We start from the raw sequence: 72,089 nt of genomic DNA, 5'->3' as shown, positions 1-72,089 counted from the left end.
TATTGTACTAGGCCCGATATAGCTTTTGCTATATGCAAATTGTCAAGATATACAGGTAAGCCTAGTTACTGTCATTGGAAAGCAGTTGCCAAAAAGAACGAAAGTCTTGAGCTTAGCTTTTTCTAATTATCCATGTATACTTGAGGGCTATAGTGATGCGAGTTCGATGACTAGTACCGATGACAATAAGTCGACATCAGATTGGATCTTCACTCTTGGAGGTGATGCTATTAGTTGGGCTTCAAAGAAGCAAACTTGCATTACAAATTCAACTATGGAATTTGAATTTGTAACTTTGGCTGCAGCAAGGAAGGTGAATAGCTTAGAAACTTATTGTTAGATATAGAGTTGTGGCCACAACCGATGCCATCTATTTCCATGTATTGTGACTGTGAGGCAACTATGTCTAATGCTTATAGAATATACAATGAGAAATCTAGACATATCAGCCTTGGACCTGACTATGTAAGAGACTTGATTTCATATGGTGATCACCATAGTCTATGTTTGGGAATAATTTAGCTGATCCCCTTGCAAAAGCTCTTCCTAGAAACTTGGTACAAAGTACTTTGTCTAGAATGGAATTAAAACCCTTGTTAAGCACCAACAATGGGAACCCAACTTCATCTTAGTAAAAACTAAGACTTGAAGTTTAATGGGTAAAACAAGTTGTTGATATTGCTTATAAGCACTAGAACTTCCATTCCAAATTTTTTATAGTCTAGTGCTGACAGTTACATTTAGAAAGGATGAGTGTGAACTCTTAATAGAGCATATTAGTTTAAATGTCTTGAGTAACTGGGATATTATAAGAAACTCCACCTATATGAATTTAGAAGTAGTGCCGCTTCAGCGAGAGAGTTGGGTAATCTCTTGTAAAAATTCATGAACAAACAGGATTAGCACATGGCCATTAGCATGCTAAGGCAGTTAAAGCCTCTTGGAAAGTAAGATAAGTGTAATGTGTGCTTTGTACTAAACTAAGAGTTGGAGTTCAATCTTTGGGCACTATCAATTTTATAGTCTTGTGCACTAGAGAACAGTTCAAGTCGAGAGACACCTTCTTTAAGTATAATACTTGTCGTGTGAAAAGAATATCCAAACTAGTGACAAACTAGTGGGGCATTGTTGGTAGTTTGTCACTAATTTACGTATTAAGAGATTTTATTATTATGGATTTTAGACAGTTACTTAAAATCCATGAGTTGCTTCTATCATTGTATCTCTTCTTAAAAGATAAATTTATCATATTTGTGAGTCTTATCAAAAGAGATATGTCAGTTTCCATAGTTAATAGACGTTTCTCTTCATTAATTGGTGTCTCAATAAAATTTATAAAATCTCAATCAATACATAATTGACGTATACTTTTTTGAGAGAGTTTTATTAAAGTTTTGTTGTATGCTAGGGGTATCAAATACCTTGAGGAAAGTGAAATCACGCCCTAAAACCATTACTGTCCTACTAGCAAGAAAAGTAAGAAATCCACGGAATTAGAGCCTACGGATCTGGCAATGACGTATACCATTAAAGCTGACCATACAGATCCGCAAGGAAAGCGATCTTCGGATGCGATTAAATTCTGTCTCTCCTCATTAGTCCAATTCTTTTTTTTTTTTTTGGGGATAAGTGAATTTATATAGATTACATGGATAATCCACTTAAATCTGCTTACTTAAATGGGTTTAAATGGTTACTCATTCTCTGTTCTAAGTCATAAAATTTTTCTTAAGCTTCCATATCCATTGAACTTTGGTTTGTTTGGATGGATAAATGGATAACCATTTTGCTGCCTCTAGTAACAACTATATAATTCCCATGTGCTCGACAAACATATCAAGTGTTGAGCAATAAATCATAATAGAGATTAAAGATACAATCAATGGCCAGAACAAATCAGCTGTCTTTTGTTCTTGGTTTTCTGCTATGCTCTGTTGTATTCACAAACACAGTAATCCACTGAAACCTATCTATTCACTCTTTTATCTCTTTTCTTCTTTTGTTTACTAGTCCATGCTCTCAAAATTTCATAAGTCCGCTTTTGCAACTAGACTTTTTAACGTGATACGTGACTTCAATTTCCTCCATTAATACACAACAAATGAGCAATCAATTTGTCCATCCGATAGGTTTCCCCACAAAAATACAACCACTCTGCAATGAATTTTCCTTGAAGAATTATTTTCCGAGTTTTCTCACCCTCATATATCAGTTTTGAAAAGATATGCTTATTTTGTCGTAGATTTTATACTAAATGTTCACAATTTTTAACATCATAATCATGATATGATTCTTTTTTTTTTTTTTTTTTTACGCAGGAAGCAAGGGTGCAGAAGTTCTGGTGTGTATTGAGACGTGGTATTCCTGACTCTCAAGTGCAACAATTTTTAGATTCTGCCTGTTCCCAGCTTGATTGCAGGCCCATAAATCCTGGTGGTGCTTGCTACGACCCTAACACATATGCAAACCATGGATCCTACGCCCTTGATCTCTACTATGTCGTTCGTGGTCAATGCCCTGGGATTGGCATTTTTACTGATAATAATCCATGTACTTCTCAAACTCCTTCTCCTTGTCACATTAAACAAGAAATAGGATACTGAACTGAAGCAATATATTTGTATAGAGATTTTGCTCTAACCTGTTTATGTTTACCCTTTTTTATTTGGCAGCTCATGGTAATTGCATCTTCCCTTGATTGGAGACTTTGGAGAGAATGCATTGAGACATCAAAAGGCGATTTCGGATTTTAAGCCAAAAAAACTTATGTACATGTAATAGTTCGTCAAGAATATATATATAAAAAAAAATCACAAGTTTTCAGGAATTGTTGGACTTTGATCCCATTATATTTTTGTGGGTACGGACATATTGATAAGCATTAGGGAGACTTTTGGAAAAAAAAAAAAAAAAAAAAGCAACAAGTTTTATTACTCTGTATTACCCTCGTTGAATCTTTTTGTCGATTATTAAAAATCAAATCATAAGAAATACTTTTATGATATCAAAGTTGTAGTTAAAATTTATATGAAACACAAAGATTATGAAACTGTTGGACAAAAGAAAAAGAAAATATTTAGCACTACAAATGTATAGCAAAAATATCTAGCCAAAGTTTCTTTATATGAATGTTGTCTATGTACATATAATATATACAGTGCAATGTCTCATCAGTACACAAATATATCTATTCTTAAAAAGGAGGAACTTTACATAAACGACAATAAAGATATCATTCGTTTCCATAGTAGTAGAGATTTTCAAATTGTAATCAAACAATAATTGAAGCTTCCCCCAATTTGGTCTCAGACTATATAGTGCTGACAATCCAAATTTTCATACTGGTCGTCAAGAGAATGATCTCAATGCCTTGGCAAACGTTTTGACAATTGTTAAAGTGCAACCCATCCAGCATTGTCATGAATAAAACACCAATTGCAAGAATGACCAACTTTTGTGCTCTCGTTTTCCACAAACTGCATAAATTTTATAGTGTTAATTTTGATGCATCTTATGCCCCTCAATCTCTAGTATGGTGCGGTGACCATTGATCCCATATTGGCTTAACAATTATAACCAAGTAGCCATGCTTCTCACTCTTTTTCTCCTTATTCGAATAAAATTTTGCCTAGGTTCCATTTAGTTTTGGTCTTCTCAATGTAATCCTTTGACTTTTATATTTGTATATTGCTTGGTCCTTACCCTAACAAATGACTAAATTGATCTTACACCGACTAAATGTGCAGCACTATGTATAGACCAAGATCTAGTGCCTCAATAATTAAACTGTCAATCTCACCATTCATGTTTCAAATGATGCAATTACCTCTGTGAATTATTTTTGGCAATTTTCAAAGAAACACCAACCCGTACAGACATAGCGAATTAATCACCATTAGCAGTATAGTTAGACAAACCTAATTTATTCCTGCAGTGGAAGACTATTCATACATGACCACAAAATTAGGAAGCCGTTTATAATATGTAAAGCAACTACCACCGCCAAGTGTATCAAACTTTGAAGCATGAATGGTTAGAGATTTGAACTCATCCAAGAAATGTACGATGTATGCACCTGAGTTTAGAAATTAAAACAAATTATGCAAATTATTGCAAGTGTACGTGTACACCAGCGATAACAAGGTTGAACCACCTTTTATGCATTTTTAGTTTTCTTCCCTGCGTTGTTGTGTTCTCCAATGTTGTAATAAGTAAGTCCATTCTTATTCCTTCTTTTCGTCCCTTTTTTCCAATTTAATCTTCTCAATTTGTTACCAGATCACCAAAATTTTAATCGAATCTCTTTTTTTTGAGTGTATTCTTGTTAATTAAAGATGGTTATTCAGGGAAATGATAAATTAGTTATTCAATTTGATATTTTTGAGTCCAGGCCTTCATACCAAAAAAAAAAAAAAAAAAAAAGTGGTTTCCTTGGTGTCGAGGCCTTCATACCTTTTATTGACACCAAATGACTTGTAGTGATGAGTTGACAAAAACCTTGTATTGACACCAAATGTCTTATAGCGATGGTTTAACAAAAACTTTTATTGGCACCAAAGGTGGTTGTCTTGGTGACAAGTTAAAAACTATATAATATTTTCATTGAGTAAATTTTTCTGTAGTAAATTGTTTCTTATTCGTTGGGTAAATTTCTGTGTTGGTATAGTATTGATTGATTTCTTTTTGTGTTGGCATGTTTGGATTCAAGTCACAAGGCTATGAAGAAGTTCCAATATTTGAAAATATATTGGCTTATGATCATATATTTTATTACTATTTTCTATGTATTTTGAACGAATTAGATATAAATATTATTGAAAAAAATTCTTGATTTATATACTTTGTAAGAACTATTACTCATTCATATTTAGTTTTAATGTTGTAATCTTGTGAATGTTACATAAGTTTTACAACTTAATAATTATAGCAATTATATTAAGAAAATTGAAAAATAAGTGAGTTCAACCTAAACTCGAATAAGGTTTAAACCTGAATATTATGTGAGTTGAGTATAAGTTTCATATTTATTAACTCAAAACTCATAATCCGAAACTCGAAAGTGTTATATATTAAATGAGTTGAGTTTGAACTTATGAAAGTCCAACTCATTAGACTCTATTGACAGGTTTAAACTCAATAAATATGAGTAATGAAAAATAAAATCAAAATTGAGATCGATCTCGATCTCGAATTCGAGTCCAAGAATTTTTTTTAACTCGATTAGACTCTATTACATCCTAAATTTTTTTAACTTCCTTGGCAATGCTACATGTGTCACCGACCTGGTATTCTGGTGCGTGCGAGGTAGGTTGTTTGGGAATTTGCCAAGTTTATGTGGCGTGGTGAATCCATGGATTATGCTTCTTAACCAGTTCCAAGTTTCATAAGATATGGCTGCATTATGGTTTCGTGGCCCCCAGTGGGTCCTACAAGCCTTTCCAACACCTTGTGTATAAAGTTAAAAACTTGAGTGAGACCCATTTTCAACAAAATGAAGGTCTGTTTGGAACCTAAGTTTTTTGGGAGTTTGTCTAAAATTTTACTGTAGTGCACTGTAGAAATTTTTGAAAAAATTTTGTAGAAGTTTTTGTAAGGTGAAAAACTTTTTTGTAGAAATTTTTGTAAGATAAAAAATTTTGTAAAAGTTTTTGTAAGGTGAATTTTTTTTCTTTCTCTTTCTTTTTCTTTTTTTCCTTTCTTTCTTTTTTTCTTTCTCTTTCTTTTTCTTTTTTTCCTTTCTTTCTTTTTTTCTTTCTTTCTTTCTCTTTCTTTTTCTTTTCTTTCCTCTCTTTCTTCTTCATCTTCTTCCTTCCCCCTCCCGCCACCCCTATCCTCCCCTTTCCCCTTCTCTTCTCCTCTGCATTTCCCCCACCACCCCCTTCCCCCGCCAGCCTCCTTCCCCCTCCCCTCTGCACGCCACCCCCTCTGCCCTACCAGCCCTTCCCCCGTCAGCCCCCTTCCCCCGCCACCCCTTCCCCCGCTGCCACACCACCCTCTTCCCCCGCTGCCGCGCCACCCCCTCTGCCCCTTCCCACTCCCCTCTGCACGCCACCCCCTCCCCCCGCCAACCCTTCCCCCGCTAGCCCCTCTGCCCTGCCTCTTCCCCTTCCCCTGTGCCCTTTCCCCCGTTGCCCCGCCACCTCCCTGCCCCTTCTCCCTCTCCTCTGTACGCCACCCCCCTCCCGTTTCCCCCTCCCCTGTTTCCCTTCCCGTTTCCCGCTACCCCCTTTCTTTCTTTCCCCTGTTCCCCCGTCAGCCATAGTATTGGTGTGATTGGAAGGAGAAAGAAAAACACATGAGGAAAGTAATTGTTGCTGTTGCATAGGTCGGGGGAGTTTGGCCAGTGAGGAGAGGGGGAGAGGGGAGGGAAGGAGAGAGGGAGGGAGAAAGGAAGGAAAAAAAATTTGAAAATGCCGGCGCCAAAATAGGTGGTCGGCGCCAGAAACGGCGACGGAGGTAGTGGCCGGCGATGAAGGTATGGTGGATGAGGTGGGGGAGAAAGAAGAAGAAAGATAGAAGTTTTTTGTGTATTAGATATTTTGAAGTGTATAGGTTAAAAAATGTGATAAGTTTTTTTGGGTTACTGTAACTAAAGTTGTTAAAAAACTTGTAACTAAAAAACTTGGCCAAAAAACTCACTTCCAAACAGGCCCCAAGTTTGTCGTAGGCTAGCAAAGTTTCCAACGAAACTAGTCAATGATGTAAAGTGAGACATTAGTTTTTCAACGTGGATCAAAGAACTTGCACAAAAAAATTATAATACAATTGTTCCTCTTTTATAACTAACCTTGTATTATTATATTAATGATATAATACAATGCCTTTTAAAAAAATAAACCTAATTTTTAAAGATTCAATAATCAAAATTGTATTACACCACTTGGTACAAAAATGTGAAATAATTTAGATTATTGAATCTATGAAAATCGAATCTATTCAAATATGAGTACTGGATAAATACCACACTAAACGGATCCATACGTTTATTAAGTAAAGGGAACCTTACTTGTTTGAACCTCAAGAAAATGGCCTCTTGTTTGAAGTTTGAACTAGGAACAGAAGAATTTAACTCACAAATTTGCATTTGCAAAAGTTATGTGCGTTACATCTCACCCAAGAAAAGAAGAAGAGGACATGATTGAGAAGCCAACTCAAATTTTTAGAGTACAAATACTTTGACAGGATTAAATAGAAGATTTTTTTCCCACATACTTTGAGAGTGCTAACACAATTTGATTTCCCTGTAAAAGATTACCATCTCATAAAAGCAGTTTTTTTTTAAGTGAGAGGTTTTGAAATTAGGACTTCTACTTATAATCTCTCTCATCTTATCACCCAACCCAATTCCCAACAAGAAATTATGTATGAAAATGCGACTTATGCCAAAAACTATTGATTACTACGCTTTTGGTGATCACTATTCTCTATTGTTAAACTTATCCTCTACTTAACCGTTTATTAATTTCAACTCCCACCACTAATTGTTTTCTTCGTTTTTTTTTTTTTTTTTTGCAACAAATGAAAATAATCGAAGTCTTCCATTTGTGAATAGGATTTTGACTAAGCAATCGTAAAGAGAAAAAGTTTGGGGAGTTTTCAAAAACCTTCCTAAAACGTGAAATACTAATCCGTTTGGATAGATATTTTTGGGAGTATTTTTGAAATATTTTACTATAACAGTGTATATGAAAAACTTTTACTATAGATGCTTTTTGAATCATTTGATATATTGTATGGATGAGATTTTTTTTGAATTATTTTTATTTGTGTATTACTGTAACATTATATTTGAAAAACTTGTTTTTGAAAAATAGGCCAATCCAAACGAAGCACCATTTTCCAAGCAAACAAACAAATACTACCGGTTCATTTGGCTAGTGAGATGAGACAGCATTTGATGACTTACCCTATCTCATCCGGATCCAATTTTTTAGTAATTTTTGAATGAAATTAAACCACCTTATAACTGAATTAACCCCCTCTAGAGTGTTGAGGGGTTTGTATTACTTATCTTAGGCTGACTAGAAGAGGGGGTAATACAATTTCAACCAGAAAACAGTAGACATTAAAGGAAAAATAACTCACAAATTTTGATAGACTACTTTTCTTTGTCGATAGAAATAGGAAAGAACTTTTGGTTGATAAATTATACTTCTAAATTAAGATAATTATCTTGAAATCGCAAATAAGGAACAGATTATTGAATTAGCAAGCTTCAGCAGCCCAAGCTAACTGAAAGAACCCAACAGCCGATGCTGGCATTGGGACTTCTTTTCAGCCCAATCTGGGCCGCATTTAAGTTGGCATTTAAGTTGGGATAAGATTTATTAGTCCAGTGGCCAAACCCAAGCTGTGGAGCTGCAAGCAACCTTTCCTTGTCAAGTTGCCAATCCACAAATTAACAGCAGCGTGGGACATGCATGTTAATGCCCTTGCACACAGAGTTGTATCAACGTGAAAGCTAATATGGCCTATAGGTTCTCAAATAAGAAAAGGAATATGATATTTTTCTTTTTTTTAATATAATTTTCAAAGAAAAAGTAGGATTTTTATAGATAGGATAAAGATGGTTAATACATTGTCAGGGGAATGCTATAAATAAAAAGTCATACTATGTCTAACTTTTGCTTAATTTAATGGGGAAAAGGGAAACTTATTTGATAAATTTGCTCTTGCCAAAATTACATGTATTACATATTATGGTGATATTTGACACACGCATAAAAAGAAAAAATAAAGAACATAACATAATGGAGGAGCCATTTCAAATTTTAGAGTAAATGGACAACAATTTGAAGGGTTGCTGCAATAGGCAATTTGTGTTACTTTGACATTGCAGGTATAATTTTTCATATAAATGATTACCCTCTAATTGAAAATTTTATTCATAAAATGCTCAGAGTGTATTGAGTAATCGCCTAGAACCATGGTCATAAAAATATAAAAGTTGCATATTGGGTGCAATCGAGTTGAGCCGACCTCGTATAGTGCACTACTCAAACTCGGATATCTCAACTATTCGACCTCATATAGTGCACTATTGAGTTGAGTTCATGCTTGGATATTTTAACTCAAACTGAGATCGAGTAGTGTCGAGTTTGAATAGTGCACTATACAAGGTCGACACTACTCGATCTCAACTTGAGTTAAAATATCCAAGTACGATCTCGAGCTCGATTTCATTTTATGTAATTACACGAACTTGATCTCAATTGAGCTTACTTAATGTGTTGGACAATGTTTAACAAGGTATATAATTGACATTTCATCTAATAAATATAAAAATAAATTTGTCAATATATTAATTAAATGTATCTAGCATTACTCGCTAAGACTTGTGAAGTCCTCAAGCATCACTTATTCATACTTGAACTCACTCTAATCACCTATCACATAACTCGAACTCCATTCAAACTTGAGTACTAAGCTGCTCACAAGCACGAGTCTAGCAACTCGATAGGCTTGCACCCTAAGCTGCCTTCACAAACAACATATGAAAATTTTGATTATTAATACCAATCATGTTTTATGAGTTTAAACATACATTATGGCTTAACTTATGTAAAGAATTGCTGATTAGTATACTTTTGGTCTAACATTAATCACTTTGCTCTTTTTTTTTTTTGGTCAGAAATTTGCTCTACTTTTATTTGTTTTAGCCACCTTGCTCTATTTATCCTCTGCTAACTATTTATTAGATGAAAAAAAAACCCAAATAGTCATATTCTTCCATATGGGAAATGGTGTTTGACTAAAGAGTAGTAAAGAGAAAAAATTCCAGGAGTTTGCCAAAACCTTCCGAAACCGTGAAATACCTTTCTAAAGTAAATAAACAGGCAAATACTATATGTATGTAAGTCTGGTGAGGCAAACACTCGTTCAGTAAAAGCAATAGTTAGGAAGATCCAGAAGAGTTTCCTTCCCTCCAAGCTAGCCCTTATCCGTACAGTTCTTTCTCTATCATTCCTTTGTGTATTTTTTCTTCTTTATTTCTTTTCCGCATTATTAAGTGATCACTCTTTTAGGTTTTCTTAGGTTTAAGTTGGATTCTTTAAAGTCACCTGCTTCTATTTCTTATTTCTTGTTTCTTGTTTTGGTTTGTTTTCAGGTTGAAATACTCACTCTGCTGAAAGCTACATTGTTGGATTTAAGGAAAGGTTTCTCCTTTGCCAGCTCTAAGAAAAGGTTGCATCTTTGATATTCTTGGTTTTCTTTGCTAGCTCTCGGAAAAGGTTGCACCTTTGATATTTTGGGAAAGCTGGCCAGTTTTCAAATAGTATCTCTTTCTCTTATCGTTTTTTGTTTCTTTGATTCTTTCTTTTTCTACCATCGATTTTCAGACATGATTCTACCCGGCCAAGGTGAATAGGACATATGGTGGGTTATATTACCAAAAATAAATGGTGAGTTTACATTTCAAGGTTTAAAATTAGGACTCAACTTACCCAATGGCGTTTTGCATTGAAGGTTCTTTGCATCTTTTTTCTTTTTTTCCTCTCTGTCTCTCTCTACATCTTGGCATTAGATAAGATACAGATTGAATATTCCTATTCTTGTTATCATTAGCCAACTTTTTCATGTTGGAGTTCAACAATGAAAACGGACTTGCTGAGAAGATAGGGACAGAGAAAAAGGAAAAAGAAAAAGAAGATAAAAACCCTGAAAATATGAGTTCCATGTCTACACAGATAAATGGATTTCAGAGAATGTCCGAATTGATACAGCCTATCAGAGTGTTAAGTGATAAATGGGGTGAAGAGAAAGGCCTAAAATTGGATAAAGCCTGTAAGAGTGTCAGGTTTCCCTTTCTTAATTAGCAGGGCCGGATTTAGTTGATTAATATGGAACATCTTTATAAAGTTATACTGTAAAGTCAACCATGCATCCTTGGGATCTTATAGTTCAGATAATTGCTACTCCCTCCCTTTTTTTATAACTGACGTTTAAGGAATTTGCTCTTAAGTACTTTTATCTGTCGTTTTACTATCCCCATGCAGCATTTATTATTTTTTCACAATTTTACCCTTTTATCTCTCTTACAGGGTTCTTAATTACTACTCCTAGTAATTATTGCTTCTCTCTGCCCTTCCATATTCTTTCTTCTTTTCTCACAGTATGTTGAACCCCTTTGTTCTTCTCCATCACCGCCTCCCTCCGCATCAAGAATTTGAATGGACCAAGAATTTGAAGATGAGTTAATTAAACAAGTGGTTGAAGATTCTTTTGAAGAAACAAGAGAGGATGAAGATGCAGAAGTTGAAGTCGAATGTGCCAAAATAAATAAAGCTCCATTATGTATTGATTTGAATGAACCTGCAAAGTTTGATTTTGACTTGAACAAAATCCCTGATGAAATAGGAGAAGAAGTCGCAGAAAAAGAATTTGAAGAAGTGGTCAAGATCATGTTAAAAATTTATCTTCCCAATTTCTACTAGCTTGTGATCGGAAGGGTGGCTCTGATCAACTATGGCAAGGAATACGGAAAGCTCATCGTCATCGTCGACGTCATCGATATGGGTTAAGCTCCTTTGCATCCTTTTCAACTTCCAAGAATGATCCAAGTCTTTTTGATGAGTTGATACCCTCATGGCTCATACGGCTGAAACATTATTCAGATAATTGAGAACTTCTTGAACCACATGGAGATCACATTTCAATTGATCGGGAAGCTGACCTTGCCTTTCTAACATTGCTTTCTTCATGTGCATGAGTTTATACCTGTTGCAGCCTTTCGCTTTCATAACTTCTGTCATGCATGACTGTAAGGTTAAAAATATCCTGTTAACTTTTGTTGTTGGATAGTTTTCGTATGCCTCAACAACAGCTCCAATAAGCTCATCAAAAGTTTTAGTTGACTCCCTATCTTTTATTGCCTGAATAGCACTAAAAAATCCAAGATCCAAAATATTTAAATCTGGAGAGTTTGGAGGTTGACGCATCAAACGAATATCGAAACCATCTTGCGTAGCCGCTTGAACAAATTCAATATCATTTTAATCAATGTGAGGCCTTGCATTATCTTGCTGAACAAATATTGGATTTCTCAAGTCATCTCTTGGCCATTTTGCCTTTATTGCTGGTATAAGCTTCTCAATAAAAAATGATCTTGTAACTTCTCTTGTCACTGAGGTTATTGGCTTCGTTTGTAGTGTCCCTACAACTCTATTAGCACTTGTCCTTTTAGCCGACTCTTGGGTAACAAACGGCCAGACACCAATTTTCCCAGAGAATACTTCGTTCCCTTGTGGATCAAATCTTGGTCGAGCTAAAGCCACTAAGAACATAATTTTTCCAATGAAATTTTTACTTTGAATAGTGCGATGTGGATCTTCCTCGTCTGGTACCAAATAGTACTTGGTAGACTTCTTTGTCATATAGAACCACTTTTCATCAACATGAATAATGTTATGCATACTTTTAAAAACTGGATCATGTGTTGTGCCATCATGTTCGAGCATTGACAAGCAAAATCTCAAGCGTGCTATTTTATTTTCTTCCTTCAAGAAAGGCTTTATAGCATTTGAATGATGTCGTATATCTCCTAACTTACGAAGTTTAGACAATGTAGATTGACTTATTTTCAAGGCATTAGATAATGAACTTAACGTTGTTCGTTCAGCCAAAGGTATCTCCCGAAATCGATCATAGTCAATCTGGACTCTCTTACGTCCACAATTTCCCGTTTTCCTATGATTAACATCACCGAAGTCCTTTGCTTGTTTCCAAATACGTTGTACGGTTCTCATAGAGACCGAAAATGATGAAGCCACCATATTTGTCACCCCTTTTTTCAATTTTCCATTATCACTCTTTTCCAAAAGAGTATGATATATGGCCCTACGTTTTTCATTGGACAAAGTTTGAATATTATGTTGATTTTCTGCTTCTCCAATGATATTCTCAGTGTCAACATCTACATACTCTGTTTAATATCATATAAATAAATCATTAGAATGTTGAGAATGGAGAATAAATCACATTTAATTCAATAATATGATGGCGAATGGAGAATAAATCACATTTAATTCAATGTAATTAACAATAATCACATTTATTTGAGAATGGAGAGACCGTATTTGAGAAATGATCAATATGATGGCTTTAACAATAAATGTGTATAGAATTAGAATGTCTAATATGTTGAGAATTAGATCTAATTAAATGATCTAATGAAGCAGGGAGTATAACCATATTTAAATTAAAAATAACGGAAAAAAGTAAATGATCTAATTAAATGAGATAATAAGAGAAAAAATATTAGGTACCAATATTATCTTCACAAAGTGTTGATGGCTCTTGATTTAGATCCAACAACGGTTGAGTTGGTGTTAACATCTCATGCATTGAAGAACTTGGAATGACATTAAGGTCAAGAATAAAATCACCGGCTGCATCAATGTTAAGATCCGGTAAATGGTTGTAGGCTTCCTTTGGAGTACTTCCATCTTCAACATGTGCTTGTGTGAATTCAATATTTAAATCTATTTCAAGAAGAGGCTGTTTATGTTTTGAAGCCATGTCTAAAAGAATAAAAATAATGTATTTCTCTTGAGACTAATTTATATAGTGAAATCCTTATAGCCTCTCAAAATATTTGGTGGGAGTTAAAAATGTTTAAAATTTCAGATAAAAAATTTAGGTGAAAATTTTTGGGGGGAAAGTTTTTCATTTTAGAAACATTTAGTTTCATTTTAGAAACATTTAGTTTGGTGAGAGTTAGTTTGCATTGCTTTTGGCCTAGTAAAACAGCACCATTTAATACTCTAGTGAGAGAAAACATGGTGAATTGGATAATTAATGAGGGTATAAAAGGAAAATGGTGTATAGATTTAAGCAATGAAAACTTTTCTTAATTGGTGTGCACAACCTTAAACGTCAGTTATAAAAAAAGGGAGGGAGTATTAATTTAGGTGCTGTATATTTTCCTTTTCATTTTAATAGTATGACAATATAAAAAATTTATTTTGGGTCGAGGGAGATGGGTTGTCTGATATTAAGTCAACTCATCGTGGTGATAGGTGTTTTAACAAATTACATTTATTATCTCTAGCATTCTTGAAAGTTTAAGTTTGCAGTTCATGGAGACATATGACTACTGTAAACTAAATCACTCTTTTATATACTTGGACATGATAAATTCATATTTTAATTGGCTCAATTTTTTTTTTGTGCATTCTTGTTGGCTCAAGAAGATGGTTAAGAATCGTCAAGCAGCTTCCATGTTGGTGATGACAAGGTTAATCGGGGACATGAGAAATCAGGTATTCAATTTGATACTTTTTGAGTGCACACCTTCATATTTTTTATACTTATGTTACATGTGTAATGTTGTGTTCCAACACCTTTACATGGTATAATTAAGGTTCATGGTTGTGTTGGTGATGAATTACAATGATGTGTAATGTTGTGGTCTAACATTTTTATACGGTGCAATTAAGGTCAAAAAAGGTGGTTGTCTTGGAGATGAGTCAACAAAGATGGAGATCAAGTACGAGGTTGAAGATGGGGTGATGGAAGGAAGCGCAAAGGTTGTGTTGACGCCAAATGACGCTGAAAGAATTGAAAAGATTAATGACATGAATGCCAAAATTCTCAAACACTTTGAATTGTGCGGTAAAAGTGAAAAAGATTGAGAGGACAATGCTCTAGACAAAGCTTCTAACCTAGCAATTGGTGTGCGGCTGTTGCTGAGATAGGTGGATTGGCATATGGGCTTGGCTATAATCTTAGGAAGTTTGGCCCAAGTGTGACTGCCAACAAGATCTGGAGAAGAATCTTGTGGGCTGATGAAGACAGTGTCAAGCATGAAGATCAGCTGCTCAAGTCTAGTGTAGCGAAAATCTCTAAAAAAAGCCCGCAAGATAAAAAATTTGGTCAAATTGAAGAAGCAAAATGAATCAGCTTAATAGTTTTATCATGTTGCATACTTACTTTTTAAGTTAGACTCTTTTACATTTGCTCTATCATCTTGAGTTGTGAACTCTTTCCCTTTGCTTTGCTGTTATCTTATTTGACTGGGAGTCTTCTTGTGCCCTGATAGTTCTACCCTCCCTTTTTGCACACTTTTAAGTTGGACTCTTTTACGTTATACTCTGTTATCTTATTTGACTGGGAAAGAGTCCTTTTGTGTTGTGTTGCGCTCTATTATCATATTTGACTGCAAAAGAGTCCTCTTGTATATTGTTGTTATTAGAGAAATTAAAGGGAATGTTTGGGTTAAACCACTTCTTGTGCTGGTATTAGAGAAATTCAACACAACAATCGAATCTGCATCTCAAAGTAAGTCAAGGAATATTTGGGTTAAATCATTTCTCTTGGGCTGATATTAGACAAATTCAAGGCAACAATGCAATTTTCTTCTCTTGTGCTGGAATTATGATTAGAAGTCAACCATGCATCCTTGGGATCTTATAGTTCAGATAATTGCTATTAATTTAGGTGTTGTATTTTTTCCTTTTCATTTTAATAGTATGACAATATGAAAATTTTATTTTGGGTCGAGGGAGGTGGGTTGTCTGATATTAAGTCAACTCATCGTGGTGATAGGTGTTTTAACAAATTACATTTATTATCTCTAGCTTTCTTGAAAGTTTAAGTTTGCGGTTAATGAAGACATATGACCACTATAAACTAAATCACTCTTTTATATACTTAGACATGATAAATTCATATTTTAATTGACTCAATTTTTTTTTTGGTGCATTCTTGTTGGCTAAAGAAGATGGTTAAGAACCATCAAGCAGCTTCCATGTTGGTGATGACAAGATTATTTGGGGAAATGAGAAATCAGGTATTCAATTTGATACTTTTTGAGTGCACACCTTCATATTTTTTATACTTATGTTACATGTGTAATGTTGTGTTCCAACACTTTTACATGGTGTAATTAAGGTTCATGGTTGTGTTGGTGGTGAATTACAATGATGTGTAATGTTGTGGTTTAACATTTTTACGCGGTGTAATTAAGGTAAAAAAAGGTGATTGTCTTGGAGATGAATTAACAAAGATGGAGATTAAGTACAAGGTTGATGATGGGGTGATGGAGGGAAGCGCAAAGGTTGTGTTTACACTAAATGACGCTGAAAGAATTGAAAAGACTGATGACATGAATGCTAAAATCTTCAAAACACTTTGAATTGTGCGGTGAAAGTGAAAAAGATGGAGAAGACAAGGCTCTGGACAAAGCTTCTAACCTAGCAATTGGTGTGAGGCTGTTGCTGAGATGGGTGGATTGGCATATAGGCTTGGTTATAATCTTAGGAAATTTGGCCCAAGTGTGACTGCCAACAAGATTTGGAGAAGAATCTTGTGGGCTGATGAAGACAGTGTCAAGCATGAAGATCAGCTGCTCAAGTCTAGTATAGTGGAAATCTCTGAAAAAACCCGTAAGATAAAAAATATGATCAAATTGAAGAAGCAGAACGAATAAACTTAATAGTTTTAGCCTGTTGCATACTTTCTTTTTAAGTTGGACTCTATTACATTTGCTCTGTCATCTTGAGTTGTGAATTCTTTCCATTTGCGTTGTTGTTATCTTATTTGACTGGGAGTCTTCTTGTGCTCTGATAGTTCTACCCTCTCTTTTTACACACTTTTATGTTGGACTCTTTTACGTTGTACTCTGTTATCTTTTTTGACTGGGAAGGAGTCCCCTTGTGTTGCGTTGCGCTCTGTTATCTTATTTGACTGGAAAGGAATCCTCTTGTTTATTGTTGTTATTAGAGAAATTAAAGGGAATGTTTGGGTTAAACCACTTCTTGTGCTGGTATTAGAGAAATTCAACACAACAATCGAATCTACTTCTCAAAGTAACTCAAGGAATATTTGGGTTAAATCATTTCTCTTGAGCTAGTATTAGAGAAATTCAAGGCAACAATGCAATTTTCTTCTCTTGTGCTAGAATTACGATTAGAAGTCAACCATGCATCCTTGGGATCTTATAGTTCAGATAATTGCTATTAATTTAGGTGCTGTATATTTTCCTTTTCATTTTAATAGTATGACAATATAAAAAATTTATTTTCGGTCGAGGGAGGTGGGTTGTCTGATATTAAGTCAACTCATCATGGTGATAGGTGTTTTAACAAATTACATTTATTATCTCTAGCATTCTTGAAAGTTTAAGTTTGCAGTTCATGGAGACATATGACTACTGTAAACTAAATCACTCTTTTATATACTTAGACATGATAAATTCATATTTTAATTGGCTCAATTTTTTTTTTGTGCATTCTTGTTGGCTCAAGAAGATGGTTAAGAATCGTCAAGCAGCTTCCATGTTGGTGATGACAAGGTTAATCGGGGTCATGAGAAATCAGGTATTCAATTTGATACTTTTTGAGTGCACACCTTCATATTTTTTATACTTATGTTACATGTGTAATGTTGTGTTCCAACACCTTTACATGGTATAATTAAGGTTCATGGTTGTGTTGGTGATGAATTACAATGATGTGTAATGTTGTGGTCTAACATTTTTATACGGTGCAATTAAGGTCAAAAAAGGTGGTTGTCTTGGAAATGAGTCAACAAAGATGGAGATCAAGTACGAGGTTGAAGATGGGGTGATGGAAGGAAGCGCAAAGGTTGTGTTGACGCCAAATGACGCTGAAAGAATTGAAAAGACTAATGACATGAATGCCAAAATTCTCAAACACTTTGAATTGTGCGGTAAAAGTGAAAAAGATTGAGAGGACAATGCTCTAGACAAAGCTTCTAACCTAGCAATTGGTGTGCGGCTGTTGCTGAGATAGGTGGATTAGCATATGGGCTTGGCTATAATCTTAGGAAGTTTGGCCCAAGTGTGACTGCCAACAAGATCTGGAGAAGAATCTTGTGGGCTGATGAAGACAGTGTCAAGCATGAAGATCAGCTGCTCAAGTCTAGTGTAGCGAAAATCTCTAAAAAAAGCCCGCAAGATAAAAAATTTGGTCAAATTGAAGAAGCAAAATGAATCAGCTTAATAGTTTTATCATGTTGCATACTTACTTTTTAAGTTAGACTCTTTTACATTTGCTCTATCATCTTGAGTTGTGAACTCTTTCCCTTTGCTTTGCTGTTATCTTATTTGACTGGGAGTCTTCTTGTACTCTGATAGTTCTACCCTCCCTTTTTGCACACTTTTAAGTTGGACTCTTTTACGTTGTACTCTGTTATCTTATTTGACTGGGAAGGAGTCCTCTTGTATATTGTTGTTATTAGAGACATTAAAGGGAATATTTGGGTTAAACCACTTCTTGTGCTGGTATTAGAGAAATTCAACACAACAATTGAATCTGCTTCTCAAAGTAACTCAAGGAATATTTGGGTTAAATTATTTCTCTTGGGCTGGTATTAGAGAAATTCAAAGCGACAATGCAATTTTCTTCTATTGTGCTGGAATTATGATTAGAAGTCAACCATGCATCATTGGGATCTTATAGTTCAAATAATTGCTGTTAATTTAGGTGCTATGTCTTTCCCTTTTCATTTTAATAGTATGACAATATGAAAAATTTATTTTTGGGTCGAGAGAGGTGGGTTGTCTGATATTAAGTCAACTCATCGTGGTGATAGGTGTTTTAACAAATTACATTTATTATCTCTAACTTTCTTGAAAATTTAAGTTTGCAGTTCATGGAGACATATGACTACTATAAACTAAATCACTCTTTTATATACTTAGACATGATAAATTCATATTTTAATTGGCTCAATTTTTTTTATGCATTCTTGTTGGCTAAAGAAAATGGTTAAGAGCCGTCAAGCAGCTTCAATGTTGGTGATGACAAGATTATTCGGGGACATGAGAAATCAGGTATTCAATTTGATACTTTTTGAGTGCACACCTTCATATTTTTTATACTTATGTTACTTGTCTAATGTTATGTTCCAACACTTTTACATGGTGTAATTAAGGTTCATGATTGTGTTGGTGATGAATTACAATGACGTGTAATGTTGTGGTCTAACATTTTTACATGGTGCAATTAAGGTCAGAAAAGGTGGTTGTCATGGAGATGAGTTGTCAAATATGGAGATCAAGTACGAGGTTGATGATGGGGTGATGGAGGGAAGCGCAAAGGTTGTGTTGACACTAAATGACGCTGAAAGAATTGAAAAGACTGATGACATGAATGCTAAAATCCTCGAACACTTTGAATTGTGCGGTGAAAGTGAAAAAGATGGAGAGGACAAGGCTCTGGACAAAGCTTCTAACCTAGCAATTGGTGTTGGGCTGTTGCTGAGATGGGTGGATTGGCATATGGGCTTGGCTATAATCTTAGGAAGTTTGGCGCAAGTGTGACTGCCAACAAGATTTGGAGAAGAATCTTGTGGGCTGATGAAAATAGTGTCAAGCATGAAGATCAACTGCTCAAGTCTAGTGTAACGGAAATCTCTAAAATAGCCCGCAAGATAAAAAATTTGATCAAATTGAAGAAGCAAAATGAATCAACTTACTAGTTTTATCCTGTTGCATACTTACTTTTTAAGTTAGACTCTTTTACGTTTGCTCTGTCATCTTGAGTTGTGAACTCTTTCCCTTTGCTTTGCTGTTATCTTATTTGACTGGGAGTCTTCTTGTGCTCTGATAGTTCTACCCTCCCTTTTTGCACACTTTTAAGTTGGACTCTTTTATGTTGTACTCTGATTGATCGAGATTGAAATTTCTTGGTGTGATTACGTTTTTGAAAACAGATTTTTCAAGGGTTTAACTCTAATTAAATTTCTTCTAAATGAAGTCGTAATCTTATGTCGAGTCGTCAAAAAACAAAAATCGGAACTGTTCACGGAGTACTGTTCATAGGCACTGTTCACACCTGTAGTAGTACTGTTCATCCGCCGCTACTGTAGTAATACTGTTTATAGTACTATAGCAGAACTGTTCATCCGAAAAAAAGAATTTTTTTTCCTTGTGTTTGTTTCCAAAGTGAGTTGTGTTTTGATTGGTTTCCAAATCTTGATTGATTTTCAAGTCTTGATTGATTTCCAAATCTTGATTGATATCTTGATTGATTGCCAAATCTTGATTGATTTCCCAATATTGATTGACTTCCAAAGAGCCTACCGATTTAGCCATTCCCAAAACACTCCCAACCCAGTTTCCTAACCCGTTACAAAGACCTATCCCTACATTTTAGCCACCACTTCTCCTACTTTTTAGGATTTTCCTTAACCCATTCATCTTATCCTCACATTCGGCCATCTTTTTCTATATTTTAGGAAGTTAGGCCGCCACTTGTCATCCCTTTTCAGGAGAGCAATTCGGACAAAAAAAAAAAGGCAGACATGCTTCTTGGATTGTATATACCAAAACATTTTTCAAGTTATTTCTTTGTAAGCAAACACTTATTTGAGGACAAATCGTCTTTCAAGAAGAGGGGAATGATGAGAACATGAAGAATTGGATTCCTTTCAAGTCCAAGAAAATTCATTTTAAAAGTTTTCATATTCCAATGATGGTTGATGGTGCAATGGAACTCGAGAATCATTGAAGATCCAACCCTGTGTCATGCTTATTTCTTGTTATCATTTATTTAATTGAGTTTTCAGCAATGTTAGTTGTTAATTAGAGTTAATTTGAGAGTTAAGTAAGTTGTTTGAATTAGGGAATAAAGGCTAAGGTCATGTTAACCATAGTTAAGCCAATTTGAGTTAGTTAGTTTCCTATTCTAGTTGAATTAGAGTTTTAGAAAAATAGTTAATTGCTTCCAAATTTGTTTAGAAAATTGTGTCAAATTTAGAAGTCGTATCAAGTAAGGAAACTTGATTTGTTTCCAACTTAGATTAGGTTTTTAACTCTTGTAAGGCTATAAATAGCCAAGCTCATGATATATGATGAAGAAGACAATTATGAATAAAAATTGAGAGTTTTCTCTTGTTCCTTGGGGAATGTCCCTTGATACAAAGTGAGTCGAATCTCCTTTGTTCAAGTTTTGATTTATCAATTCAAGACCATGTTGAATTGTGACGCCATTCTACCGTTCTAAACAATCTCGAGTTGTCCTTGATTGGTTTAGAATCCGTCTTTTGTACCCATAACCTGATCAAGATAGATCCTTCCGCTGTCTGATCAATTCGATTTCTTCTCGAGTGGTCCTTGGAGAATCGATTTGCATCATCCCGCTTAAAACCCAATCTCCTTAGACAGAATTACTCTACAAATGTAATTTACTAGCACAATATAACACGACAACTATACCCTATAATAGCTATTGAAGAAATAAATAACAAATAAAGAACACCAGAATTTAACGAGGTTCGGTCAATAATGCCTACGTCCTCGGACACTACCAAATTATATTTCATTAAAAATATCTACAAAGTGAAATATTACAATAGAGGGAGAAATAAGAAAATTACCTTAGAAGATAAATAGACAATTTTGGGATGATTCCAAGACGAAGAGCCAGGGCCCTTATTTATAGTTAGGAAGTCCTTCAGCCCTTCCTAAACTTCCGATGTAGGATGAGGTACTTTGGTCAACAGTTAGGCGGTCATTTAGATGGGTGGATTCGCCAATGGGATCAGTGGGATTAGGGTCGGACAGTTGTTAGGAAGTCATTTAGATGGGTAGATTAGCCTATGGGATCAGTTACAATTTAAGGAACAAATTGTTGTGGGGTAAACACGAATGCTCAAGTCTAATGTAGCAGGAATCTCCCAAAAAGCCGGCAAACTAAAGTCTAATGTAGCAGAGATCTCCCAAGAAGCCCAAGAATGTGATCAAATTGGGAATCAGGATGAATCAGCTTAATACTACTTCTACCATTTTGGACACTTAAGTTGGACTATTTTACATTAAAGAGTCTTCTTGTGCTTTTATCAATGTAATTAAAGGAGTCTATCAAGTTGAACCAACACTCTGTGCTCTATGTTGTTATTAAAAAAAATGAATGAATCTTCTTCTGATGAATCACTTCTCTAACCATATTCTTTCCAAGTTAATAGTAGATTTGCCACATGTAATTGGCAAAAGGCATCTTACCCAATCTGTTTCCTTGATCTCATGCTGGCACTCCACTTACTACAAACATGGTTGCACCCTTTCTCGGTGTGTGTGAGATTGGTGTCCGTATTTTCACAATTTTACCACTTCGATCAGATCTTAATATATATAAAGCCTGACTAAATAATTTGCAAAACCCGGCCCCATGTTATTATATAAAGGTATAAAATAATTGCTGGTGAAAGTGGTTTAAAGAGATTACTAGATGGCATGATATTTTGGTATTGGTTTTTTTTTTTTTTTTTTGTCAAATAAATTGCAGATAAGAATTTGGAGCTACAATAGGATGAATAGCTGAAGTGTATCGCCAATCGACATTTAATTGAATTATGATCAAAAAATGTTCTTTGATGGAAAATGGATCTTCATTTTAACCTACAACTTGTTAAGCTGTTGGCCAGGGAGCCATGCTCCTGCCTGTCAAGTCAGGTGATCGACTCCTAGCCCAAAAGGTTTGGGGTTGCGGTTTAAGGAGGGAATTAAGGGGGGAGGGAAAATATGGAATCCTCATCTCCATTTCCATGTTAACTGCATGGGTTACTGATATTTTTGGGATTGAGTAGTACAGACTTCCATATTTGTGAATACTCTTCCAATTTAATAAATGATTTGGGAATAGCCAAAAAAAATTTTCCCATTCACTTGCTATACTTGTTCCTGCTTCAATTTTGAATAGTTTTGTCACTCTATCCTCTTGCTGATGACATATTTGATTGTCGTGAATAAATCTTTCCATTTTTTTCTTTTTTTGAGTATATAATATATGATTTGCTATTATTTCAGATTAGGTTTAGTTTAGTTGATAATTGAAATTCAAGAATAATCGAAGTCCTGTGTTTGATAAATGCTCAAAATTATTCAGTTATCGAATAGGCCAATAAAGTCTCGATTTTTGTCGTAGTATCATGTCTGAAAAAAATCGATGGCGCCAAAAAAAAAAAAAAAAAGAAAAATCCAAAGAATTAAATTGGTTCATGTATTTAAGTTCTTGGTGACCTGCCAAGAAGGTTTTGGTTTAATGGTTAAGGTCGAAATTCCAAGAATTAGAAATTCTAAATTCTACTCCTCTGCCCTCTCTTGATTTTTTAAATCACATCTCTTTCCTATTAGGAAAAAAATTTGAAGAAAAGAGTTCATGGTGACCTCATGAAGGACTCGAACCTTTTGTGAGTTAATCATCATAGTTGCATCAGTGGACAGGGAAGAAGTTTTAGAATTCTCCCCACCGTCAATTCAAAGTTTGAATCTTGAACTTGACAATCAAGAGCAATTACTATTCAATTAGTGATTGCATCAGTGGTCAGAGGGGGACTTTTAGAATTCTCCCCACCGCCAAATTCAAAGTTTGAATCTCAAACCTAATGATCAAGAGCAAAAAGAGTGTGAGGAGGGGTGAGAGGTTAAAAAAATTAATGATTGTAGATATCAAAAACTTCTAACATACTCCGTAAGCTATAACTTATGCTAATAGGGGGATCCATTATCCCCCTACTTGTTCCTAATCTGCTCAGAGGGACTATCTAACATGCTAAGAAGAGCGGAAGATATGAAACAGATATCAAGAATTAGCATTCGTAGAAGAGGGCCGTCTGCATCCCACCTATTTTTTGCTGATGATACACTAATCTTCTGGAAAGCAATCCCAAGTCAGGCTGAAGAATTGATGAAGATTTTGGCAAAACATGAGAAAGGATCAGGTCAGAGGATAGACTTTGACAAATCATTTGTATTCTTCAACAAGAATGTACCTGAGGAGAAGCAAGTAAAGTCAGTCGGTTGGGAAACATTTAGAAGGTTAGCCAAGGTAAATACCTTGGTTTGCCTATGGTCATCACAAGATCGAAAGAACAACTGTTTGGATTTATCAGAAATAGCTGTCAGAGGATGGAGAACTAGAAGAATAAATTACTGAGTATTGCATGGAAGGAAATACTACTAAAAGCCATCACAATGGCTTTACCTACATATGCTATGTCCTACTTCAAATTACCAGGGAAGCTATGTAAGGATATTAGTCCTATGAAGGCTAGATTCTGGTGGGGGAAAGAAAATGGAAAGAGAAAGATGCATTGGTGCTCCTAGAGTAAGCTTACCAAGGACAAAAGTAGAGGGGTTCAGGGACTTGTAGGATTTCAATAAGGCTCTACTGGAAAAGCAAATCTGAAGACTAGTGACATGTCATAATCTGTTGATAAGCAAGATCATGAAGGCCAAGTATTATCCAGACAGCTCAATATTCCAATGCAAAAGGTGGAAGAACTGATAACGAATTTCAGATGGAATAAACACTTGATCTTCAGAACTTTCAATGGGAAAGATGCTGCAAATATACTAAAAAATCCAATTAGTTTGGCAAGAAGGGAAGAATGCAATTTCTGGACAGGAAGCAATAATGGTAATTATTCTGTCAAATCAATTTATAAGTTTTTGAGTAGAGGAAAGGATATTCAGCAAAAGGAATCCAGATGACAAGGGGAATCAAGCACCACTAGACAAAGAGAGAAGGAGTGGAAGTGGATATGGAGACTGAACATTAAAGGCAAATTGAAGAACTTTATGTGGAAATGCTTGGACAAAGCTCTTCCAGTGAAAGAATTGATATATTGCAGGACCAGAATAGGAGAGCCAATTTGCCAGATATGTGGGGAAGGAACACCTGTTCTTTTTCTGCAATCAAGCAAAGGAAGTCTAAAGATTGGCTCCATTGCAATGGGATGGACTTGCAGATTATAGAGAAAATTTCAATAAATGGTGGTGTGGCCTAATGGAAGCTACAACCAGGACTGAAGGAAATTTCCACCAAGCACTTACTGTCAACATTCTCTGGCAATTGTGGAAAGTTAAGAATGAGAAGATTTTCAACAATAAATACCGTCACCCTTTTGAAATTGTACAGAAAGCTCACCTAGAGTGGTTGGAGTACACTGAAGCTCAAAGTAGAGACAAACGAGTGAGCATTCAAGAAACAACATCAAGAAATGAGGAAGAACTGTATAGCAATGATGAAAACAATCTAATGAACATTGTAGTGGAAGTCAGCCAGCAGGAGGAAGAAAAGCCACTAGGAATTGGTATAGTGGCTACTCAAGGCAATAATACATATGCTGTCTGGGCCATAAGGGAAAGAAGCACAGGAGAAAGCATGTTGGAATATGCTGCGGCAATCAAACTAACACTGTGTAAGGCTAGGGAGAAGCTCTAGCAGGAAGTGAAAGTGCAAGTTTCATCTCCTCAGTTGATATGTTGTTTGAGAGGAACAAAGCACAAGACATAAGACTTTTTGCTCAGCTGGAAGACATTCAAATGTTAGATCTTTGTTTATGAAATGCTCATTTAGCTTGATACACCACCAATGTAATATGATAAGTAGAAGGATCAGTGCTTGTGCTATTAAATTAGTGCAAGTTGAGGAACACTTTAATCCTCAATGTCTAAGGACACTCTTGTAAAGCTCAATATAATGAGCCTTTGATCAAGTTGTATGGCTTGTTTTTTATATCAATAATACTTCTAATGTTTCTGTTTAAAAAAAAAAATTCTAACTTATGCCTGCAGAGTGTAGACAATAAAAGTGAAAGGTTGGGCAATTAATCCCCATCAGCGTTTACCAACTTAACAAACAAACCAACCATTGTTGAGACATAGGTAATAAAGGTGCGGCGTGGCAATTATCTGTTATGATTAGTACAAATCCAGATTTCATAGAACAAGACCTTTAAATTCCTTGTTTTCCCTCCTCTCTCAATTATACGAGCAATTAAGAGTACTCGTGATCAGGAGGTTCTAATTTTTAAATGCTAATCTTTTTTTTTCAGCAAAAAGCAACCAGAAAATGAAAAAGTGAGGTAAACTAATTACTACGAGTGACTTATGTTTGGACTTGTACTTTTTTAATATACACTAGTTCTAACTTTGGGCTCTTTCACTTTTATTTTAAACACTTTACTGCAATTAAATCTAAAAATGTTTTAGATAATACATAGCAACTTATAATGTAAATGTGAAATACGCTAAAGGACAAGCATACCTTCATTTTCAAAGGCCAATGCCAATTTTCATCATCGAGAAGAAGAGTGTCATGATGTGTAGGTGCAGTTTATTCATCCTAGTGCTTAAGGCACTCTCTAACATGTGTGCAGTTAACAAAAAATATATTTATCAAAATTATCACTTTAGAACATTTTTTATGAGTTTCATGGGTCAAATTCCATTATAACGTAAATACATACAAAAAGACGATGGAAGTGAAGCAAAATACGTGGAAGTTACAGAGAGAGCTACCTTCGGATTCAAATAACTATCTACTAATTGTTGACATTTTTTTTTTTTTTGAATAGATTGGGACAAATTTGCCATTATAATTAAAGGTATATTAGAAATTTCAAAAAATAACACCATGCGTCTACACCATACAGTGACACTCTCGCTTTAGATTGTACTAGTAGCTAGAAAATGGGGGTGTTGTTGGTTTTCGGCAAATCACAAAGTTAAGAACTTTGTAACATTCATAAAAGGATAGTGATACAAGGCCGTAAAATGTATCGTTGAAGAATTTATGGATGTGCATTGCTCATAATGTGATGTGTTTATGAGGTTGGTTCAATATCCAAGTGGTTCAAAGTTTGTCTACCATTTTGTAGGATTGATTTCAAAGAACATTCACTAAGATAGTGGTTCAATCGAAAGACGCCATTATTTTATGCATATGAATGTCAGATTATTTGGTGACCTTTTGGAAATCCATTTTCTAAATTTTAAAAATGGCAGGGGATTGTTAAAAATTTTTCAAAATTTGTATGATATACATACATATAATTAATGTATATTCATTCATTTTTTTATACATGTATAATATTGTGAATGTTTCTAAAATGTACATTCAGTCATGAATATATTCATGTATGTGGGAATCTTTGAATGAAAGGATAGATTCATGTTTTTGTTTAGAATCATGAGATGCATGAATTAAAGTGCATGAATTTATACACAATACTTTGAATCTATTCATATAAGTATTTAATGAGTTTTTTTGTTTCTTGAACAATCTCTTCTATATAAAGAGGTCAAGTAGAGAGTGATTTGTAGAAAATCACTTTCCTACTACTGTGTATCCTCCCCAAAAGCACTCCTTAGTTCAAAAGGGCTTGTTTTACTTTGTGCAAGAATTTAAGACAAATAAACTTCATCTTATCTTAAAGAATATTTGTCCAAGATTATTGCACGTTATACCGGACAAATAAAGTCTAAAGGAAAATAACATTCTATCACGATTTGAAGCTAATTCTTGACAAAGCCAATTCTGGATAAATTAAAGTAAGATTAGTGCAAGTGTTGCTGCTTGATAAAAATAAAATACAAAATCTTAAAATATAAAAATTGAGCTGCAATCAATGTGGATAATTTCGTCAAGAAATAGAGAGAAAGGTCGAAATATGCAAGTGTCAACTAGACAGTTATTCGACTTTAAAAACCAATACCGCTTGACGAGAAGAATGTATCAAATCTCCACAAATTGGTAGCGCTGAGCAAATAGTTAAAAAATATAAAAGGCTTTTATTGGGACATTCTCAATTTGGCTATCAATTTTTTTTATTAACCACTAATATGCATACATCTCCATGCAAGAACAAGATACCGTAAACCAAACAATAAGAATGGGAGTAGCGACACGGGTGAAAGGGGCCATTCAAGAGAGGGAAAGAACAGTAGACAGAAGCAAACAATACGCATACTGCAGACCATTCAGTCAGAGCAGCAGCTACTAGCTACAACACTTCTCACTTAGGCAACAAGCTAATTCTGGGGCTTCTCCCATTTAAGGGACTTGGCAACCTCCCAAGTGAAGTCACCATCATCTCTTCCGAAGTGGCCATAGGCAGCCGTTTTCAAGAATCGGGAATTGCCACCCCTCTTCAAGTCCAAGTGAATTGCAATCATCCCTGGCCTGAAATCGAAGTTCTCCTTCACAATCTTCAAAATTTCCTTGTCTGGTATCTTTCCGGTGCCGTAAGTGTCAACAAACACAGACAATGGCTCTGGAACACCGATGGCATAAGAGACCTGGACTATGCACCTGCGAGCTAGACCACTAGCAACAATGCTCTTGGCAGCCTGCCTAACAATGTAGGCACCACTCCTGTCAACCTTTGTTGGGTCCTTACCAGAGAAGGCACCACCACCATGGGCACCCCAACCGCCGTAGGTGTCAATGATGATTTTACGACCAGTGAGACCAGCATCTCCATGAGGGCCACCAATCACAAAACGGCCAGAAGGATTGAGGTGGAAGATAGTCTTCTCATCAAGATACTTCTCAGGAATAACAGTCTTGATGACATGCTCCTTGAGATCCTTGGCAATCTCATCGTTGGTGACAGTCTCATCGTGCTGAGTGGAAATGAGAACAGTGTGGACCCTGACTGGAACCATTGCTCCATTGTCATTGCAGTATTCAACGGTGACTTGGGTCTTGCCATCAGGTCTCAACCAAGGGCAGGTTCCATTCTTGCGGACTTCAGTTAAACGTGCACCAAGTTTAGTTGCAAGAACATGGCTGAGAGGCATCAACTCGGGTGTCTCATCTGTGGCATAGCCAAACATGTGACCCTGGTCACCAGCACCAATCTCTTCAGGGCGCTTGGTAAGGTGACCATGGACACCCTGAGCAATGTCAGGGCTCTGTTGCTCAATATTAACTAGGACCTTGCAGTTATCAGCGTCAAGACCAACATCATCAGAGATAAATCCAATGTTGCGGCATGTGTCGCGCACAATCTTCTCATAGTCAACATTTGCTTTGGTGGTGATCTCACCAAAAACCATTACCATGTTGGTCTTGGTGCAAGTCTCGCAAGCAACTTTGCTGTCAGGATCTTGTTCAAGGCAGGCATCAAGCACTGCATCAGATATCTGATCACAGAGCTTGTCTGGATGTCCCTCATTTACAGATTCAGAGGTAAACAAGAAGGTATCCATTCTCCGAACCTGGAAGAGATTAAACAAATTTGAAGATATCATTAGGTTCTCAACCATCATTAAAATAAATACAAGCACAACACGAAGAACCAGTCTCTGCACTCCATAGATCACCAACAAAATTGTGCCAAAGAAGATTGTAATCCATTTTATGCTTTAAAAACATGTTAGTAACGTGCTACAAGAATAGTATATAATGCAAAACTGGACCATTTTTTAGAAGGAATCATTTTAGAAGTTCTGATTCCTTATGGTCGACAACAGAATCAAATTGGTCTTATACCCACTGACAGAACATCATGTCAGATAAGATGGTCCAGCATATTCTTTCAAGCTTACAATGGAGAAAACAATTGGTATGCATTAGAAATAGATTCTGAAACAAATGATCCTCCTCTGTAACACGCATTCAAAGAATATTACCAACCTCTACACTAACCAAGTTGCCGATTAATTGACATTTACGTCCAAAATGTGAATTTTTATCAACTTCAAAGACAAGCTAGGCTGGCCACCAATCTAGAAGGAGATCCAGATCGTTGGAACCATGCTTCACTTACACTACAAGAATTTTCACTTTCCAACCAGCACATAAGAAAGATGCAAAAGCTTCCCCTTTTTCTCGATAAAGAAATAAATTCCAAGTCAAAGCTCATTCTAGCACAGATCAAGAACATTTAAACCCAAACTAATTGCTCAATGGCAAATTCCCGGGGAAGATGCAAGTTTAGCACATTCAAGAAAACACGACCAAAGTTTGGGATTAGGCCATGACGATATTCATCATTGTACAAGTAATCTTCAGAATACCATATGCAAAATTCAAAGCATCGCCAAGTTCAGATCTTGCATACAGCAATGCCCTCACAAACTTAAAACCAAAACCCAAATCTTGAAATCAAGTCAGACCACAATTATGGCTCTAATTACTTGTTCCATAAATACTAGAAGTTCAACAAGCAAACAAGGGGTAGATGCATAAGCTGCCATAAACCATTCAAGAAACACCAACTGCTATTAGATCTAGTAACATGTTTACATTTTAATTACACTTCTTATCGACAAGCTAAAAAGATTTCCTAAATCCTCATTAGCTGTACTCACGAATTATCAAAATCAAGAAAATCTCAGTCCCCCACCCACCCAAGAACCCCAGTGACGCATAAAACAAACCATCATGTTCAACTACTACAAATCCGACCAACTAGTAAAATCAACAGAACCCACAACAGATCTACAGTAAAACACCAGTCACTTCTAAAACGCAATCTTTTTCATCAACAAATGCAGAAAAAACTCAGATCCAGGAGCCCCAGAACATAAACTAGCAAGAACCCATGTGAGAGAACACAATTAACCAGCAGCCGCATAGAGTCTACTACTGAAAACAGAAGACCGTACAGTACAAAAGACCGTACCTTGAAAACAGAAGAACCCAACAGCAAGAGTGAGAGAGAGAGGAGAGATTTGGTTGGACCTCTTTCAGGCACACCCCCAAATGCTTGCGAGTTTTACCATAAGGGATCGGGCCCGTATTTATAGACAAAGCTGTCCTGAATCCTAAAGAAAAATTGCTCACATAGACAGGTGGCATGGGTGGGTGGTTGCGTGGTGGGTAATTGGATTTTTCATTGTCCTCTTAAGCTTGATTGACACTACTCGAATTTTATTAGCAACTAAATTGGCTGGTGGGCTCCAAATTAATCGGGGCAGTTGCGACTTGGGATGGAGATTGGGATTTTGCATGATCTGACGGCTGGTATTGCTTGAAGTTGGTGAGAACTCGTACTGGCTACACAAGATTAATAGTGGTATACATTTGATAATGGCCGTGTACATCATTCACCAACCCCTGACTTAGACTATAACCAGTTTGGATTGCTGTTTTTGGTGGTGTGGCTTCTATGGCTTGGCTTAGCACCTATGAGCCAGCTTGGTCAATGCAAAGATTCATAAGGAAATGCTTAACATGTCAAACCGATGTATTCGGTAGTATTTAGATAAGGAAAATCATAGACTTTTATATGATGATTGCATTTCATAAATTGGCATAGCATTCGAGTTTCGACCAAATCAAGCCACATGCGATAGTGTTGGATTTTTTTCGATAAATGTTGGCTTGATTTTTTTTTTATATATAGATTTAATGCTTATTGTTCTCGTGGGATTTTTTTTCCCCCCATAAATGTTGGCTAGAATTTTTTTAGTAAATATATAATTGCTTGATAGGGAACATTAATATATTATGTTTATAATACTGATTGATGCCCTAGAACGTAGATGTTTTGGATTCTAACTCTCCTACTCCCTCCCCACTTCTTAAATTCCGCTACGAAAAATTTTTTTTATTATATTTATAATACTACTAACATATCATGTGTTTAGTTTTTTGTACCCTTTAAATAGCTTTAAGACGAAATGACAAGCATGTACACAACAAAATGCAGAATAGAGGGCTGCAAAATTGTTTTGGAATGTGTAAATATCATGATGCATGTGTTTTTTTTGGTAGAAAGGATATTTAGGCTGCCTTGGTCAATGCATTTGTAACGTGAGAACATGTATTTTGCCAATAGGAAAAAAGCCATCATTGGGAAAAAAAAAAAAAAAGAAAAAAGAAGCCATCGGTGGGAGGTCTAGAAAAGTAGGTATATTTGACTTGGGTTGCAACACGTAAACTAAGATTGACGCTGCCTAATTTCTTTGCAGGGGTAGAAGTGTAAGTTAAATGTCAACAGTTGATTTACAAATCCAAGCTAAAAAAGTCCAGGTTCTTGGAAGGTCAATCAAATATTTGATATTGTAGTTATTCCACGTATTATTACTTATGCATTCTTTTTCTTTTTCTTTTTTATGCATTCTTTTTCTTTGGTTTTTGGTAACTGACGCTGATTGATTGGGAATATGGTTGGGCATTTGGCAGAATTCCGTGCATGCTCTGTGAAAAACACTTCATAACGACAATTTTGTTAACGTTAATAAACCATAAAGTCCATGCGATTCATGGGACTTGAAGTACATCATGATTCATTCTGGTATTACACTTTAAAAAGAAGTAACTTCAGAAGAGATTTTTTTTTTTTTGGATAAAATGTCAATAATTTACTCCTACTGCTAGTCCCACATTACGAGAAAGGGAACATATTTAACTAGGTCATTCGAAATTGAAAGGATTAAATCACCTTTGAACCAGATAAAGTGTCTAATGGCACCTACTAAATTTGAGAATCTGTGTAGAATAGCAATTGATAAAAGACAAGATTTGAAATCAGATTAGATTTTGAATATTAATGACACTTCAGTTGGTGGCTAATTACTCAGAATATTGTCCAAAAAAAAAATCGGGCATGTATTGGTCCGACAATAAGTGTGTGCAAAACTATTGCTGCTGTCTAAAAATCAAAAAAAAAAAAAAAAATTTTTGGAAAAAAGGAACAGCTTGGCAGCAATTGAATAATTTTTTTTTTTTAAGCTGTGTCAGTGCTGCCGGGCAGTGTCAGCCCGGGAGCGACTGAAAAGGTTATAAAAAAAAAAAAAAAACTGCCTCCGTTCAGTCAGAATTGCTAGCAACTCTGAGACCATGTGAAGAAACTAGCACGCAATCAACGTGGGTATAGCCTCTTTGAGTGGAAGGAAGGAAGGGGATCCACATCCACCTACTACCATAGCCATTACCGCAGAAGCTGCGGGTCCTTTCTTTCTCTGTTTAGACTAAACACGTATTTCAGCTGTGGACACTGAACCGTTGCCACAGAAGCTGTGGACACTTCAATCTTGGCACAGTTATTTCAGCTGGAGCGGAGTCAGAAATAGCTAAAACACTAAGGCCTTGGAACTACTACTGCTTACAATGGATAAACTGTCAAAGACACGGGTATATTTATAAATCAAGTAAAGATGATCTTTTAATGGAGGCAGTTTTTTTTTTAAAAACCTTTTCGGTCGCTGCCGGGCTGACACTGCCTTGGAACTACTACTGTTCCTTTTTTTTTTTTTTAATTTGAATTTTGTTGCCGGGCTGACTCAATACATGTTCAATTTTTTTTTAAAATAATATTCTGAGTAATTAGCCTCAGTTGATAGCATGACTTTTGGAAAACGGGGAAATAAAGACGAAAAAAGAGAAAAAGGGACTCCGGTGACACGCCACTTTTCCGTTCGAAGTCTGGTCGCGCACAAGGATTAGGTGTTGAACATGTCCAAGGATGACATACGAAGAAATTAAGTACTTAACAGTGTTTAATTAATTTAATAAATTTATCTAACCAATGTGCAATGGATGCTCGTTAAAATGTACTTCAAATGTTAATTTTTTAAAAAAATATTAATTAGAAAAAATAATATAAATGCAACGAAAAGTAACAATTGTTGTTAGAGTGTGTATTTATATAGTAAGTTAAGTATGATTTTTTTTTTTAGAAAAAAAGAGTTAAATGAGATTTAAATATGTAAACTAGTATTCGTTGAGAGTATTCATTAGAAAAATCCTAGTTTAATTTATGTTTGTGTGTGAGGTAAAAGGGCTGTGGGAAACCTAAAGAGGCTGTGGTAGGGGTTAGTGGGTATACGGATCCAACTAAATTAAAGAAGTGTTGTGACACAACCCTTAGATTTTTTTTACTACAGGTGAAATTTGAACCCTCACCTACAGTCCAAGAAAGGATTTAAGTCCCTCCCTGGTGGCCACCGAGCCATTGGGCCAGTGGTACCACTATACCTGAATTAGTAATAAATTGTGATTGATTAGTTAAGTCCTTCGACCCCAGCCAATGTAACGTTTGAGGACAACATTGTGTGACAAATGGCACTTCCGTCTATGTTTAATTTGGACCCTTTTATTGGTAAAACGATCAAGTTGTCCTTATTGAAGAAGTATGCTACAAACAAATATCCATGTCACTGCTGCTTTGATTACAGGATAAAACAATGAGGTAAAACAAAAGGAATTTTTTTGGAGTGCAAGTTTCATAAATATGTGAATCTCATTGTACATATATGGACTCGAACGAAAAAGATTAAAGAGTTGCCACTTATGAATTCCGACGCTCTTCTGACCAAGTAGCTGAAGATTTCTTTCGCTGGACCACTCGATAAACAAAACAAAAGAAAAAATAATAATGAGTTATAAGGCATTCGTCAAAATCCCATTAATTTAATATATTTTTCGTGAACACACTCGCTAATCACTTTTTTACTTCGTACATATCAAATCGCTACAGTATTATTATTATTATTTTTACAAAAATTTTAAAAAATAGCAATCCAAATGGGCTCCAAGTTCGCTTCAATTTAATTACTCACACTTTTTGGTGGTTGATGAGGTCACTGTCTGATTAGATGTAATTTTGCATGTCAAAATTGTTATCAATTTCGAGATGAAATTCGATACTTTGAATCTGGCATGAAGATTTTGGTATTAATTTTACAGGAAAGATGAAAAATAAATAAAAAAAAATAAGTGCGTGCAAAAGATATCCTAGGTATCAATTCATATATTCCAAATACTTTTTTTGCCCATGTCCAGCTGAGGATATCCTTTTATTGTTAATCTACACGTTGATCTCATTTCAAATTAGTAATTACCCATCATATAAAAACAACATGGCAATGGTTTTCAATTAGGAATGTTTTTCAAGTGCCGCTCCAAGAGTACCCTTTTAATAAATTTTCCAAGCATAAACGAATGAAAACCTCATCCTAATTGTATATATGACATAATTGCCATCTGACTATTACACATGTACATCATCTTTCTTTCTTTTTTTTTTTTTTTTTAGCGCTAAAACTTATCATTCCTTTCAAAGCAATTAAACATGCGAGACATAAAAATAAGATGGCAATATGACATCTAAATGGCATATATAAATGAGTTAATTAAGCAATATTTATGGAGCTCACTGCATTAAGAAGCATGAGATTTCGTGATGCCAAGTGGTTAATATTACTAATGCGAATTTAATTTCCTGTAAACCAAATCTTTCTAAAAGTTATCAGGCCTTGTTTGAGAGACTGCAATCTTATTTATTTATTTATTTACCAAAACTTTTTGCAATAATTAGTGTTCTTTTGTTCTTGTGCAATGATCCACTGTGATATTTGTTGGGAAATATATTATTTGCACTCCATTTTTATTTTTTATTTATTTACAGTCTCATCATTTATTTTATCATCGAGTATAATAAGTAAAAACTATATTATTAGAATGATAGTGAGAGTGTAATAAGGCACTAGTGTTTGGATAGCAGTAGCACATACATTGATTCCAAATACTGTAATATTTTACTTATATCATAAACACATTTTCCAACCTACTCTTTTATATTTCTAACTACATTTTTATTTCATATACATCACATCACAAAAAGTGCTACAGTAATTTTTTCAAATAATAATCTATCCAAACACTTATGTGACGTTTTGTCATATTCAAAAGCAATTCTATGAGGATTTTTTAAGTAATACGCACTAACTGTTTTATGAGATATATGGAATCTATGAACATTAAAGCATGTGGCTGCATGGAACCTGGCGGAAGACTAGCGAAATGTTGGATAATTATTGAGTTGACTTAATTCTGCAAGTAGGCAAGTACTACTGCCATAACATGAACTGATTATGAATATGTTTTTATAAAGATCAAGACATCTACAAAATTATCTATTTTAGAAAACTTTGGAGTTCTTTTTTTTTTTTTTTTTTTTTTTATAAAAAAGGAGGAAGGGAGATCTAAGCTCAAGACCACAATTTTATTCTCTAAATTAATGTATCATTTATCTTTAAAATTAATCTTTTCTACACTAACAATGTATACACCATCAACGTTGAATAAATGATAATTATGTAAAATTTGAATTTAAAATTCAACTTTTGCACATATGTCATAGATCTGATGATAATAGTGCATACACTATCACCGTATATAAATTTTACTCTATTTTTAAGGGGTTGGGCTTTGTTCTGGTGCCCCGGGTTGTTGCATTGCACGCCTATTTTCTTCCGTTGTTATCATTTTTCTTGTTAATAGAAGGGAAGAGAAGAAATGGATAAGCCAAATGTGGAATATATTTTAGAGTATATTTTGGGATATTTTTAGAAAATATTTTGGAATATTTAAGAGTAGTAGAGTTTTAAAAATATATTTTTCGGATATTAAAAAAATTTAGACTACTTTTTAGAGTACCTTTTACCGTGCTTTTTAAAAATTTTTATGATATTTGAAAAACTAGCGGATCCAAACAGAGCCAAAGCTTTTAATTAGCCACTTGAAGACAAAAGTCTAATCCTGGTCATATATAAATATGTATAAGCTAGCTTGGCTTCACGGTTAAATTTCTGTGATTCTAAAACCATCCTACAAAGTTATGAAGAAGGAAATTCAGTATATTCAAAGGGCTTGTTCTAAATTACCTTCGATTTTAAAAAGTAAAATCAAGATCCAAAAACAACCAGTTTGGTTCATCTGATAGTCAAAAAAAAATTTTTTTTTTTTTTTGAAACCAAGGTGCCATTTTTATTTTTAAAATAGAAAACTGCAATCACATATGTAGAATCATTTGAAAACAAAAACCACGTACTAAAAAACTTCTTTCATTGCAGAGCTGTTATTCTAAAGATACTCCCCGGAGAGTCGGCGAGGTTCATGCCTACGATAAACGAGCCGGAACTGAAAGCAGCCGATCTAGCAAGCATGCCATGTTGATGGAAAACTATAGAAAACATAGGGAAGACAGCATGTTATCTTATGGGGTTACGCGGTCTGTCTGCCGACACCCCAAAGTCGTGGATGCATGCATTTGCGGGGGGTGAATTATTGATCCAAATTAGCCTTTACTTGGCCAAACCAATCCATCCAATGACTAAAGCCTCCTTAGCAGTTATCGGCGGCTACTCATGTGCCAAATCATGCTTAATTTCCTCACAACTCAAACTTTTGTTTTATTCATAAATACACCGCTATTGATCGGTGATGTAACATCCCACAGAAGAAATAGATGCATTAATTTCGTTGTTACATCTTTTTTCCGTTGAATTGATTCTTTCTACACCGACGATTCCTGTACCAACAGATTTGAATGCATATCATATTATTTAAATTTTAGGTTAAGTTCTAAATTTTACACATATAATATACGATTAGTCTGGGAAAAGATTTATAAAATTTGTTATTCTTTTGATAGAAAAGCGTACTGATTGGTCATTATCTCTAAAATTTAGCACGCGTACTGATCTAAAATGTCAAGTTGTCAACTAAAGATGGTGCAGCCTTCAAAGCTCTGCTCCAAATCGTTTGCTGTGGAATGCGAAGCATGGAGTAGTCGACAAGCGCGTTTATTCGAGATTGTCGGTTCATAACATGATGACTGATACTAATTATTATATAATAAATATGGATACTGATGGTACATCTTGAAACCAAAATCCAAGAAATGAAAAAACAAAAGAATGAATTGCATAAACTTGTGTCACCATCTCAAATGAGAAAAAACAATGAAGAAAGGTTACAAAAATGCGAGAAATGAGATTTGGGGTCTGGATTTGAATCCCTCGTCCATTTATAGAGCGTTGAATCTCTCTCTAGAGCCATAATGTCTCGTATATCGAAGACTGTCAATGGAGTCGGATCAGTCTGAGTGCGTTTATTCGAGATTGTCGGTTCATAACATGATGACTGATACTAATTATTATATAATAAATATGGATACTGATGGTACATCTTGAAACCAAAATCCAAGAAATGAAAAAACAAAAGAATGAATTGCATAAACTTGTGTCACCATCTCAAATGAGAAAAAACAATGAAGAAAGGTTACAAAAATGCGAGAAATGAGATTTGGGGTCTGGATTTGAATCCCTCGTCCATTTATAGAGCGTTGAATCTCTCTCTAGAGCCATAATGTCTCGTATATCGAAGACTGTCAATGGAGTCGGATCAACCTGAGTGCGTTTATTCGAGATTGTCGGTTCATAACATGATGACTGATACTAATTATTATATAATAAATATGGATACTGATGGTACATCTTGAAACCAAAATCCAAGAAATGAAAAAACAAAAGAATGAATTGCATAAACTTGTGTCACCATCTCAAATGAGAAAAAACAATGAAGAAAGGTTACAAAAATGCGAGAAATGAGATTTGGGGTCTGGATTTGAATCCCTCGTCCATTTATAGAGCGTTGAATCTCTCTCTAGAGCCATAATGTCTCGTATATCGAAGACTGTCAATAGAGTCGGGTCAGCCTGAGTTTGACCAATTCCATCCAAAAAAATTTGTTAAACCTAAGAGTTAATAGGGTCACGTAGAGTTCAGACCTAAATATTAAACTTAAACTAAATATGGCTCAAGTTTGGACCATGCTAGATTCATATCTGATTAACGCTCGGCAGGTGTGTACACACACACACACATATATATACATATATACACGTAAAACGTTAATAAGTTATATAAAAATTTATATTAATTTATAATTACAAATATATATTGTATATAATTATGTGTGTATATATGTATATAAATATAGGATAAAAAATAAAAAGTCTCCTGTGATAAACCTAATACACAGAAAAGTCTCCAATGATTTCAAAATATACAACACGACCCCTCATGCTTTGAACTAAATTGTAAAGGTGACGGAATCCATTAAACTTAACGGAATGGACAAAATGACCAAAATGCCCTACTATAATTAAGCAAAAGGCAGCTCAAAAAAATCATTTATTTTATTCTCTAAATAGAGAGAATTGAGGGTTAAGGGGTAGAATAGGCATATTTGATAAAAATTAGGTATAAATTTTTTTTTTTAGGTTCCAATAAGTCATTTCCGTTAAATTTAACGGATTCCGTCACCTTTACAATTTAGTTCAAAGCATGAGGGGTCGTGTTGTATATTTTGAAACCATAAGAGACTTTTCTGTGTATTAGACTTACCATAAGGGGTTTTTTTTTATTTTTTACCCATAAATATATACACATATACATATATACATACATACATACACACACATGCACATATATATAGACACACACACAGACATATATACACATAGTATAACATAAATGTTAATAAATATATAAAAATTTATAATAATTCATAATTATAAAATATATATTGTATATAATTATGTATTTAATTATGAGCATGTGTTGAGTTCGATTTGAGTTTGAAACTCATATAATAGTGCAAGATAAGTTTGAATCTTTTAATTTGAACCCGAATCCCAAAAGTACGAGACTCAAATTCGTATAATTTATGACATGAGTTTGGGCTTACTAAAATCCGATTCAAAAATTTCAATTGACACTCCTACATGCAGCTTAACTAAAAGAGAAAGTCTCTTACAAACTGAACAACTTCATGTGTAATTATAACAACAAATTATAATAGTAAACAACATATTTAGAAATGGCAATGGGGCAGCGATGGAGCTTGTAGGGCCTGCTGCCCACTAATTCCCCTCGTCTCGCCCTGCTTTCCTCCAATCATTATCCATTGTAATTATTTAATTGAAACTTATAATTTTTTTTTAAAGTGTAAGCAAAAGGACTCGAACTGAAGACCTCTCACTTACACCTCGAACTCCTCGCATACCACCCAACCCAACCCAACCCTCCCCCAATTGAAACTTATAAAAATAATTAAACAAAAATTATTTAAATACAATCTAACATGTGACGCAAATATAACTAAAGTAGTCAAATTTTCACTTTTGAAACAAATACAATCACTAAGTCATTATTGTATTTTTTTTAAAAGTGTTATTATGTTAAGTGTGATTAGAAATTTAGTATAAATATATTGATAAATTTAGTATAATCAATTAATAGTTTCCATTAGCAGACGTGTATAATTATTAGTATAACTGATAATGTTAATTATGTTACATATACTAATATACATTATATAATACTTATAACTAACAATAATATTGTTATAAGTTTATAACTAATTAAATTAAATATATATTTCATATTTTTAATGGGTGATGGAGCGGGATTTTTAAACAAGAAAAAAATTCCCTAATCCCCGTCCTATCCCCTTCCCCATTTGCTCCTCACGGGAGGACCCATTCCAATTGCCATCCCCGCATAGATTCTTTATATCAGGGATTCCTTAAAACTTAATAACGGTAAGAAGAGAACCCCTTTGTCTTTTTGATATTCAATAACAAGCCGAAGAATTAGGGGTGGCAATTTTCGACACGACCTGAAAACACGACACGAACCTAACACGAAATTAGTGGGTTTGGGTTGAGGTTTTGGGAATTCGGGTCAGAATCGGGTTGGACCCGATGAACCCGAAAAGAAAACAAGTCGATTTCGGGTCAACCCGTGGTGACCTGATATGACCCGATATGACCCGTTTACGAATTAAAAATAATTTAATAAATATAAAAATAATTTTATCTAACTAACCTAAGTTATTCTTTTTTTCAAAGGCATTAATTGCTTAATCATAAATGAATTTATTTAATTTGTGTGAAGTTGAAATTATTATATTTGGACAAATAATATATTATATTATTTTTTACTTTTATACTGTTTTAATTTATTTTATATTCTGTTTGGGATAAAACACTTTTACGGTGTTTAATTTATTTTAGATTTGGTTTGGAATTACTTATTTAAATTTTTATTACTTGATTATGTAATTAATTTTGTGAGAAATTGATTTTATTAGAAATTACAGTGATAAATTAATAAATTAAAATTAAATTTCGGGTCATTTCGGGTTGACCCGCCAACCCGTCAACCTGAAATTTTCGGGTTCGGGTCAGCATATCTGACCCGTCACGGGTTGGCGGGTCGGGTTCGGGTCAACAGATTTTCTGACGGGTTGACCCGAACCCGACCCGCCAACCTGATTTGGACCCGAATTGCCACCCCTACGAAGAATGCATCAAAATCTATTTGGTGGCCACTACCCCATCTGAGAGAGGAGTACAAGTATTTATTGGGTATCTGTGGCTACGGTGTTAGCCGGCGGCTTCTGAGGATAAATTTGGAATTAGATTTAATTAAATAATTTCTTACTTCGGTAAGAAAAGAAAAAAGGAAAAGTGGCTGTGGTGTTATATTCTCTTACCTACCCCAAACCTACCACACCAATCGCTGGCCAACTGGGCTCCTAGAGACATCATAGCACTGAAGTCAGAATGACTCATCACTGAATTCACAGAAGAAGAAGAAGAAGAAGCGCATTCGGCATCAACCCTTCTCATTTTTTTTTTCACTCATGAGGTCAATGGAAAAAGAATCTCTTGTACTACCCTTAATCAAATGGAAAATTCTATATCCCTTAATCTCTTGCTCTGTGGTCTCCTTAAACTGCTTGTTTATCGGGTCGATTTATTCGTTAACTCTCGTACTTGTTCTAATTGTGTGAGTGTGTTGTGTTCTTACTGTTTCAGTAAAAAAAAATGAAAAATTCTATATATTAAGTAACATACGAGTTAAATGATAAGAATAGACTAAAAAATGGTCCACTTATTTGATTTTAGGGATTTCTGTATTTATATTTATCATTTACAAAAGTCATAATCTTTAATCGCTTTTTGTAAATGATCACTAATAAAACTATACATTAACAGTTAATTCTTCTTTTGCATTTGAGTCTATCTAACAGATTACGTCGTTCTCCTATATGAGTTTGTTTAACTAGTATCCAATGGTCATTCGTCAAGAGGGATTGAAAGGACCTGAAGTGCTAGTACTTAAGCAAATGTGTGAGTTTTTACACATTTATACGTGTAAATCTTGCATAAAAATAATGTTTTATTGGTCACCCCAGAAAACAAAAAAAAAAAAAAAAAGGAAAGAAGTTTGAGTTAAACAAATCCCTTTTCAAATTTAATTTGGATCCTAAGCCCGTTCAATTACAATGGTAGCACCGTAGAAGTTCTTTACCTTTTCGGTGTGTTAAAAGGTTAATGCGTAACTGCATAAAGAACCAATTTGGTCCATCAAGCTTGACCTTGAAACTGTTGAGTTAAAAGAAAAAAAGAAAAGAAGAAGACCTTAAAACTGTTACTATGATATTCCATCCAATGCGTTAATACATTTTTTTTTGTTTTTGGTTTTCTCAACCTCCCAATTTTTTGTTAAGGAGAAACCAAAATAAGAAATCGGGCTAGGTATGGACATGGTTTCTACGTTCTACTGTCCAGTTCACCTTCTTAATTGGTAGGGGCACTATGGATCGATCTTTCATAAATTAAATAAAGTTAAAACTAATAAAAGTAAAAAAAAAAAAAACCATAAATGTAAGTATACGTGACTTGTGAGTAAAATCTTTGCCCCGGTAAAGATCCTTTTACTAATAATATGCTTTTCATCCCTCGTCCTTCATTTGCGTGCGAAGAAATATTAAAGGGCCAAGTGTACTTCACAAATTTTAGAGATAGAATAATTTGTTGTCCACTGCCTTATTTGGATTGCTATTTTCTTTTTCCAAAAAATTTATACATGTTTTATGAGTACGTCACATACATCAAATCATTATATTACTCTGTACATTTTTCTAGTAAAACTTTCGAAAGTAACAATCCAAACGCTCCACACCGTTTGGAAAATTTCTTGTTGGAGAATTTATCTGCCAAGTTAATTTTGTTTGCATATTTCAGCTCCTTAAGTTCATTTTGCTTTTTCCCTTAATATTAGAATTGGATAAGAATTTATTTGGATGATTTATTTGATCCAGTTACTGTAGCACTTTTTGTGATGTGATGTATGTGAGATAAAAAGGTGATTGGGAATTGTGTGTATGATGCAAGCAAAACAAAATCTGAAATTTTTTGGCCAAATTCTTGTTGTCCAAACAAACTCCTTGTCTTTTCTTGTTAGCATCTTTAGATCTCCCTTGATGGTATAAATGCATACGCTTTTGCAAGTAAAGAACAAACAAAAGAAATATGCTTTTTGGAAAAGTTAAATGACATGCCAATTTAGTTCCGGAAACTGCACCATTTCCTCTGGGATTGCAACTTGTTCTAATATAATTGAAGTGTACTTTGATCTTGTTGTGGAGCACTATCGAATGATAGAATGGCATGTAACTGGCCTACACGTCGACTGCACATCATCTTTTGGTTCACTACTTAAGAAAACCCTTATTGAAGATGGACAGAAAATCAAGTAATGTCTTTACTGGATAGTATTCTTTTTGGAGACTATTGCCTAATCATCAGATATGAAAATAACACATGAGTTGGACTCCATCAATTGCTCCATATATTGAAGACAATTTGAATCAAATTGCAAAGCTAACTGATATTGTCGCGTCAGCAGATCCAGCAGCTTAGTACAATAGCTTGGAAGTGCATTTGCATCAAGCACACTTCCAAGCTATGCGGGGATGTGCTTTGTCTTTTACATTTCAAGAAAAAGTGCAGGAGCGCACGGAAATGTTTGAAGGAGTTGAGGAAAGTACATAATTTCATCTTTGAAGATTTTCTAGATTGCAGAAGCTCATAATAAACTCCCAGTTGCAGATTGGTCACGCAATCGAAACTGTTTATTCTTGTTTTTTTTTTTTTATCACATTTAAATGGTTTGGAAAATTTATGGCGAGAAGGGTTTAAAGATTTGGACAAAATAGAGAAAATTAATTTTTTCAATCTTTTTCATCGCCAGAGAAATTTTATGTTGCATCACTACTGCCATTTCCCATTCATCAAAAAAAAAAAGTAGGGACCCTATGTTAGTTTCCTATTCAAAAAAAAAAAAGGTTGCATCACTACTGCCATTTCCTATCGTCAAAGAAAAAGGACAAAGGAATTTCGCCATTTTGGTTCCTATATATTTTTCACTAAAACCATTTTCGTCATCAGTGATTTATTTTAACCAATTTAGTATTTGAATAGGTTTTTTTGCTTCCAATGTGTAAGACTTATATGGCGATACCACTACATTTTACACATTTATACATTTATGTATACAATATTACATATTATGTATATTATATTATGTATAATATTAATGTATATAAATATTTATATAATATATAATATCTAAATATATAATTTTCAATTTGTATATTTCAATTTATATTAATATAATATATACATAATTGAAATATACACATGGAGTTGTTTTTAATATAATGTTTGGATATGGTGTTTTTGGAGTTGTTTTGAAAATACATATTTACTATAGCATTTGAAATGCGAAAAACAATTTTTCAAAAACAGAGGCAAAAACAAGGAATCCAAACGGACCCTAAATTTGCTGTAACTAAAATAGGGTACCAAGCCGGTGAAAATGTTTGTGGTGCTGATTACCAAGAGGTGTAACAGCAAATTACTAGGATTTAATTGAATTCTTCCCAAGTACACAAGTATGTACAGCACCCTACATTAGTTTTAGTCGTTTCAGATTTTGGCTCACAAACACATTGATCTAATGGGGAAATTCCTCAACATATTATATTGATTTCGGCTCGCAAACACCTGCCTCACAAATCCGTTATTGGTGTCTACTATCTCCAACTTAGACATGCAGGAATTTTGAAGATTCCAAACATCAAATATTTGAATACAACAGTAATATAAACATCGAGTAATTCTCCAATGCTACATCGAGAAATTGAGAGATGCGTGACAACTTGATCAGTACATTATGGTACGCGTGTCTGCCATAGGTGGCTTCCTCTCCCTCTCCAAATTCTGTGTGTGGTGGCTATCAATGGACAAGCCACCCTAACAATACGATACTAGTGTTAGATGGGAGAGAGGAATCTAACCCATTATAACTGTAATGGAACCTCCTATTAATGTAACCCTAATCTGAATAACAAACCCTACACCTTGCAGATCACACCAAATAGATACTCCCTCCGTCCCACTTTGATAGTCCTGTTTCTTTTTTCACACAGTTTAAGAAAAAGTAGTTAACTTTATTGGAAAGGTAAATTTAGATTGCTATTTTTCTAAAATACCCTCACATTAAATATGGTACAACTTTATGAGAACTTGAATTGATGGTAAAAAAAGAATCAACTCTCATTAAATGGGGTAGGTTCATAGTAACAACTACTTACATTGAATAAGGGTACTTTAGGAAAATTAAAATACAACTACATTTTTCAATTGGAAAGTAGACTACAATTTGGGACAGATGAAAAAGGAATACAGGACTATCAAAGTGGGACGAAGGGAGTAATTGAGACAAACCTAGGCCCCAATTGTAGTGGATTATACTGTAGTGGGATTTACCGAGCCGTTTTCAACAAAACAAAATTAATTAATAGAAACCCAAATTAGAAAATAATTCTAACAAGACAAGCACTCAAACAATGATCGCATGGGAAGATTCAAGTCCCACCACGTTACTTGGTCGGAAAGATGACAAAAATATTCTTGAACAGAAACAGAAGAGCTGCGAATCACATTCCGGTTGGGGGCTCCATTGTTCTCGTCCCAATTGTCCGGAGATGCTGAGTGTGGATGTAAAGCTGCACGTTGACAAAAATAATAATGTTGAGTAGGACTTTCAGTCAACATATGTGCCCAGTTAACAGGATGCTGGACGTATATTTAGTCATATTGATCAATTTAGTTTGGGGTATGTGGGTGTAGGATTTAAGCGAGACTCCAAAAGTTAGCGTCTTTTGGGGTTTTTCTGTGGGATTAGTTTAGATGTTAAATTTACCGATTTCAGTGGAAAAAAGATCAATTTCATTTGGAAGTAAAACTGATTTTCTGTTTCTGTTTTTTGCGTGTGTAGTTATCCTAATACTGTAAATTTTTTTTTTTTATTCTTCGTTGTGCGATAATTTTGGGAATGTGAGACTTACTTAGTCTGGTGTGTGTGTGGGGGGTTTTTTTTTTTTGTTTTTTTGACAGATTAATTAGCTTGGTTATGTAAGAGAAAATTCGGAGATTATAGCTAATTGCGGGATGAAAATCTTGGAAACAGAAGCTATGAACAGGATTTTCAATTTTTCACCAGGAATTTGCCAAATCTAATCCTTGGGAAACAAGACACGGAGTTGTTGGACCCTTCCTGGCTTTCGTCGTATTTTTTCAGGTTTTGAGTCTTTTTATTTATATTCAAAGGAAAACTCCAACAAAGGAGAAATGAATAAAGGCTAATAGTCAAACGAAGAACCTCACTATCAATCCTGACTATAGTTAGTAAAATATGGGATGGGTATAATATGAGATATTATACGTATGCATATTATATGAATTTTTTTCAAAAGTACCATAACAAAAATTCGGGATAAAAATATGTGTTCTGCAAAATTAAGCATATTAAATTCATACATGAATAGTATGAATATATATTTGAAAGTTACGAAACTAAAACTATGAGTAAATGTACTATAGATTTCAAAGACTATACTACATTTATACTAATTTTAAATTTATTTTTACGTACGAGACATTAAATTTATTAAAATTTTATCACCGTATAATTTAAATATCTATATATATATACACTATTTTTAAGATATATATCGCACGTATTTTCTATATAACTCAAAAAGTATGTCACTATCCTTATTCAAATTTTAAATTTTTTTTGAAAAATTGAAGTATAATTCATGTAGTATAATACATTAAAACTTTATTACATGTTTATGCAGTTAATTGAAAAGTACGAATATCTTTTAGAGTATTTTTAAATTTGTTGGAATGATACATGTAAATGGTGTATTTACTACTATGATCATTACCAATTAACAAAAATGTATGCATTACCAAAAATTCTTTTTTTTTTTTATTATAAATTTGGACCTTTTAATGTATGGATTCCAGAACGAATCACGGAAAGTTAATACTCAACAATGTTGGGCCGATTATGAAATCCATGGTATGAATTGCAAAAGATCCTAGAGACAAACCGAATCTTTGTGGTGCTCCAAGCATGGTTAATAAAACCCAATTTTTCTTTTTTTACAAAATTAATAAAAGCTCATTTTTCTTTTTGACAAATTTATTAAAAACCGATTTGTTCTTGTTCAAGAAAAATTGGATAATTATTTCTTTTAATTCTCTTCTAACAGAGAGAGAGAGAGAGAGGTTGGAAGGAGATTCAAATCTAAAATCTCTAAATCATTAATTAGGTCTCAATTTGAACCACTGGACCAAGGTGATTTTGAGCATCCCATTTAGCCTTTCTCTAATTTGTAAACTGGTGCATTAAACTATTTTAATTTACTTGAAAATTTTACCATTGGTATTTGAAGTAATACTTTAGTACTTAGATATTAAGAAAAAATTAGACAATAAATGAAGACCTTTTCATCATTTTGGTATAGTGATGCATGCAATGGAGAAACGAACCAAACTCAGATAAAAGTCCACCATGTTAGGCCCACCATGAAATCCTAAGTCCATATTGCAATGATGCAGAAGACAAATAAGCCATATGCATGGGTTGTGAAGGCCCATTGATATTTGGGGAAAAAAAAAGACTTTAGGTGTCCTGGCTAAATGGATTAGTTGAGCATTCGTTTTGTTTCATATGGTAAACATGATGAATGCTAAATATTTTCTTCCAAGTCAAACCTCTTCCTTAGAAAATTGCATAGGCCTTGTTATATATATATATATATATTTAACAGGAAATATTTATTTACCGCAAAAGTAAGTAATCATTTCCGGACATTATTTTCCGGATTGTGTTTAAGAGAAAAAGCTCATTTTGATTTTTAAGCGACCAATAATCATAGAATGATGATCATAAATTCAAAACCTCTTGTAAAATACACGTGCTTAACGTAAACCAACAAATAAAGTACATCATAGAGGGCAAGAATTGGCAAATTGTCAATTTAATGTGTTTAACACGTGACGTTCCCAAAAATGCAGTATTATTTTTTTAGCAGAAAACACATCCATTGAAAGCATTCGATCTCATCGCAGGCAAGTTGAGTGTTGGAAGAAAATTTGAAAAGCTCTGCCAACACTTGAAAGTCATCGATACACGTAATACAATCCAACTTGATATAAATTCATATTAGTTTTAGTCTAATCGTGAATTTTATACCAATAATTGTATAAGTTGACAAATTTCACGTTGCATCGCAATTATGCAAATTAATTCATACTAAATTGTACGAGTCGACATCAACCAAAAAAAACTGAAGAGAAGTGAACTAGAGAGGCTCCGAATCCCACATATTTTAGGGTTGAATACTGCATTAATCATCCCAAATTGATTAATGAAGTGAGCTAGAGAGGCCACACTCGGCAAAACAGTCCCAAGGACAAAGCCATATTAACAGTACCCCAAAATCACAAACTTTTACATATCATTTTATCATTTTTGACTTGTGGCATAACAAATGATTAGGAGTTAAAAACGTTTTAAATTGCTATCAACTCATGCAATTTTAAATCCGTAATACCATATTCACCAAAAGGAGAAAAATTGAAAAGCAGAAAAAACCTAAAAGCGACAGAAGTCAAGCTAATTTAGTAGTAATTGACAAGCTTCAAAGCTTGTCTACGAAATAATTGGTATGGACTGTTGAGTAGCCACAAGGACGTCTATTGATTGAGACTGTGGGTTCTTATCATGATTTTAAAAAAAAAAAAAAAAAAATTTTTTTGGTGAAAGATATCATGATGATCGATAATAATAGTTGTAAGACCCTTATGGACCATCTGAAACCTAATAATAATAAAAAAAAAAAAAACAATTGATCAGCTAATTAATGCATTTATCCTGATGAACCAGTCATTTTTGGTGCATGAAAATATTTTTGTTGGAACATCTATCTATCTATATCTATGTATAAAGTGTGAGTAGGGTATGGTGTTAAAAGAATATGTCATTTTTTTGATTACCAATTTTATCCTTATCATTAAGGCAAACTTGTCATAATATGGTTACAATTAAAAACTTAAAACCGCATTGTCCTCATTATTTATAAACTTAAAGCTTAAAACCACGTTGTTTTCATTTTATATCTTCGCTCTAAAATATGCACACACATAAAGTGTGTTTTACGTACCCACTACCTGATATATAATTGGCGGACTGCTTACTTGATAAACCAAAATTTCATAAAAAAATGAATTGAATAAACTTGAACAATCATCTAATAGGAGAAATAATGAAAAAGAAACGAAGAAAAAAACCATCAAAAAGCCAGATATGGACAAAATGGGGCCGTGCTATAGTAAACTAGATTTCTAATCATCCCGTTAGCGGATAAGAAGCTAAATTCTTCTTTTGGGCGGCTTGATCTTGATTGGGAGATGATAATCATCAATAATTTCCCATTAAATTAGTTTAAAAGGGCAGACACTGTGTAAATTTTTTTGTAGTCCATCAATTTTTATTCACTTACTAGAATTTTCCCATCATGATATACGGTAATATACTATCAAATGTATCTTCTGAATGTAGAGGAGAAGGTTACTGTAGGGATTTTAGTCCATCCAACGTGAAAGAGCCTAAAATCTCTAAGTGGAGCCCCTGTATCTGTGCTAATTGTCTCGTATACATCAAGTGAACAACTTGATTTAATTACAATAAACAATCACAATAAACTAATCAATAACTATCATAAGATGCTATACTGTAATATATTATCAACAAGGATCAAAAGCAAAAGTAGTAAAAGCCATACTAAAATGAAAGACCAACAGGATCCAGTAGTAATGCTCGAATACGATCTTTAGTCTGGGAGTTAGAACTACCATGACCATCACCGTACTGGTACATGCACTGAGCCATCCTGCCAAGGTTCATTGCCATTCCAATAAACGTTTGAGAGAATGGTGAGTCTGCAACTCGTTCTTTGTTCATCTGTTTCCATGCTTCACCGATCAAGAATCTTGTGTGTTCGCGTGCCTCTTCTTCGGATGCACCGCTTTCATTCATGTAACATTGGATTGATTTTGGTACATCACCTCTTTGCAACTCATCCTGCTCAGTTAAGTATGAAGTATAATAGTATGAATTGAGCATGTCATGTCCCTCTCATACTTTTACATAATACTATATGATCCCTTTAAAGTTTGAAAATATCCACAAAACCCTCATGTGATTTTATGCAAAGTAAAAATGTGATAGGAAATAATCTCTGTAGCCTTAGGAGGGTCACGTGATATTATACAAAAATAGAGAGGGTTATCAAAATTGACCCAAATTTATAACAAAGGGTTCAATTGATAATATATGTGACGAATAATACATATAAATATATGTCCCCATCGTGCTTAATTAAATTTTGTTGACCTTTTATAAAGGTCACTGCGGCTTTTAATTATACTCTAAATTTGCTTTTTGAATTGGATTTGTAAGGACTGAATTAACTACGACAGCCCAAAAACTTTAACAGAGTTACAAAAAAAAGAAATATTATACTGTGAATCATAAACCATCAAGGTACATATGAAAATAGGTGCTAATTATGCTTAAAGTCTGTTGACGTTTTATGAAGGTCACTCTGGTTTTTAATACTCTGAATTTCGCTTTTTGAATTGGACTTCCCTTTTTTTTTTCTTTTTTAAGCCTTGAATTGGACTTCTTAAGGACTAAATTTCTTAAGGACGAAATTGTAGCTTTTGAAACTGAATACGGTAACTTACTGTGGATGTTCCCAAGTCGTCTGCAAGGCGCAAAATCATCGCTGAACATCGAATTATGTTGTGATATCTGTCTAAGCATTCCAGAGCTTCATTCGTTATCGGGTTGCTTACGAAGAAATAAGCATGCACAAGTATCACAGGAGCTGATATTGAAATCCATGCATTATCAAGGTACTCTTGTAATGTTGGTACATAACCACTGTGGTACCATTTGGCCTCTTGCAAGTAAGCTTTGCATAGATCTGTCCACTGAAACATTTTAAATTGTACAGCCAATTTCAGGGGAAGATTGATCAAGTCATAAAGAGAAAAGCAAATTAGTTCAAGCAAAGACAGTCACCGAATTTTTCAGGTATGAAATGACATGAACGCCTTGCTCTTTCATAACGTCATAAGCCATTTCATTGATTGAGTTGTAAAGTGCAAAGTAACATAATTTCAGGTAGCTCGGAAGTTGATCTATGACGCCAAGATCCCATCTGAAATGTTAAAAAAAAAAAAAAAAAAAAAAAGGCAAAGTGCATTGAAACTTTTTAGAATTTTTAATTTAGCCATTACACTATTTTTCACGTCAAATAGCTCACTCAACTCCTAAAAATACTTCATCTAGATTATCTTATTAAATCTAGGAAATTTTAGTAGCAGACGAGCTTCCTAATCTATTTAGGGCTAGTGAGTTCTGCAAGAAATTAAATGTCCATAATGTTGTTGTTTCAGAACAGGCATGCCTCTGACATGGAGAGCAGATTCTCTGTCCAATATTTTGTGTCCAATTTTTGTTGTTCTGCTCTCCTCTGACATGGGCTGATTCTCATCTAACTTAGCTATCAAATTCAACAAAATGATTTGCATGAAGCATTTTTAGGGAATCAGTGGACCATTTAGCACGAGAAATAGTTTGAGATAGAAAGTTTGAACAGTTTGGTAACCTCCGATACACTTTACCCATGAAAAAAATGACAAGAAGCTGTGCAACTTGTTCATTCAACATCATCAATTATAGCACAAATTTATATTGAAAATTGTCAGCAAAACCTTTCAACAGCAGCAGTAAAAAGTTCGAGTTCATCCAAAGTTCCATAAACATCGTATACGTCGTCTATTGTCGTTACCAAAGCATTGACTCTTGTTGACATTCTACGGCAATACCCTTGTTGCGGGTCAAAGATAACTCCTACTGTCCAAAAGAAATTTTCCACCAATCTGTCCCTTGCAAAGGCCAAATTTTCTGCTAGACATGTGCTCTGCCACCACCTGTTCAAGTGAAAAACAAGGCTATAATTATTTCTTACACTTTAAATTAATCTTGATGGTGTAACCTGCGTTTGCAATAATCACTCATGAAAAAAAAAATCGATTATTTTCTAATTAATGCAACAGCCATATTTGGATAGACATTATTCGGAGAAACAAATAGTGAGTCCGTGTCATTAGACATTTTTTGAAAAGACAATTTTAAGAGATTCCTTAATTATGTATTTATCTCACAAAACATCATATCACAAAAAATTATATGAAAAGATAAAAAGAGTAAAACAAGAAAGACGCGGACATGGAAACCAAATTCACACAAAATAAGGCTCAATAAATTTAACTTCTTAAAATAATGTTATAAAATAAATAAGAAGAAGAAAAAAAACTGCAAAGTTCTCATATTACAGATCTAAAAAAGGGCAAATTATACTTAACGCCCTTGTATTATAGCTGATTTTCACATAACCCCCCTCTAGTGTTAAAAGTTATATATAATCCTCTCATAGTTTGAATTAAAGTGTCAAAATGACGAAAATGATCATCCGTAACTAAACATATGAAAATGTTGAAGTTATCATATTACAGGTAAAAAAAAAAACCATATTATAAAATTTAGAAGTTGTGCAGAAAAGCATATTTAGTCATCTAAGGACAGTTACTGCTTGCTGGGATGTTAACCCATTTAATTTTGGATTTCCTCGTTGGTCAAATGTCTCCAAACAGCCTGGTACGACCATGGGAATTAAACTCTTACCTTGATGCATATTGGAGATCATCCTGATGTGTTGCTTGAACAAGATTGAAGTCTATTTTTGCAAGATCAAGTAGAGTAGGATTTCTATTAGCTCTCTTCTCATACATGTCTATGAACCACCTAGCCTCCAAGCGCTGCATTCTCCAGTGTAGTGGAAGCTCCAGAGAATGTTGCGCCAGGAGAATAAGTTCTTCACTGATCCCTTCATGATTGAGGACGTTCTCGAGACATTCAGATGAGAATTCCCTAGCCATCTCCAACGTGCTTTCGCTTTCTACTAGAAGGAACGAAGCTTCATACAAATGAAGCATTCCCTTGATGTCTTCGCAAAGGTTGGCCTTAAAATTTCCTTTCTCATTCTTGAAACAATTGAAGACCTCTACAACCAAGACGAGGCATGATTTTCTTATATATTTTGCAATTAGTGAACAATTTTGTTTGAACAAGTAGATCTAGATCTGTGCAACCAAAAAAATTTTAGTTGATGCAAACCTTGGGAGACATCAAAACCATGTTGTCTCAGGAGTCTAAATTCCAGAGCTGTTGCATATAAATCCTTTTCACGTGAAGTATTTCCCAAGTGATTTTCCTTGTATACTCCACTCAAAATTGACTGGATTTTGTTCTGGAAGTGGTAAGCTATTCCAAGCCTTTGTAGGTCATCGATTAACTTCAACTGAATTAACAGATCCACCTCCTCGTCCAGCATCATTTTCACTTGCTCCTTCAGCACAAGACATCTATTTATGTACCTCTTTCCCTGCATTATGAACATTATCTTCGTTTATGACCAATTAACAAGTAAAAAGTCCTTAGTTTTACTAACAGATTAAAAGTTTTAGACAAGGAGATTACTGAATATTGATTTGATAGTGATTCCACGTAGCAGAAATCCCAGGTGGAAGGCTGGTAATTTCCTGATCGTCTCAATAGCTGTTGTTCCCCAAGCTTAGAAGTGACTAAAAGGGTCTTCACAGGAGGAGAAATACTACAGGATGAAGATGTACTTAAAATTGCGCTGGTTTTGAAGGTTAGTCCATGCCCTAAACTGTAGTGGAAAGTTGGTTGTCTCTCGGAAAACAAGGTTGTGAATTGTGCCATCGAGTGAAAAGGAACTCTCCTTACAAAGTGAATTCTATTAACACTCTTGTGATGGTAAAATTGTTGATTGCATGATGGTATTTATACGGAGCATCATAACCTATATATTTGTCAATACAATAAGCAATCTTTGAATTGTTTATTAAAGGTTAGTCCCAAAATAGGAATCACGTTTTAGGAGGTAGACCCCTTTTAGTGTAGCTCTGTAGTCTAATTTGGATGAAGTTACAGACATGGTTCCTATAATCTAGACTTATATTTTAGGACACGTATTGAAGATTTAAATTATCCCTTTAGTAATCTAGACTTATCTCATAGGAAACGTGCATTTCATTTAACATCTTGTCATGTTTATGGATTATCAGTCTCAAGTGATCACGTAATTATCAGTATGAAATTTGAAAGGCCCAAGAATCTCCAATCTCTGCAGGAGGCACATAGCCATGGGGAGCTAGTATCCTGTTTTACCGCTTCACATGATGCCAATGCCCAACCAGTAACCTTGCGGGCATTTTCCATTCTTTTTCTTGAGATTTGTCAAGAATAGGGATATGCATCGAAATCGAATTCAATAATTCGGGACTTTGAATTTGGAATTTTCAGAAATTTGAACATTAGCAAATCCGACCGATTTCATATTCGGTTTCACAAATTCAACATTTGAATTTGTTCTAAATTCAATTTGGAATTCGGTAATAACCTATTTCACCGAATTCTAATTTTTATATTATAATTATATATGAGTTTTGCTAAACTAAATGCTAACTTTTGTATACTATAAGTTTATAATTGTATTGTTATATAATATAATTAATAGTTAGATGTATTATTATATAATATAAAATTTATATTACATATATATAATAGATATAACACACATGAATTTGAAATCGAATTAGGTATTCGATTTCTGATTTTGCATTGTGAATTCAAAATTGGAATTTTCGATTTGACAAAACATAATCCTGAATTCGAACCCAATTCATATGTTTCAAAAATGAAAAACCCAACTTTGAAAATTCAGAATGATAAATCGATTTTTTTCCGAAGTTGCACACTCCTAGTAAAAAACATAGAGGTTTTTTTTTTTTTTTCTTGCTTGCTCGAAGTAGATATAAGTAGAAATTTCATTATAATGTTATGTCTACCTCAGTTTTACCATCGTCCTAGCACAATATTTGTTCTAACAATTAATCGACCGCTATCTCCACACCTACTAAATTTGATTGCATTTTATCAGTTCGTTCTTGCAAGCAGTAAATTTTCTGCACAAAGTTTCTAGAATACAATGACAATCATGACTCAGATTGGGTGCAGCTATTGAATAATGTCGCCTAAAACTAGTGTGAATCATGACACAAATTGTTGAGTACTAAATAGCAAGTGGGTCGGTTATTTGTATTTATTCGAAGTAAGGCGGGCCAAGTGACTAAAATATATAAAACCCCTTGTTTTCACCAAAAGATATTGAGAAACCCTCCTAAAGTGATTGAATGAAACCTTTTAATTTTATTATTATATCCGCCAATGATGCCCCAGATAAGATGACTCACTAGCAGGTAGGTTGGTTATTTGTGTAAATAAACTTTTGTTATTGGTGTTAATTTGGTCCACTAGGAGGTAGGTTGGTTATTTGTGTTAATAAACTTTGGTTATTTGTGTTAATTTGGTCTACAGGCCCCAGATTATGTAGATATGCAGATATATATATGTCCCCAAAACCGACTGAATGAAATCTCCATATTTACACGAAAAGATGATAGAGATATTTCTTCCCGATTTGAAATTGAATATTGTGCTCGTTTTCTTTACTATTTTTGGCTAACTGTTCTAAACTATGGTGCTGGATTTTTATTTAATCCCAAAATTTGAATGCTACAGACATGGGTAATACTCTCGAATAACATATAGACAGGACTTAACTCGATCAAATTTTTCTTAATCCCAATTCGGACGGCTTGCATAATTATTAAGACCACCCTACCAAGCAGAACAGTTACAGAAGGCAGGGGAGAGGGGAGAGGCAGCAAGGAGAGAACCAGAAGGAGGAGATCAAATACATTACTTGCCTGGCAGTAGCCTCCTGAGGGATGGATACAAATTAATGTGGATGGAGATTGTAGTGGAAATCCGGGAGCAGCGGGTGCAGGAGGATTAATTAGAGAGACCAGTGGCCGGGAAACCACTAGCAACATTAGTGCAGAATTATGGGCTATATACAGTATGGGCTTAAATCAGCCTGGGATGTGGGATTTAGAAAGGTCATTTTGGTAACTGATTCTAAAGCTAGTTTGGAGCTTCTATCCAAGCTGCTGCCCCCCGACAGTCCACATCACAACCAGATAAGGAGCTTTGTGGAGCAACAGTGGAAATGCAGATTGAGCAACAGTGGAAAGAAGGCAACCAGTGTGCGTGCTGATTTCTTGGCAATGGGGAATCTAAACTCAATGCTGCTGCACCACCAGTTGACATGAGGAGCCTAGACTTGTATCAACGTAATATGGCCTCAACCCTTCCAGTAGACCCAAAAAAGAAAGGGATCGATCACTCTACCAAGGATTGCACCGGAGGTTTAAGTCCTAGGGTTTCATTTTCTTGAAAATATTGATATATATATATATATATATCAGAGTGAATTTGTAAATTTATTAGTTTTTGATTGACTTTTTAATATTGGTGGTTAGTTTAATGGAAAAACATATGATGACATTTTAATATAAATCATGAGAGTGTTATATATAAGTTTTTAAAACATATGAGTGTTATACGATGAACCGTATAGCTACAGGAGAGCAAAAGATAAGCGAACACACTACAATTGTAGATGCACATGCTCATATAGCAAGTGCATACATTTGTAAGTATTAAACTGTTTTTTATACAAGAAATACTCAACTCATAACCTAATTTACCCTACATTTGCACTTGCAAGTTGCAAATATAGAACCTCTTCGTCAGAGTGAATCTAAGCTATAGGTAACATGATCACATGTAATCGATTTAGGAATCACAGCCAAGAATATATCACTGACGATTACCTTCCATTTGTGACCAATAACGTTTACAACGATTTAGGTTCCTAGTGAGACATAACTTATAAGGAAAAAAAAATTGTGGGAACCAATTGATAAAGCTGTACTAACACACCTAAAAAAATAAAAAAATTTGAACTCAATAAGTCTAATTCACTACCCTAGAATGCCTCTTAACAATAGCTTGACGTGTTTTCTTGTACTAACATGACATGATATTCAGTATATATCATTATGAGTTTGCTATATAGCAAAAACAGTAGGGGTGGCAATGGGGCGGAGGGCACCTCCCCCAACCCTCGCCCCGTTGCAATTTAATTCCCCCTACCCCCGCCCCGTCCCCCGCCTCCGGCTTCTCCCACCCCACCCCGCTTCCCCTCCGGGGGCACCCGTGGGGTTAAAAAAATTTTATTATAATTAAATTTGAGCAAATAATCAAGTATTAAAATATCAACACATCACCAAATTATTATTCATTGTAATTTCACAATTGAAACTCATAAAAATAATTGAACAAAGGTTATTTGAATACAATCTAATATGATAAAATAAATATAAATAAAATAATCAAGTTTTCACTTTTGATCAAATACAATCATTAAATTATTATTGTGTTTTTTTTAGAAAAAAGTGTTATTGTATTAAGTGTAGTTAGGAATTTAACATAAATGTATTAATAAATTTAGTATAAATAATTAATAATTTTTATTAATAGACATGTATAATTAGTAGTATAATTGATAATATCATTATATATATATATAATTATGTACATATAATGGGTGGCGGGGCGGGGGTACACGCCCCGTTTCTAAACGGGGGGAAAAAATTCCACCCTGCATCCGCCCCACCCCAACCCCTGCCCCAATGATCACCCACGGGTGTCCGCTCTCGTTGCCATCCCTAAAAAACAGGCCCGCCCCCGTTGCCATCCCTAGAAAACAGGAATTCCACAGGCCAATCTATTTTTTCCCCTATTTCACAGGGCACATATGACTAGTACGTCTACAAAAAAAAAGATTTCTAGTGACAACAATATTTGTCAGGAAAATATATGTATTTTGTCAGGAAAAGTTTTCGTGACACCAATGTCGTCAGAGAAGATTAGTCACCTATACGCCGTCGGCAAAAGGTTTTCCTGACAACTATTGGAATTGTCGTCAAGAAAGGTGTTATTTTCTGTGACGCATCATTAGGAAAGGTAATCGTGATGATTTGATTGTCAGGGAAAGACCTTATATTCTTGACGATCCTTTGTCGGGAAAGACCCTGAACTTTGTCACTAAATTTTTGATTGTCAAGAAAAGTCCTACATTGAAACTTGTGGGGAAACTTTAATGACAATGCAATATCATCTTTTTCAGGTAGAAATATCCAGGTAGAATCATCTTTTTCTCAATTTAAATAACTAAGAAACAGTGTGACTGGCTTCACTATTATTTTAGCAACCAGCTTAGATGTATGTCAAATGTCTTGTAAATCCAACAAAATTCCAATTTGTAATAGGCTTAGACTATAAAAGAAGCCAGAGACTGCTGCTTAAACATCTTTACCTGTCCATCTCACTTTCAAGAGCATTTACAGGGCAAATGAGAAGAACTATGACACATCAACATAATGCCAAGAATTATGACAGCAGAAATTTGTCCTGTAAACCCTGCCATTCCACCTTTAATCTGGAAATGGAAGAACAACAGAATCTGAAGTCGCACATCCAGTATAGATAATCACAGTAGCAACTAGCATCGCTGTCATAATTCTCACATCTCAACTCTGTTAGTAAGCTGAATTCAAGCAATGAGATTTAGGCCGTGGTAAGTCACTAACATGCTCCATTTTTTATTGCAACACTGGGATTTCTCCACCACCAAATTATCCTGGGCCATCTTCATTTTTTTCTATATGGGTGATGCATAGGAAAAAGTGTCAGTAGTGTTCGAAGACTATCCTTGCAGTAAGTAGCAAGGATGCAACCACTGAGAACACATTGCTGGTTTCCCCATAGCCAGTCTTAAAATTTCTTTCAGTGTTCCATGCTGACCTGAAATTTATCTATTATCTTCACCCAAAACAAAATACAACTACCTCATATAAAAGCCACTCAAATGTAGTTCAAACTATGTAGACATACGTATAAAAAAGACTGGACAATAGTACACCCATTTTGACTAACCAAGTCGAAATTTCCTCTTTTTTTGGCCGTGAAATCCAAACAACATTACCACACTTCTAATCCAATAACCAATATTTGCACCAGGACATATAACCCAAGGAAATATTTAGAAACTTAATTGTAATTTAAGTACATATTCTTAATCTACAACTGCATTGTATAAAAAATAATGCCATTTCATGAAATATCGATCTTTCATCAAAAGGGTAAGCTAAAAATTGTAACTTTTCTGTTAAATAGCGAAGCAACAAAACTGAAAAATTGAGCTGATTGCAAATTCCATAGTCAGACCTGAAAAATTGAATTGACTCACCAGTCAGAGCCGACTGCCAATTCCACTATTGTACTTTCAGTACCTTGAGCAGAGCTGAAAAATTGATGACTTGGAAATAGGAGGAGCAACCAAAACAAGATACCAACCGGGTCAATTTTCAAAGGATCTCTGTCGAGCAAGCAAGCATCAGCAAGAATGATATCAACAAGTTTTCTACTGATTATATCCCCGGGCACAAGAATTTAAACATCTTCCTGGGTTTTGACGAACAGAGAAAGAGAGAGATGAATAAAATACCCACTATAAAAATAAAAAATGAACCAATTAAGGACAAAATTGAAGGGTGATTTGGAGAAAAGGAACTGATTCAAGACAAAATTGAAGACAAAATTGAAGGATTATTTGATTTTTACATCACCTTAGACCATCGTGTTGTCTCTCTTGTTGAAAGAGATGAAGACAAGTTCGAGTTCGTTGTTGTTCTTTGTTGTTGGAGATATGAAGACAAGTTACAGATTTGGAGAAAGTGTTTCTTTGTGGTTGTTGTTCCAAAAGTAAGAGGTACGGAAAAATGTTTCTTTGTTTCCCGGTTTCCATGTCATAAGTTTGATTTCCTTCTAAATTTTTTTGGGGCCAAAACAGGGAAAAAACTGGTGGGAAAAAAATGGAGGGAGAATGAAAACTTTTCCTGACGAATTGATGTGGGGAAAGTAACTCTTGACAATGAAAAAAAATAGAAAAACATGTTTGCCTTCTGAACGACATTTGCCTGACGGGTTGTCATAAAAAGTATTGTTTTTGTAACAAATAGGTTGGTTGTCATGAAAAATTTGTCACGAAAGAAATAATTTTTTGTAGTGTACAAGAAGTGGAAAAAGAATCCCTTCTTCATCTAATTAAGTGATTTTCTTTTCGTTCTTGTGTCTCTAGCCACAAGTAATGTTTCAACAGCATCTTTGGAAGTTGCATATTGGTTTCTACGGACAAAAGTTGCCCATCAGCAGAGAGAAATGTAGGAGAAGTTGCTAAGAAAGCTGGATTAATTATCAGTTTACAAGGGGCCAAAAATTAAAGAGAATGATTAATTAGTTAATTGATGGACGGTAAAAATGATTGTACAAAGAGTAGTACAAACAGATGCGTAAGAGATATATACTAAGAACCTAAGAGAGGGAATGTGGGGTGGTGCACCACTTAGGACTACTTAGGACAAGGTTGCAAAATTAATCGCCATGGATGATACGTTTTACATAGGCTAGTTGGCTAGAATTAGTCTTTTATTTTATTTATAACTAGTGATAAGGGCACATTCGATGTGTGCACAATTTAGAAACAATCATGGAAGAATTATGAAATATAAAGGTTTCATAAATAAAAAAACTTTGATCTTATGAAAGTTTTTTGAATAAAAATTTTAATTAACTTGGTGATTACAATGTTTATGGGTAAAATTAGTTGTGATTGCATTGATTGGTAATATAGACAACATGTAATTAGATGATAAACATATAATTTAGTGATTGCGAAGATAAGGTTGAAAATTCAAAAAGTGACAAACAAAATTTACACCAATTAATCCAATGCTCTCCCTGATATAATTCAGTGATTGTGAGGATAAAGTTCAAAATTTTAAAAGTGACAAAATAAGTTTACACTAAACCCAATACTTTCCCTTTATATATACAGTATAGATAACATTTATTATATGTTTGAGATACATACTGCCTTGACAATGTTGGACAAGTCTTGCTATGTAATTTGCATCGTGTTTTTTCTACCGTTTTGACCTCTGGAATTTCATTCGTGTTAAAAGCCCTCGAGACGGATGACCTAAACACATGACAAGTAAATAGACTCAAATCAGATAATCTATATTTGTTTCAGGTGATATACGAAGAACATTAAACTTCACCACGAAGACACATAACTAGGAGACTCTTTGTTTCTTTCTGGTTTGTTTTCTTTAGGGGTGTGAATCAAAATCGAAATCGGTAATTCAGAACTTTGAAATCGAAATTTTTCAGAATTTTGGTATCAGAATTTTTGACCGATTTCGATTTCGAATTCACTAATTCCGAATTCCAATTCGTTCCGAATTCATGAATATAAAAATTATTATTATTATATAAATATTATATTACACATATATAAAAAATATTATATATATATGTGTGAAAACGAAATTGAAATCGAAATAGGAATTCCGATTTCACCAAATTCATGACTATAAAAATTATTATTATAATATAAATGTTATATTATATTATATATATATATATATATGAAAAATATATTTGAAATCGAAATAGGAATTCCGAATTCTGATTTCGAATTGTGAATTCGAAAGCGGAATTTCCGATTTAAAAAATCTCGTTACCGAATTCGACCAATTCGAAATCGAAATCCCGATTTTCATTCCGAATTACCGAATTCGAATTTTCGAATTCAATTCGACTTCGGTCGGTAAATCGAAATTTTTCGATTTTACACACCCTTAGTTTTCTTAGATACTGCAGATTGATATCTTACTCCCAAAATTGTATTCTACGTCCGTTACTCATCAAAATATTATTTAGCATCTTTAAGGTTTGGAACAAGGATCCGATGTCACTACGTCGACAAAAATTTCTATTTTATTTCTCATACAAGGTTATCATAGTTGGACATTAATTCCTTTCTATTATTAATAATTGCCAAATGTCAAAATTTTTAATTTTTCATCTGACTTACAATTTTGCATTTTTATATGTTACTATGAGTATAACCTAAGATAAATGAAAATCATTTGTGCATTATCTGAAATCGGTTAGACCCACTATCACTTGGGATTTACTCTTACCAAAAAGAAAGGGATTTATGACAAGCTCTCTTTCATAGTTACTGTCGATTTATTTCGTAGCTGCGCTAACATAACAGACATGTAATTTTCATGTCAGTTTGAATGAAACTTGCATGTATTGTGCTTACTGATATAATTTCCCCTTGTTTTATGCACAATAGATTTGTTTGCATCGTCAATGTTTTTCAAAAATTTTTTTTTATTACACCATGAATACATTTTCTAATTACTGTTCTCTTTTCTCAACCACCATTTTTAATCAATTTCTTATTCCAAAAAGAATTTTCTATCCAAGCAAATGAGCAATTGATAGTCTTTTTCTTTTTCTTTTTTGTTGGAGCTACACAGATGTGCAGTATTTAGACTTATTGTGCGAACATCGATACTCTTCCACATTAAAGCTGAAATGAGTAAATATGAAGTAGATTAAATGGCAGCCATGATCTAGGAGAGCACTAATATATCTCGTTAATTTTCTTGGAAAGATAAACAGCTAAAGGTTTAAGGGAGTTTGTTCCCAATGAAAACGTTCAAAGAGAATACATGGTTTAGTGAAATAATTCAGAAAAAGAAAGTCATCTGTACCAACAAACATGTATATATGGTATTTCAACAAAAATAAAAAAACAAAAATAAAAAGTTCCAATAATGTGTAAGTTTGAAATGGCAGCGTAGGCTAATTCCTAATTTACGACTCTGTCTGCAGTTCTTCCTGATCTCTCCCTGGTTGCCGGTGAGAACGTCAATAGAGCCCATATGTTCCATTGCAGCTATGTACTTCTTCACCCACTTTGGACCATGTTTTGTATATTTTTGTACTAATTTTGCTGTTTTTGGATCCCTCGTTAAAGTTTGGTCTGAGGTTAACAGACCACGATTGTTAACTAAATCAACGTAGTACTGGTTGTCCAATAAATTTGGAGTACGAATGTCAAGTGGAAGTAGTTGAGGTTCGTCGAACGTTGTAGCACCGGATTTCGACGGCGGAGGACACACATTTCTTAAGCTTCTTGCAAATTTAGGATCCAGCGAAGGATATGCTATATCTTTGGGGGTGGAAAAAAGACGGTTGCAGATTCTTGAACATGGGGTTATTCCGATCGAGTGCGCTCCAGAGAGTGCAACCATTTCATCAACAGAGAGCCCTTTTCTTGCAATGTTTTCTACTAGTTGCGTGACATTGAAGAAAAAGATGGGGATTTTTCATGGGCTCGCTGACGAGGGATATTGTTCCGTCGCGGCGGCCTGCTGGCAGTCTGGCACTGCATAGTGAAAACCGCCAACTGGGAAGGCGCTGTCACGAGCAGCAAAGGCAAGGATGTCAGCACACGATACCGTTTCAGGACACACGGCTTCAATCTCAGGCTTTGCCTCATCAATCACCTCAAAACCGCGCAGCAATGAATTGAGTAATTGATCCTTCTCAGCAGAATTATTGGGTGTTGAATCAATAAGGACTGAAGCATTGCAGTCCTGAAAAAGAATATGAATATGGTTAGAGCAAGTCCAGCGGGAGCCAAAGTGACACTGTAAAGGGCAAACATGATCTGATAGTTTTTTTTTTTTTTTTTAAAGAAAAAAATCGTATATATGTAATATATCACGAAATGTATACCCCTATCTTTCCAATCTACCACCTTTGATTGTAATAGTAAAGAGTCAAAATGGTTTATGAACCTTACTCTTACAAAACAATCATGAAAATGCAATCTAATGAGACCAGCAGCTAAACTGGGGTCCCGTGTCGCAGCTTTCTTTACGGCTTCTTCCACAATTCTCTCAGTTCAGTTGGCGGACAACTGTTTCTGTAGAAACCAACTTCCAAAGATGCTGATGAAACAGTACTCGCTGTGCTCATCGACAACACATCAAAGGAAATCAGCAAGAGATATAATAGAGGCAGAATAAAGGATCAATCTCCTCAAATTTATTCCCAACTTTTTGTTGATGATTCCTAGTGAGTTAATTGGTTTGAGGTCTTCTGTTACACGTAACCATACTATGCTTTGTTACACAATTTTTTTTTTAAATGACGCGTGTTTTATGAAGAGAGATATTTTAAAACTTGAATTATCATTTATTATTGTATGAAACACGTGTCATTCAAATAGATGGTTTAATAAAAATGTAACAAGAAAAGTTGTAACAAATGATCGCTTGCTGGATTGGTCGGATGCTTATTAATTCTTAAAATTTGATGAAGTCATTGACAGGTGTCGTGCCTGTGCAATAATAAATACCTGCTTAAGAAAAATAAATTTTCTGTGTATAGTAGTAAGCAGGGTCGAATCCACAGGGACTGGAAAAAATTTGATTCTTTTTAAATTCGAGACACGGGGGATTTTTATCAGATAAAACTAAAAATAAATAATTAAACAATTTAACTAAAAATAATTAACCAAAAATAAATAATTAATTAATACAATTGTAAATAGCAATTAAATAAATGATAAATAAATTCTAGCCAAGGATACAACTACGCAGACACAGTCCATTCATCCGATCATTGATGCAAAGAAGGTTCACTTAATTTAATTAATAGGCTAGTTATAGTCGCCGATAAGCTCTAACGACCAGCTTTTCCTTAATTTATTGATAACCAAGGTACGACCGTTGATTACCTCTAACTAGGAAATACTCCTAGGTACGACCGTAGGAATTAATTTCCTAATTGCATTAAAAACTAGAAAAGCCTAACCCAAATTAATAACACGCTACGAGGGTTATTTAAATCAGATTGCATGTTCTCCTAGTATGTGAAAATACTAGTTGCCACTAATATTAACCAACTAAACAATTACGGATTTAATTGATTAATTTGACAAGAGATTAAAAAGTCAAATTGCACATCGGGCCCTTGATATCCAATTAACAAAATAATCCCATGGAAATTAAAATAGAAAACATGCAAATATTAACAAATTAAGGAACATGTAAAATTAATTAGATCTCACAGATATTTGGGACTGCGTCTTCGCGTTGATCCTTGACTAGAGGAGAAAATTAGCCACGCCTCATAAGAAAATCTTCACACAATTTAATTGAATTTAAAGACATCATCTTTCTTCGATAATTGAGAGAGTGAATAACAAAGCTCTCGGAAGAGAATAAGAAAATTGCACACTAGAATTCAACAAACCAAAACAACTCCCTATTCTCTCCTCTGGAACATCCCTCGGAGAGAAAACTAAAAACTCCTCTATCCTCCTACGGAGCTTCCTTTGAGAGAAAACTCTAAAACTGGTCTAATAGCTTATGAAGCTCTCCTCTAGTGCCTTTCCCTTATTTTATTTGAGCACTAGTTTCCTAAGAGAACTAGTGGCGTAGGAAGCAAATTGGAAAAGCTCAATCATCAAAGCCAACACCTTGACTAATGAGTATATCTCCCACAATAAGAACAAACTTTCTACGTGGTCCCCGCTTTGATTTCTTATTGCTAGTGGATTTCATCATATCAATTCAATTCTTCATCAGCAATTCCGTTGGTTTGCACAATTTGGGCTGATTGTGGAAAGCTTTTAGAAGCCTTCATGTGTGGAGAAATCTTCTCAATAAGGTCCCCTTTTAGCACTTTTCTGTTCCACTTTCTGAAATTATATCCAAATACCAAATATAAATATATATTGACAATTAAAACAATATTTGGCAAGGATAAAGAGGAAAATTAACGATAAAATTACTAACAATTAATACCCTATCAGTCATGTTTTGAAACAAGCTTAAATAAAATTAATATGGGGTTTAGCATAATAAATCTTCAACATCAGAAGATTATGAGTGAAAGTGTAAAACAAGTGAATAGAGGCCAATCTGTGTAATTCAAGTGAGTCCGATGATTTTCGATAAACTGCCAAATGGCATTGAACCAAGAGATTGTAGCCGGCAACAGGCGACTCCTTAGCTTTAGGCTTAAAAGATGCACACAAACATATTAGACTGCAATATTTTTGAATGATGATTTGAAATGGTCAACTAGAATAGTAGATGCCATATTAAAAAAAAAAAAAAAATCTATACCAAGCGATATTCGACTCATGGGATAAAAGCACATATTTGTGTCTATCGATCATCAGTCACATTTTGTAGATAGACTCTGAAAAACTTGGGCCTACAAGTAGAATATTCAAATTTTGATCTTGAGGAGTCTCCACAAATCAGGAAAGTAAATTAATGAATTTGAGATGAGCAAGTTAGCAAAAATTCAAATAAATAATGAACTTTGTGTCAAGAGTCCAGTGTCGAGTGATATGAATCTTCTTTGTTTCTGACAAGTAACAGTAGATTAAATCTGAAAACGTAATGGCAAACTTTTCGTTGCCTCCAGTATGATATATCCATAACTCCAAACTAACCAAATTCTCTACTTAGCCCCATGACGGGATGGGGAAAAAAAGTTTTAATTTCAGCTGCCAAACAAAGAAGTAACGCTGGTTGGTTCATAATTCCAATTTCATTCACTATATCAGGTGTACATCGTTTAGGAGGACCTGAGCACTGATGAGAAGAAGTTGCAAGGTCAATACGGCAAGCGTACTTGCAACTTTTTTTTGCACTCTATATATATATGATTTCGTTAACCAGTATCCTTGAAACACTTGTTAAGATAGCTTCAAGTATCAATTTTTTTTGGTAAGAATGAAATTAATTTGAAAAAAAAAATCTAAATGCATGTCGATAATATATGAGTATGAACATTTACATGGTAAATTAAGTGTAATTTAACTATTTTAACAAGTGTCTCACAAACACTCATTAGAAAAATCCTTTATTTTATTTTATTTCTTGTTATCTTTTTATTAAGATTTCCTTACACTACTGTCACTCATATATAGAACTCATACTAGTAGGACATTATTTCAAGTTTCCTTTCAAGGCGTGCGAAAAGTAGACTGCAAAATGCCATAATGAAATAACATTAAGCGTGACTGAAATAAATGAATTCATTTAACTGTCAAATAGGAAATATAATATAGATTGAGGACCGTAAGGAATTAATTTTTGCATTTGGAGGGCTGTATAAGAATAAAAATTTAACATTGTACGCCCTTGATAACCTATGACAATGGCAAAGTACCGAAATGTAAAAGTACAACACTTCGGTGTACTGATACATATTAGTGATTTCCATTCTGATCAGTTGGGGCTGGTGGTCAGACTCACCATGTCCATGAATTTTCAGGCTCGAAGCCTTGAACCAAAAATCATTATCGAATTAGCGTTTGTAATAAAACTTCGGCAAATGCTAAGAGATTTCTGTAACATCAGGCCAAATAACTAGACCATTACTTTAATACTAGGTTATTGGAGTGATGTTGCCCTGATGAAAGGTATATTAGGAAGAAATTATAAGCAGTTGGAATATACTAGGTTATATGCAGTTGGAATAGGGTGATAGCGAAGTTGGAAATTGATTGGTGTAGTTTATGAGGATTAATTGATAGATTGGTTTAGTACTACCGAGGAAGGAATTAGAGAAAGTAGTAGGTTCATATTTGCACATCTATGGGTAATAAATCATATAATATCTATATATCATGGGTAAATTACATTTTACCCTATTATGATTTGGTACTTTATCATATAACTTTTCTATAGTTTAAAAACCTATACATTACCCTCTACCCCTCATGGTTCGGGATAAACTGTCACATTAGTCTTTCCGTTAAAATTAACTATCAGTATTAAAAAGTCAAAGTCATCAAACTAATAAATTAACAAATTTATCCTTTCACTAAATTTGCTTTCTTTTTTTTTTTTTCATTTGTTTCCTTTTCTTTCTCTTCTTCTTTTTCCTTTGGAAAGAGAAGAGATGATTTTTTTTTAAAAAAAAAAACTTTACTTTGACCTACTAAATCTTAATAAATCTTAACTTTTTTGAAATACAAAAAAAAAGAAATGAAATAAAAAATAGATAACTAGGAAATAAAAAAATACCAAATTCTTTAATTATTGCAAATATCAGTATAGGTTTCTAAATCAAATATTTAACAATTACAAATCTTTAATGGTATTTTCTATTTCTTATTATCTATTTTTTATTTTCCTTTCTTTTGAATTAGGGAAAAAAAGTAGTCAAAGGATAAATTTATCGATTTATTCATTTGACTTTAACTTTTTAATGTTCACCATTGGTTTTAATAGAAAAACTAACAGTTTCAACATAGATCATATGGGTGTTGTGTATAAATTTTTAAACTATAGAAAAATTAAGTGATAAAGGGTCTGTTTGGTTGGAAGTAAAATGTTTTCCTTGAAAAAATATTTTCCGTGGAAGTAATTTTTCATGAAAATCATTTCCCTTTCATCATTTTTAGGTGTTTGGTTAGTTTATTGAAAATATTTTCTTACTTCATTTTTCTGGTGTTTGTTTAACTTTTGAAATATTTTCACTTTTATTTCTATCTTTACTTTCTACATATTATAACTACATACTTCTTCCCATGCAAAATAAGAAAATTTATCTCATTGTTTAACTTTAAAAAATCTTGGAGAAATGTATATATGAATAAAAAATATCTCCTTAAGTAATAAACAAATTGCTGGCCATTTAGTGTCAAATATCAATCACATGCAATGCTTATTGTGATATATATCTTGCACTCTCACTGCTGAAAGTTTCTCTAAAAAAGAATGTCCCTATTATACATAATTAATTACTAGCATAGGATGAGCAGGATGAGTTTTTTTTTTTTTATTTTGAATATACTAGGGGGAGGGTTGGGTGGTATGGGGGAGGGAGTGTAAGGAAGAGGTTTTGGGTTCAAGTTCTCCTGTTTACACTAAAAAAAAAAAGAACATACTACAAGATGTTTTTAGTAAGTTTGGAACATACTATAGGCGGGATGCATGTATTTCGGAAAACAACTTCAGTAAGTTTGGAAAGAAAGTTGTTTTCCATAAGATGAGTGAAAATATTTTACATAGGAAAATGTTTTCAGTAACTTTTGTGCAACCAAACATGGAAAATTAGGAAAATATTTTCCTGAAAAACATTTTCCCCTGAAACAAACGGATCCAAAATACCAAACCACTTACTGGTAAATGGCAATTTACTCACATATTATTGATTGTCGCATAATAGAACATACCACCGGCGAAGTACATGAAGCTTTTAATTTATAGAATAGAACAGAGAATAAACAAATTAGTAGGAAGCTTTGAGAATTAAAGGCGTGGATAGCAAACATAACTTTATTGTATTTAACATTAGACACAAGACTCATACATCGGACAGAAAATAACGTGGTTCAAGTTCAGACATGAGAGAAGGAATTTTTGCGGGTAATTCATCCATTTATTTTGCTTCTGATTAGCAAGGAAGAAGAAGAGTATAGGTTCCTTCCTCCAAGAAACCCCAATACGTACGTATTTCAATTCAGAATCCTGCAGTTCGTTCTAATCTCGCCCAAATTACCAGTGAGAACTTCAGCGGAGCTCATATGAACCATTGCATCTCCAAACTTTTTGGCCCATTCCGAACCATTTTTCACATATTTTCTCACTAGCTTTGCCGTTAAAGGACTTTGTGTAAGAATTTGGTCTGAAACCAGCAAACCCCGATTGTTCTCCAAATCAACGTAGTCCTTGTTGTCCAATTTGGTTGGCGTGAGTGTCGAGTGGCACCGGAGGGTCGTCGTCGCTCGACTATGATGGCCGGGGGCACGTATTCTTGAGCTTCCTTGCAAATTCAGGATCCATGGAAGGATCTTGCGAGTGAGTTGAATTGAAGGAGAAAAGACGGTCCGTAAATTTCGAACAATGTACAATCCCAGTTGAATGCGCCCCAGAAGGATTACCATCTCATCAATAGAAAGCCCCTTACTTGCAAAGGAGTCTACAAGTTCTGTGAAATTCATGTCCTTAAAAGGGATTTTCAAATCGACCTCGCCACTGACGGTGATTCTTCCATCGCGGCGGCCTCCTGGCACTGCATAACGGAAACCTCCGAGTTGGAAGGCACTTTCCCGAGCAGTAAATGCTATGATATCAGCACACGAAACTGCTTGTGGGCAATTCAGTTCAATCTCAGCCTTTGCTTCGTCAATCACCTCGAAACCACGCAGGTGTTTGTTAACTCCGTCGTCCTTCTCTGAGATGTTGTCCGCGGTTGAATCTATAAGAACTGAAGCATCGCATCTCTGGAAAAATTATGTATATGGTAGCAATATGTTTAATTATTCAACTTCATTGTAACTAAAGATGACTTTGCATTTATATACATATGCCTGCCCATAATTCAGGGTAAACGAGTTTAGGTTTTTGGGCCAAAACACTTGAACAAAGTCTCTTTAATCTTTATCTCGATGTGCATATTGCTGAAAGTTTTTTTTTTTTAAGAGTTATAAAAGATAACTTGGCTATTATTAGGAAAAAATTCATACTAAAAGTAGAGAGGTGCAAATGAATCGATTTCAATCAAATAGCTCGCGAGATTGTGAAGTCGAAACCAGAGGTCAGATTCGCATTGACCGAGTTCAAGCAGTTCCAACTACTTAACGAGTCGAGTTCGAATTTAATATGTGAAGATCGAAAGTTTGTTGAACTTAATTGAGTTTCACATATATATGTTTTTTTAATTTTTTATTTGTAAGTATGAAATGTCTATTTTGTCCCTTATTTAAAATTATATAAAATATAAATTTATATTTCTTAAACTCGATTAAGCTTTATTGAACTGGAATTAAGCTCCATGAGGCTAGATGAGCACAATCCAAAATAAAATCAAACTCAAGCTGAGTTCGAGTAATGCAAAATCAAATCAGATTCAAACTCAACTTTCAAGAGGTCTATGAGTTATAGTTCGAGCTCAAATCCAAGTTTTTAAATTTAAATCGAGCTCGAGTCGTGCACAACTCGTAAGATTGATTTAACTCGATTACATCCCTACTGAAGAGTATGTTTTGTAAGTGAAGTTTTTACTTGTAATAAAATTTCCAGACCATATTGTATTCCCTCAAGTTTTTACTATAGTTACGTAAAAATAAATCTCTTTATAGTTTTTAATATTACTGGTTTATCGCATGGTGCTGTCCCTCGTCTTTTGTGTTTGTTACATACTAGTCCCCTCATTTTCTTTAGTGTAAATTATACCCAATTCTCTTGTGGTTCAACGATTTTTTATATAATTCTCCTATAGTATTAAAAGCTAGACTAAGTATCAAAGTAATGAAAAATATCATCTGTAATGCATCCAGTTGAAATGTCAAGTTCTCAAATATGATGGTCAAGTAAGCTGTCAGTCAAATCGAAACATAGGAGACCCAATATGTTGGATGTATAATATGAAGTTTAACACAATTAAGGGATGAAAACTGAAATTTTCCGAACTAAACCCTATATTGAGGTGGAGTACAAGTTCTTGTCATCGAACCTTTCATCAACGAATAAACACAGATAATTGAAATGTGACCCCTGAATTTTTTTTTTTTTTTATGACCAATAGTTAAGTGGAAAAATTAGTGTCCAGGGCTATAAGGGCCGATTCTTGAAGCTAATCGATACACGAATAAAGACACGTATATAATAACTTCATCACCTTCGTTTTCTCACTCAAGATTGGAAAATTTATTATTTGCTATCTTAACTTCTATTTCTGTGTATTTCCCCATCGGGTTCCTTTTGTTGAGTTTTTATACATTTGTAGCTGCAGCTAGGGGATAAATGGGTCTAATCACACCAAACGCCTTAATGCTCAAGTTTGATTATTTTAACGAATCTGAAATTTTGTTTAAGTTTGGTTTTGGTTTGTTTAATTGTTGAACCGAATTTGAATGAAATTCTTTTATCAAATTTGAAAGTTATTGAATACAAAAAGATGTTCAAATTTGGATTTGACTAATTAAAAAATCGAATTCGAACGAATTCTTGCCAACTAAATTCCATTCGAGCATCAAGTAGTAGTTCATCTTTCAATCCTAATTGCAATACCACAATTTAGGAAAGTGGTTGATTTGGGGGGAAAATGCAAATTACCTCTAAACACAACACGATGTCATGAACAAAAAATTTTTCGTAAAAAAGAAAAAAAAAAGTGTCAGGACAAAATTAATTTGATAATAATTACATTATCTTTGACAACTAAGAGGAAATTTAAGAAAAGACTTTTATCGGCATAAAAATATAAGTTGGCAATATATAATATATGTTTA

At 34.3% G+C, this 72,089-nt stretch overlaps 5 protein-coding genes and 2 pseudogenes across 5 annotated transcripts; 2 read left to right on the top strand and 5 right to left on the bottom strand.

Annotated features, from left to right (window-relative positions):
• Window positions 1–166: 166 nt before the first annotated feature.
• On the top strand, window positions 167–2,603 carry LOC140035784 (major pollen allergen Ole e 10-like). Its single transcript, XM_072077174.1, has 2 exons — window positions 167–313; window positions 2,319–2,603. Exons 1-2 carry the CDS (start codon window positions 167–169, stop codon window positions 2,601–2,603), a joined length of 432 nt encoding a protein of 143 aa, XP_071933275.1.
• Window positions 2,604–11,993: 9,390 nt separating this feature from the next.
• LOC113724656 (uncharacterized) lies at window positions 11,994–13,518 on the bottom strand. The gene is made up of 2 exons (XM_027247538.1): window positions 13,266–13,518; window positions 11,994–12,922 (listed from the first exon to the last, which is right to left on the bottom strand). The coding sequence occupies exons 1-2, from the start codon at window positions 13,516–13,518 to the stop codon at window positions 11,994–11,996; spliced, it is 1,182 nt and encodes a 393-aa protein (XP_027103339.1).
• A 9,995-nt stretch (window positions 13,519–23,513) lies between these two features.
• On the top strand, window positions 23,514–24,753 carry LOC113724655 (uncharacterized). Its single transcript, XM_027247537.1, has 2 exons — window positions 23,514–23,792; window positions 24,598–24,753. The coding sequence occupies exons 1-2, from the start codon at window positions 23,514–23,516 to the stop codon at window positions 24,751–24,753; spliced, it is 435 nt and encodes a 144-aa protein (XP_027103338.1).
• A 2,806-nt stretch (window positions 24,754–27,559) lies between these two features.
• Window positions 27,560–30,601, bottom strand: LOC113727851 (S-adenosylmethionine synthase 3). The gene is made up of 2 exons (XM_027252226.2): window positions 30,382–30,601; window positions 27,560–28,972 (listed from the first exon to the last, which is right to left on the bottom strand). The coding sequence occupies exon 2, from the start codon at window positions 28,961–28,963 to the stop codon at window positions 27,782–27,784; it is 1,182 nt and encodes a 393-aa protein (XP_027108027.1). The 5' UTR covers window positions 28,964–28,972; window positions 30,382–30,601; the 3' UTR covers window positions 27,560–27,781.
• An 18,800-nt stretch (window positions 30,602–49,401) lies between these two features.
• LOC113724654 (terpene synthase 10-like) lies at window positions 49,402–53,655 on the bottom strand. Its single transcript, XM_027247536.2, has 7 exons — window positions 53,378–53,655; window positions 53,015–53,282; window positions 52,523–52,901; window positions 51,550–51,768; window positions 50,855–50,993; window positions 50,515–50,763; window positions 49,402–49,849 (listed from the first exon to the last, which is right to left on the bottom strand). The coding sequence occupies exons 1-7, from the start codon at window positions 53,621–53,623 to the stop codon at window positions 49,550–49,552; spliced, it is 1,800 nt and encodes a 599-aa protein (XP_027103337.2). The 5' UTR covers window positions 53,624–53,655; the 3' UTR covers window positions 49,402–49,549.
• A 4,671-nt stretch (window positions 53,656–58,326) lies between these two features.
• On the bottom strand, window positions 58,327–63,799 carry LOC113724653 (peroxidase 5-like; annotated as a pseudogene).
• A 5,512-nt stretch (window positions 63,800–69,311) lies between these two features.
• Window positions 69,312–72,089, bottom strand: part of LOC113724652 (peroxidase 5-like) — a 2,905-nt pseudogene continuing 127 nt past the window's right edge.

Source organism: Coffea arabica, chromosome 2c, assembly GCF_036785885.1.
Source record: "Coffea arabica cultivar ET-39 chromosome 2c, Coffea Arabica ET-39 HiFi, whole genome shotgun sequence".
Classification (NCBI taxonomy): Eukaryota; Viridiplantae; Streptophyta; class Magnoliopsida; order Gentianales; family Rubiaceae; genus Coffea; species Coffea arabica.
This window is presented reverse-complemented; position numbering and strand designations above follow the sequence as displayed.

Bases quoted from the DNA above. Each gene is read 5' to 3' on its own strand.
- LOC140035784 (XM_072077174.1), top strand. From the start codon at position 167: ATGACTAGTACCGATGACAATAAGTCGACATCAGATTGGATCTTCACT. The intron at 314-2,318 runs GTGAATAGCTTA...TTTTTTACGCAG, and splicing joins CTTTGGCTGCAGCAAGGAAG to GAAGCAAGGGTGCAGAAGTT.
- LOC113724656 (XM_027247538.1), bottom strand. From the start codon at position 13,518: ATGGCTTCAAAACATAAACAGCCTCTTCTTGAAATAGATTTAAATATT. The intron at 12,923-13,265 runs GTACCTAATATT...GATATTAAACAG, and splicing joins ACTTTGTGAAGATAATATTG to AGTATGTAGATGTTGACACT.
- LOC113724655 (XM_027247537.1), top strand. From the start codon at position 23,514: ATGCTAAGAAGAGCGGAAGATATGAAACAGATATCAAGAATTAGCATT. The intron at 23,793-24,597 runs GTAAATACCTTG...GATATATTGCAG, and splicing joins CATTTAGAAGGTTAGCCAAG to GACCAGAATAGGAGAGCCAA.
- LOC113727851 (XM_027252226.2), bottom strand. From the start codon at position 28,963: ATGGATACCTTCTTGTTTACCTCTGAATCTGTAAATGAGGGACATCCA.
- LOC113724654 (XM_027247536.2), bottom strand. From the start codon at position 53,623: ATGGCACAATTCACAACCTTGTTTTCCGAGAGACAACCAACTTTCCAC. The intron at 53,283-53,377 runs GTAATCTCCTTG...TTCATAATGCAG, and splicing joins CACTATCAAATCAATATTCA to GGAAAGAGGTACATAAATAG. The intron at 50,994-51,549 runs GTTTTGCTGACA...TTAACATTTCAG, and splicing joins TTTACTGCTGCTGTTGAAAG to ATGGGATCTTGGCGTCATAG.